The 69,625-nt window shown below is 51.2% G+C and overlaps 4 protein-coding genes and 1 long non-coding RNA gene across 5 annotated transcripts in view; 2 read left to right on the forward strand and 3 right to left on the reverse strand.

Annotated features, from left to right (window-relative positions):
- Nucleotides 1–2,688: 2,688 nt before the first annotated feature.
- On the reverse strand, nucleotides 2,689–16,302 carry CD33 (CD33 molecule). The gene is given in 12 exon segments (XM_023182469.3): nucleotides 2,689–3,187; nucleotides 7,637–7,718; nucleotides 8,060–8,144; nucleotides 11,951–11,998; nucleotides 12,226–12,504; nucleotides 12,708–12,909; nucleotides 12,911–13,088; nucleotides 13,151–13,229; nucleotides 13,605–13,665; nucleotides 14,356–14,582; nucleotides 15,755–15,917; nucleotides 16,083–16,302. Coding segments are annotated over 10 exon segments (1,218 nt in total). The 5' UTR covers nucleotides 14,389–14,582; nucleotides 15,755–15,917; nucleotides 16,083–16,302; the 3' UTR covers nucleotides 2,689–3,016.
- A 10,126-nt stretch (nucleotides 16,303–26,428) lies between these two features.
- Nucleotides 26,429–30,437, reverse strand: LOC111519912 (sialic acid-binding Ig-like lectin 8; the record flags this gene model as incomplete). Its single annotated transcript, XM_023182220.1, is given in 8 exon segments — nucleotides 26,429–27,512; nucleotides 27,901–27,997; nucleotides 28,637–28,891; nucleotides 28,894–28,905; nucleotides 29,213–29,260; nucleotides 29,460–29,738; nucleotides 29,937–30,083; nucleotides 30,086–30,437. Coding segments are annotated over 8 exon segments (1,524 nt in total), but the record flags the coding sequence as incomplete, so codon positions are not given.
- Nucleotides 30,438–30,664: 227 nt separating this feature from the next.
- LOC111520096 lies at nucleotides 30,665–32,932 on the reverse strand. Its single transcript, XR_002724558.1, has 3 exons — nucleotides 32,675–32,932; nucleotides 32,437–32,567; nucleotides 30,665–31,440 (listed from the first exon to the last, which is right to left on the reverse strand). It is a non-coding gene; the product is annotated as an uncharacterized LOC111520096 (long non-coding RNA).
- A 5,959-nt stretch (nucleotides 32,933–38,891) lies between these two features.
- CTU1 (cytosolic thiouridylase subunit 1) lies at nucleotides 38,892–50,071 on the forward strand. Its single transcript, XM_023182621.1, has 3 exons — nucleotides 38,892–38,947; nucleotides 43,036–43,564; nucleotides 48,767–50,071. Exons 2-3 carry the CDS (start codon nucleotides 43,057–43,059, stop codon nucleotides 49,303–49,305), a joined length of 1,047 nt encoding a protein of 348 aa, XP_023038389.1. The 5' UTR covers nucleotides 38,892–38,947; nucleotides 43,036–43,056; the 3' UTR covers nucleotides 49,306–50,071.
- Nucleotides 50,072–65,082: 15,011 nt separating this feature from the next.
- The window catches only part of KLK14 (kallikrein related peptidase 14), a 5,128-nt gene continuing 585 nt past the window's right edge, over nucleotides 65,083–69,625 (forward strand). The window contains exons 1-5 of the mRNA XM_023182769.2: nucleotides 65,083–65,108; nucleotides 65,194–65,255; nucleotides 66,106–66,277; nucleotides 68,485–68,738; nucleotides 69,126–69,262. Of these exons, the coding sequence (XP_023038537.1) occupies nucleotides 65,083–65,108; nucleotides 65,194–65,255; nucleotides 66,106–66,277; nucleotides 68,485–68,738; nucleotides 69,126–69,262 (651 nt within the window). The remainder of the gene's footprint in view (nucleotides 65,109–65,193; nucleotides 65,256–66,105; nucleotides 66,278–68,484; nucleotides 68,739–69,125; nucleotides 69,263–69,625) is intronic.

A 69,625-nucleotide genomic window follows, 5' to 3' on the forward strand; every position in this document is an offset into this window, starting at 1 on the left:
CATCTGAGCAATTAGTAGCCAGATCAAAAACAAAGATCCTGGGCTAGGTGCAGTGGCTCACGCCTATAGTTCCAGCACTCTGGGAGGCTGAGGCAGGAGAATTGCTTGAGCCCAGGAGTTCAAAACCAGCCTGGCCAACACGGAGAACCATGTCTCTACACAAAATTTAAAAAATTAGTTAGGCGTGATGGTGCACACTTGTAGTCCCAGCTACTCTGGAGGCTGCCGTGGAAGGATGGCTTGAACCAGGGAGGTCAAGGCTGCAGTGAGTCATGATGGCACCACTGCACTCCAGCCTGGGTGACAGAGAGATTCTGTCTCAAAAACAAACAAAAAACCCCCAAAGAACAGAGTCTTACCAGAATCTCCCAGAACTCCCTAATGCCCCTTTCTAGTTGTTACTAACAACCAGCCCCTGACCTCCACCCCTCTGGTCACCAGTATCTAGACTTTGAACACCAAAGATTAGTTATGAGTGTTTCTAAACCTTATATCAAGTACATCACATAGTATGTACTTTTTGTATCTGGGTTCCTTCACCCAACATTATATTTCTAAGATTCATACGTGTTGTATGCAGTCATTATTTGCTTCTTCCATTGCAGAAATAATCCATAATTTATTTATCTGTGTTACTGTTGATTGGTATTGGGTAGGTATTATTTTCAGCCATTACAATTAGTACTGCTATGAACATTCTTGTGTATATTTGAAGAACATTTGTATGTATTTCTGTTGGGTATGCACCTAGGAGTGGTTTGTAACCAGAGGAAACCTGTGCTGCTCCAGCCCCACCTCTGACATCTGCAGGGCTGTCCCCTCCACCCATACTCACCCTCCCTCCCCAGGATGGGGCAGGTCCCTCAGCCAGCAGCGCCCTCACTGCCCCTACACCCTGGGCAGTTGCCTCCCATCTATGGGGCGGAGCTGCCTGGGGGTCTGGGCTGGGTGAGGTGGATCCTGGAGGGGCACCCGCCACTCCCATGGGCAGGGGAGGCAGAGGCGGGCACAGCCTGGCGGGGTCGGGGCTTGGCCTCCCAAAGTGTTGGGATTGCAGGCATTAACCACCATGCCTGACCCACGCATTTTTTTTTTTTTTTTTTTTTTTTTTTTGAGACGGAGTCTCGCTCTGTGGCCCAGGCTGGAGTGCAGTGGCCGGATCTCAGCTCACTGCAAGCTCCGCCTCCCGGGTTTACGTCATTCTCCTGCCTCAGCCTCCCGAGTAGCTGGGACTACAGGCGCCTGCCACCTCGCCCGGCTAGTTTTTTGTATTTTTTAGTAGAGACGGGGTTTCACCGTGTTAGCCAGGATGGTCTTGATCTCCTGACCTCGTGATCCGCCCGTCTCGGCCTCCCAAAGTGCTGGGATTACAGGCTTGAGCCACCGCGCCCGGCCAGCATTTTTTTTTTTTTTTAAGCAACACCAGAATCTTCCATTTGTTTATCTAAAGAGCATTATGAGCTTATGGCATAATGCTTTCACCCCTGTCATGGTTTGGGTGCTGCTGATGAATTTGGGGCTGGTTTTCTTAAACTGATTTTTATCATTTTATTTTATTTTTATTTTTATTTTTTTTTTGAGATGGAGTCTTGCTCATCACCCAGGCTGGAGTGCAGTGGCGCGATCTCGGCTCACTGCAAGCTCCGCCTCCCGGGTTCACGCCATTCTCCTGTCTCAGCCTCCCGAGTAGCGGGGACTACAGGCGCCTGCCAACGCGCCCGGCTAATTTTTTGTATTTTTAGCAGAGACGGGGTTTCACTGTCTTAGCCAGGATGGTCTCGATCTCCTGACCTTGTGATCCGCCCGCCTCGGCCTCCCAAAGTGCTGGGATTACAGGCCTGAGCCACCGCGCCCGGCCGATTTTTATCATTTTAATTGGGCTTTTTAGGAGGATGATTGTGAGCTTCTTCTTTCTGCCATCTCAATTTGGATATCTACCTTTGAGGTCATTTGGAAGGATAAAAATATGGTAGCCTGCTGATGACATGGTGACAGCCCTTCTTGGAGGAGGCATGTGGATTCAAACAGACAGGGAGGAGTGCATCAGAATGGCGTCCATAGAGTGTAGGGTGTGGCAATGGAAGAGTAGACTGAGCGAGATTCAGAACAACAGAGAATAGAGGTCAGCACACCACAGCCCGTGGGCTGCCTGTTTTGATAAATAGCATTTTGTTGGAACATGGCCATATAATTCATTTTCAGATTGTCTGTGGCTGCTTTGGTGCTACAATGGCAGAATTGCATAGTTGCAATTGAGACCATATTGCTTGCAAAACTGAACATGTTTACTACCTGGCCCTTTGCTAGTACTGGTTGACCATCTCTGACTTATAATGTCACATTGAGAAGCTTCAAATTATTCCTGTGGGTTGGGGATCTAGGGAACTATTTTGACTATGGTCAGCTCTGAGTTTTAGAAAATTCCCCAAATGCTAATATGTGATTTTCCCAGTAGCAGGATATAAAGAAAGCAGAAATCTTAGTAGGGGACAGGTGGGATGGAAAGGGAAGATTCAGGAGTAGAGAGAGATGTTGGAGGGCAAGTCAGTGAAGAAATAGATGGTGGGGTTTTGAGCAGCAAGTGAGATAGACATGTTGCTGATATAGTTCCAGGGATCAAATATCACTAATGACTTCTGTTCAAGGGGGAAGGAACCAGGATGCACCAAACTCTCACGGCACAAGGACTAGCGTTTTCCACGTGTACCTTTATTTAATGCTCACAGCATCCCTGTGAGATAGGACTTCGTGTACCTATTTCACAGAGAAGTAAATGGAGACATGGAAGGTTAAGGAGCTTGTATGACATCACACACTTAGCAAATGAAAGAGCACAGATTTGATTCCATGACTCTCTGCTTACAAAGTCTAAGATGATGTCAATATAGCAGGAAACTCACATAATGTCTATAAACCCATTGCCTGTGGGGTGTTAAATCTCCAAGAATCAGCCTTTGGTCCCCGACCTGTAGAGGATGTGAATCTTCTAGCTGAGCCCGATGCTCTTGTGGGTTCCTCACTGGGTCCTGACCTCTGCGTATTCGGTGGAGGTGTCCTTGGAACGATTCATCCCATGAAAGTTGAGGGAAGCATAGTGCAGCTCCTCATCCATCTCCACAGTAAGGGCGGCACCTGAACAGCCTGAGGTTTCAGTGGGGCTGTGTAACTTGGACTTCTTCTGGTGTTTCTTATGGAGAGGAAAGAAGGGGGTTACAGCAGGGCAGTGAGGAGGGGGACCGGGAGAAGGCAAAGAGGGTCAATGAAGTAAAATGAACATTTATTCACTCTTTCATTCTTTCATCAAATATTTATTAATTCAGGCTTTACTTACTCGTTATCTAACACATGTAGCACATATTGATTGATTCCCAATTCTCTTGAATATTCACAGAGACCAATGTGGAAAAATTATGGCCAGCTACGCTGACATCATCTTTGGCCTCTATTATTTTATCCATTTTACAGACCAAGAAACTAGGTCTCAGAGAGCTTAGGTAATTTCCAAAGTCACACATCTGTGGACCCTGAACTCAGTCCCAGGTCTCTGGGACCTCCTCTGTGCTAGGAACTGGATCCTCAGAAGGGAGCAAAGCAGAGCAGGAGCCCTGTGATTTCCACTACTGCAGGGGATGAAGACAGAAACAGACTGGTAATTGCAAATTGTGACAGTGTGCAGCTGAACAGGAGAGAGTAGAATGATGGAGGTCTGATAAAACGCAGCCTTTTCCTTGTGGAGCTCACGGTGTGGTAGGGGGAGCTATGGGAATGTAGTTAGTTCAAGTGATGCAAAGCTCTATACAAACAGGAACATGGTATCCTGAGAGACACAGGAGCAGATGCTGGAGAAATGGCAAGTCTACAGGGTACAACCATTTTCTGGTGCAGTCCCATTGCTTGTTTCTAGATTTGGTGCAGTGTTTCTCAAAAGAGGCCTTCAACTCACAGACTGTGCCTCCTCTCTTCCCGTTCTCTCTTGAACTCTCTCTAGTCAAGGGATCTTTCTCTAGTGGAAAATCAGATCTGCTTTGCTGTCATACTGCTTAGCTACATTCAAATAGCCATTTCTCAGATTCTATCTTACCAGACTTACCAGCGTTTGAAACAAATGACCAACCTCTCCTCCATGAAGCCCCATCTTCCTTTGGCCACCAACACTAGAGCCTGCAATTTCCTGGTCATTGGCTCCTACTCATTCTCAGCTTTCTCGCCATTTACACCTCATCTCCCTAACATTCGATGCTGGAGGGTTCCAGGGCTGTGTCTGTGGACCCCTTCTCTTCTTTGTAGATTCATCCATTATTGGATGTTGATATGGAAGCCCCCAACCTCTGTGTCTCCCACATGGGTCCCTCTTCTGAGCTCCAGACACTTGCCTGCTACTTGTCATCTCCACATGGATGTCTCAGAGGCACCTCAAACTTACAGTCACCAAAATAATGTTTGATATACACTTGAAAATATACTTCTCCTTCAAGGTTGGCGATTTTCATCATTGGCAATTTGATTCTTTAAGTTTGAATTCTGAGTAAGTCACATGAACATCATCATTGGCATCTGTAGACATCGATGACATCCATGGGGTCTTCTTGGACATCCGTGACATATCTGATATCTGTGGAGCCACCTATGACATCTGAGACACTTACCGAGCAGAGCCCGTGAGCTGTCTTTGCTCCTGCCTTGCAGGCACTCTATCACTGCATTTGCAAATACTGTTGACTCCACCTTCAAGACTTATCCGGAACCCAATTTCTCCACCTCAGACTCATGATTCTTACTTGGGACTAAGTCTGAGTCGGTCATCTCTTGGCTTGATTATCCATGTATCCTCTATTCTGGTAGCTTCTCTTCTATGTTACGTACTAGAGTTTCTCACAGAGCAACCAGAGTCACTCCCACTAAAGTGAGTGTCAGTTCACGTCACTCTTCTGCTCTAAATGCATCAATAACTATGATGGACTTAGGACCCTGCAATATTTGCAGCTTCTATGTCTCTTCAGCTTCATTTCCTACCTGCCATTGTTCAGTCCACACCCCACCCCCGACACTGCCTTATCCACACTGTCCTACTTTGTTTCTGTAAAACGTCAGATGTGCTCCAGCCTCAGAGCCATGGTACTTGCTGCTTCCTCGATGATTCTCTACTGCTCACACTGTACTCATTTTCTTTCTGCAGCTGTTTGCCCAAAGGCCACTCTTTGGCCCCCAGGACTGTCCAATCCATTCTCCCATTTCATTTTCTGCCATAGCACTTATTTCATGCCTCTTTCATGTATATTTGCACTACTTATTTGTTCATTATTTTCATCCCTTTTCCCAATAGATGTTAAGCCCCTGATAGGAGGAATACTTTATATTTGTAAAATACATGTTTATAAAAATACAGAATGGCACAAGGACCTAGAACAACTGGCAAATGGGATTATATAGATATTTGCAGAATGAATGAGTGCTTATTGACCCTGTGTTAAAAAAACTCTACTGTGGTGTTCACTTTAGTCAGAGTTAAATAAATTTTTTAAAAAATCAGAGCTTGAAGGATGCACTGGAGTTGGGCAGGTAGCTACTAGGCATATGAGGAGGAAGGAACAGCTCAGCAATGATTCTGAGATGCAAAAGCTTGCCCTGCTTGAGGTGACTGAGTGGCTAATGTTGGAGGAGCATAGCACTGAAGGGGCCTCTGGTTTTCCTGCTCCAAATGCCAGACCAAGTTGTTGGAATGCCAGCCTTTCAGGAGTGTGGAGAAGCAGTGCATTTCAAACTTGGGAATGAGGGGACAATGATCTTTCAGGGAGGTAACGTTCTGGAGAGGAGAAATAGGAGATGAGGCTGCAGCAGAATAAGGAGTAACAGGGGATCTCAGCTCAGAAGCAGTGATTGTGTTAAGCTGTGTTCAGAGGAAGCTCAGACATGCATCGTAGCATACTGGCACAGGAAGAAGAGATGGAGGACTGGGGCAGGAGGGGGCCATGTCTCTGGTTGGGTAATGCGGACAAGAGTGCCATTAGTGAGACAGAGAACCAATCAGGAGAAGTATATTTAGGGGTGTGTCAACCAAGTGTTCCTGATGTTTCAATATCTGGGGCATTGCTGAGCCTTGAGAGACTACCTCTCCCAGGGATAGTAGATTTCTAGAGCTAATAAAGGACTTGCATACAAGTGCACCTTTCGTGTGCAAACCAGTCAATCTGAAGCCCACACTACCAGCTGGATCCTTTATTGAGCTTTTACACTCTAGGCCACAATCCCCCTTAATAAACCCAGGGCCACGTACCAGACAACTAGAGACAACTCCTATACCCGAGTCTGCTGAAATTGTTCAAAGTAGCCAATCCTAAACCTGCCTAGCTTGCTTACCCTGTCTTGCCCATTATTTTCGATGAAAGCCACAGTAAAGGCTCTTGTCCCATTTTCCCCTTGCTCCCTCTGCTTCCTGACTGACCCTGGTGCTTTTCTATATGGCCTTGCATGGTGTGGTGCATCCTCTCCTCTTGGGAACAGTGAATAAGAAACTATCTTTTTTTTTTTTTTGAGACAGAGTCTTGCTCTGTTGCCCACGCTGGAGTGCAGTGGCGCTATCTCGGCTCACTGCAAGTTCCGCCTCCCAGGTTTACGCCATTCTCCTGCCTCAGCCTCCAGAGTAGCTGGGACTACAGGCACCCGCCACCTCGCCTGGCTAGTTTTTCTTTTGTATTTTTTCGTAGAGACGGGGTTTCACCATGTTAGCCAGGATGGTCTCGATCTCCTGACCTCGTGATCCGCCCGTCTCGGCCTCCCAAAGTACTGGGATTACAGGCTTGAGCCACCGCGCCTGGCCCCTTTTTTTTTTTTTTTTTTTGAGACAGAGCCTTGCTCTGTTGCCCACACTGGAGTGCAGTGGCACGATCTCGGCTCACTGCAAGCTCTACCTCCCGGGTTCACACCATTCTCCTGCCTCAGCCTCCCAAGTAGCGCCCGCCACCATGCCTGGCTAATTTTTTTGTATTTTTAGTAGAGATGGGATTTCACCGAGTTAGCCAGGATGGCCTCAATCTCCTGACCTCATGATCCATCCACCTCAGCCTCTCAAAGTGCTGGGATTACAGGCATGAGCCACTGCGCCCGGCCAAGAAACGGTCTTTTCAATGGCCATAATCTCCTGATCTATTGGCCTCAACATACCTGAATAATATTAAAACCTACACTGTTGGGGCCGGGCGCAGTGGCTCACGCCTGTAATCCCAGCACTCTGGGAGGCCAGATGGGGAAATCACGAGGTCAGGAGATCGAGACCATCCTGGCTAACACGATGAAACCCCGTCTCTACTAAAAATACAAAAAATTAGCTGGGCGTGGTGGTGGGCGCCTGTAGTCCCAGCTACTCGGGAGGCTGAGGCAGGATAGTGGCTTGAACCTGGGAGGCGGAGCTTGCAGTGAGCCGAGGTTGTGCTACTGCACTTCAGCCTGGGTGACAGAGCGGGACTCTGTCTCAAAAAAATAAAAACAAAACAAAACAAAACACAAAAACCTACACTGTTAAACAGCAGGAAAGACAATAAGCTCAGTTCTGGAAATGCTGAATGGGGCATGACTGTGGGCCATGTTGGGAGGAGGTGTCTGCAGGGCATCCCGGATGCCAGCATGTCCCGTCACTCACCCAGGATGCTGGCCCTGTGGCAGGGTGGGTGTCGATCCTGCCCACTGCCGTCCTGGCTGCTTTCCTCCTGTGAGTCTTCACTCTGATGGGAGACACCAGGGCCTTTGAGCCTGGTTTTCTCAGGCTGTGGGGCCATTGTTATGAGCCTGGAATGAGGGACTTTGGCAGGTAAGGGGTGGAATTAATCCCGGAGCCTTCAAATAAAACTTAGTAACAAGGTCTTCCTCTACCTCCCACTCCTTGGACACCTGAGACTAGGGCCCTAGCATAGACCCATGCCTAGCCCAGTGGCTACAGGCTGGATTCTGTAGATCAGCACACCCCCTGCCCTTTCTCCAGCCCTCACAGCCCCTCCAGGACCCTTCTACACAAGGTCCATCCTCTTCACCTCTGGTCCATGCCTGACCCAGAGAAAATGCTCACATGAAGAAGATGAGGCAGAGACAAAGAGCGAGCAGGGCTGTGACACCAGCTCCCCCAATGGCCCCCTGAACCACTCCTTGTTTCCCTGCAGACAAAAAAGACATGGGGTGAACTCTAATCTGGATAAACAGGTATGTGTATCCTCTTCTCCAGCACGTAGAGAGGGGTGACTTCACCTCCAAAATGAGTTTAGCTCCTAGATCTTCCCATCCATCATAGACATGACTATGGACCATGACCGTGAGATGAAGTACACAGTACACCTGACACCTCTTGTCCCACCCTCTCTCTCTGGTGCACAAAACACCATCTCTCCTAGGACCCAGTGTCCTCTCCACCCTCGGTCTCTCTGAAATGAACCTCAGAAATAGCCGCTGAAGGACTGTGAAGCTCTGAGCCTCTTGGATGACAGAGAGAGAGAGAGAGAAAGAGAGAGAGTAAGCACTGGAATGCTGATAGGCCTTGTCTCTTCTTTCTTCCCACTGGTCCCACCACTCAGGGTCAAAGGTGATCCTTTTGGCCTTAAAAAGCACCTGGAATCAGAGTGGGGCAGGGAGGTGGTTCTCAGACCTTCTTTTTTTTTTTTTTTTTTTTTTTTTTTGAGACGGAGTCTCGCTCTGCCGCCCAGGCTGGAGTGCAGTGGCCGGGTCTCAGCTCACTGCAAGCTCCGCCTCACGGGTTTACGCCATTCTCCTGCCTCAGCCTCCCGAGTAGCTGGGACTACAGGCGCCCGCCACCTCGCCCAGCTAGTTTTTTGTATTTTTTAGTAGAGACGGGGTTTCACCGTGTTAGCCAGGATGTTCTCGATCTCCTGACCTCGTGATCCGCCCGTCTCGGCCTCCCAAAGTGCTGGGATTACAGGCTTGAGCCACCGCGCCCGGCCCTCAGACCTTCTTAGACCCAGACAGTTCTCCTGGACCTGCCCGGCTGTACCTTCTAGATCCCAACACTCAGAGTCAGGGGCGTTTCTCTGAGCATCATCTGTCAACAGTTTGATGACAACTGCTGAGGGAACTATTCCTGCCCTCACTGGGCTCACTGTCCACTGAGGGACCAGATGCCATTATTAATTGGAATAAGGCAGTGGAGAGAGCACTGGTCTTTGGACAGAGGTCGGGGTAAGGGTTGAGGTATGGACGATAGAAAAAAAAAATGCCCTAAAGAGATTTTTGGGGAAGTGTGACTATTCTATATGATACTCTCATGGTGGATTCATGTCATTATACATTTTTTAGAAACCTGTAAAATGTACAACACCAACAGTGAACTTTAATGTAAACTATGGGCTTCAGGTGACAATGATATGTCAATGTAGGTTTATTGATTGTAACAAATGTGCCATTTTGACGGGGGATGCTGATGGCCGGGGAAACTATGTGTAAGGGTAGAGGGCATACGGGAAGTCTTTGTACCTTCTGCTCAATTTTTTCATGAAAAATAAAGTTCATTTATAAATGCTCCCAAGATGTTCAGCGACTAGAAGATTCCACTCAATTTTGCTGTGAAACGAACACTACTCTGAAAAATAAAACCTATTAAAAAATGCCCCCATTGGAGCAAAATGGCTGACCAGAGGTGCCTGGAGCTCATCCTCCCCCATCCCACCAGGCAGGAAAGGACCAAGGCAATGAAGAAACAGCAAAGATTTGAGTGGAGTGTCGAAGGGAGAGTACTGTAGTGCAGCAGGGGAGTGGAGAGTTACCTGTGGTAACTGGAGGCCCAGGAGGGCAGCATGGAGGCGCCCAGACTTTGCAGCTCCCTCTCCCCAGCCCAGATTGTGGTTTGTCTCAGAGACAGGAAGGATTTCCCCTTGTAGGGAAATGATAAGCAGAAGAATACAACCAACCCCCAGTGCCCACTGCAGATACCTACATTCCTTACTACAGGTTCATCCTACAGTCCTTACATGCTCTGAGCACAGTTGGAAGAGCTGCCAGGAATTCATGCAGCTGCATGGTTCTGGATTAGGACCACACGGTGTGCACTCCCAACTCCCTAACCAGCCCCTGTGGGCAAGCTGCTGCAACACAGCACCATCTCGAGACCACAGCCGTCTCTGGAGTGCACCCTCCTCTGGGGGCCAGTGGCCACGCACCTCTTCATCACTGTAACTCCATCTTCGTTCCCCTAAGCCTGCAGTAATGGCTGAATACCACAATTAGAGCTGCATGGAGCCTGGGCCCAGGATTGGCTGGAACACGGGTCCTGAACAGCAGAGAAACCAACCCCTGCTGCCTGTACTTCCAGCTGGAGGAACAGTCTTATAGTCCCACTCAGTCTCTTCGATAAATGATGCTGGAAAAACTGGTGCCATATGCAGAAGAATGAAACTAGACTCACACCTCTCATCCTATGCAAAAATCAATTCAAAATGGATCAAAGACCTTAATGTAAGACACAAAAATATAAAAATACTAGAAGAAAACATAGGGGAAATGCCGTAGGACATTGGTCTGGAAAAATATTCTATGAGTAAGACCTTGCTAGCACAAGCAACAAAAGCAAAAGCAAATAAATGAGATAATATCAAGCTAAAAAGCTTCCATGCAGCAAAGGAAACAATCAACAGAGTGAAAAGGCAACCTACAGAATAGGAGAAAATATTTGTCAGCTATTCATCTGACAAGCGATTCATATACAGAATATACAAGGAACTCATGCATCTCAATGGCAAAGAAACCCAATCTGATTTAAAAATGGGCAAATTATCTGAGTAGACATTTCTCTAGAGAAGATATACAAATGGCCAACAAATATATGAAAAATGGTCAGCATCACCAATCACCAGGGAAGTGCAAATCAAAACCACAATGAGGTAACGTCACCCCAGTTGGGAGGACTATGATAAAAAAAAAGATGAAAATTAACAAATGATGGTGAGGATGTAGAGAAGAGGGAACTCTTAAATGCTTTTGACCAGAATGTAAACTAGTATAACCACTACTAGTATATGTAGGTTTTTTTCCTCAAAAAAATACAAATAGAACTACTATATGATCCAGCAATCCCACTACTGGGCATTTATATAAAGGAAAGGAAATCAGTATATTGAAGAAACGTCTGCACCTTTGTGTTTATTGCAGCACTATCCACAATAGGAAGATACGAAATAAACCTAAGTGTCCAACAACAGATGAATAAATAAAGGAAATGTGGCATATATACACAATGGATTATCATTGAGCCATAAAAAATAATGAAATCTTGTTATTCACTATAACATAGATTGAACTAGAAGACATTATGTTAAATGAAATAAGCCAGGAACAGAAAGTTAAATACCACATGTTCTCACTCATAAGTGGAAGCTAAAAAAAGTTGATTTCATGGAAGTAAAAAGTAGAACAGAGAATAATAAGGGCTGGGAAGGTTAGGGGAACAATGATAAGGAGAGAGATTTGTTAAAGGATACAAGATCACACCTGGAAAGGAAGAGTAAGTTCTGGTATTCTATACCACTGTAGGATGACTATGGTTAAAAATAATAGATAGTTTCAAATAGCTAGAGAGGGGATATTGAATGTTTCCAACACAATGAAATGATAAATGTTCAAAATGACGGATATGCTATTACCCTGATCTGATTAGTATACATTATTAGTATTGAAACATCACTATGCCATCCATAAATATGTACTATTATTATCTATCAATTAAAAATAAAATACCCCAAGACATTCAGTGACAGGAGGGAGACAAAGAGCATTATTTGGATGGGCAAGGAGGAAGTTGCTAGTCATCCCCAAATATCCTTATCCGAGGTGCTTGATGTCTACCTGTGTCTAACTGCAGGCCTTGCCTCTGAACATTTGACTCTGAAAGTCCAGATCTGACCAAACGTGATACAGACTCAATCCAGGAACAGCCCCAGGCAGGGAGGTGCCTTCCTACCTGAGCCATCTCCTAGAAAGATACCAGTTCTTGGGTTCTGTGAAGCATCTAAGAGAGGAAGAGAGGATTTCCTTTCAGTTGGGAGTAGAGATGAGATAAGGGTAGGCATTTTCCCTTATTCCTGCCAAAGCCACAGAAATGCAGAAGAGACAGGGCTTATGTCCTTCTAACTGCCGAACTCAGCCAGGCCCCCAGGACACTAAATGTCCCCAGCACCAGCCAATCCTGTCTCCCCTACACACTCAGGGACCCGAGCATCCTGGCCCAGCACTTACAGGTGACATTGAGCTGGATGGTTCTCTCCGTGGTCACACCAGCTCCAGGGAACTTCACCTGGCAGGTGAGGTTGGTGCCGTGGTCCTGGGGCCGTGGGGTGATCGTGAGCACCGAGGAGTGAGTGGTCCTGAGGCCCAGGGAGGTGGGGGCAGCTGACAACCAGGAGAAGATTGGAGGTGTTCCCTGCTCACAGGCCCAGGGCACAGAGCAGGTCAGGTTTTTGGAGTGGTCAGGGTCTAGGGCTCCAGGGATGAGGATTTGGGGCCTGTGGGTCAAGTCTAGTGAGAAGAAGCAGGGGATGCAGAATCAAGAGGGAGGGTCTAGGTGAGGGCCTGAGAGAAGATCAACCTCTGGTCAAGCTCCCCTGCTAAGCATGACAGGCTTTACCCCAAACCCCTCCCAGTACCAGGGTCCCATCCCAGCCCTGCCCTGTAGTACCCATGACCGTCCCTTGTGACCATTTCTGGAGCCTGTGCCTCACCTGTCACATGCACAGAGAGCTGGGTAGATTTGTAACTGTATTTGGCACTTCCTTTCTCCATCCGAAAGAAGTATGAACCATTATCCCTCCTCCTGGCATCTATGATGCTCAGGGAGCAGTTGTTCCTACTGGGATCCCCAAGGAGGCGGAATCGGCCCTGGGTCTCCTCCTGTACTTCTCGATCTAGCTTGTTTGTGGCCACTGGAAAGTCCAACGATACAATGGCTCCTTCCCGGAACCAGTAACCATGAACTGGGGAATTCCTGGGGTAGGAGGGTGTGGGAGGGAAGAAAGTGCAGGGCACGAGGACGCACAAACCCTCTTGTACTGTCACTGACTTCTGCATTTCCAGCCTGACTGTTGGATCCATAGCCAGGACACCTGTGGGGAAATGAGGGTCAGCTCGGCCCAGCCCAACAACCCCCCTCCCCGCAGTCACTCACCTGCCCACAGCAGGGGCAGCAGCAGCAGGGGCAGCAGCATGTCTGAGGCTCAGGCTGAGGCTGAGGCTTCCTGGGCTCCCTGTGTGAGCAGAGAACAGGAAGGAAGTGGAGGTGAAGGGTTAGGGGGCCGCACAGGAAGCTGGGGAGGAACAGGAAACCTCAGTCCTGCATGGAAGAGGAACCTCAGACCCACACGTGCTCAGAGCTTGTCCCTTTCACACAGATTGGCCCTCATGGGCCAGAGATGCCAGAGACCCACCCAGAGAGGGGAGGAGATGGAGCAGAATCTGAGTCTTGCCTCCCAGGAGCACCGGAGCCTGGACCAGTACCTCCGAGGCCATCTGAGACATGCGAACCCCGTGTCTAAAATCCTTCCACTCTGAGGTACTTTTCTATGCACAACTGTTTACACCGGGGCTGGTCACTGCTGGCCTGGCCCGAGTCACAGCCTCACCTAGATCCATGGGGTGATTTGTCCAGCAGGATATAGGATTCCATAGGGTCCGTGTGAGTGTCTGGGGCAGAGAAACAAAGAGTCCTAGGTAAAGTGAAGGTGGCAGCCATTCATTTCTTCATTCATTCACTTAAGACATAGTGAGTGACAGAGCAGGACCACTGTCATCTCAGACAAACACCACCACTTTAAGTTCCAACTCCCTTTCTAGCCTCATGCGTTTTAAGGAAATCACTTCTCTGCTAACTACAAGCAGCCAGAAAGAGCAGACGGTGAAACATGGATAAGACAGCTCAGGCACAGAGGGAGGTGGGGGGAAAGTCTCTTGAGTTATTGCCAAACTTCACCCTCATCCAATGGGCCCTAGTAAAACAGTGGGCCTTAATAAGCACATTCCTTTGCCTTCAGGTGCACTAAGATAGGAAAGCTAAATGCAGACTCGGTGGGTATGCCTGCAGCTGCAAAAAGATGTATGGGAACAGACACACAACTCTCCCTCCCAGATAAGCACAACAAAGAGACACAGAAGCAGTCCAAGCCTCTGATAAACCCTCCCACCCTAAATCTGTAAAAACTCTTAGTCTGTAAGACAGTGTGCCTCTACCTAACTCAGCCAGAAACTCCTCTCAGGTTTGTTTTCTCTAAAACCTGTCTTGACTGGTGAGCCACCATACATGTTTCTTTCTTCTTTCTTTAATTCTTACAGTGAGCCTTTGTGTATAGGTGGGGCTTGAGAAGAGATGCCACTGACCTGATTCCTGCCCTTGAGATGTTCCCCATCCATAGCCTCATGTCCTCACCACACACACACATATACTGTCTGGCTTTAGAGCTGTGAAAAATTGGGAATTTGCCATGTGTCATGGGAGCATATTGGAAACTTAAGAAATATGACTATAGAATTTTCCCCTGGCAGCTAGCACACTGCTTTGCACAGTGTCGATGACATCTCCAAAATAAGAACTATGCAGCATCTTCCTGTAAAACAAAAGGGAGAACACATGTTCGTTCTATGAACCAGTGCAGAAAAAAACTTTTTTTCTGTTCATGCTGCTATTTGGTGCAGTATGGGCAGAAGCAAGTGTTTTTAGAGGCTCATGATATGGATCAACATTTTCATGTAAAAATCTGCTTCTCACAGTTAAATATGGCCCAAAGACATAATATTTCCAGATAACATGAGTGGAATGTACAGAGAAAATTAAACTTTAGGTCCAGCTACGTGGTTGTCCACATCACTCTGTGTAGTATGCATCCAGCAACCCTTGATCCCTGGGACATATTAGTACTTGCCACCATACCTTTGTCAAATCTCTACACACAATAGTATCTAGATAACTCTTAATTCATCCTTATTAATAGAGAGGTAGCTGCATCCTCGTTTGATATACAACAAATTAAGTCTCCAGTAAATAATATCTGTTGTAAGTTATTTAGCATGTGGCACATAATAAAAAATTCAGTACATTTAGTGCTTTTTTTTTTTTTTTTTTGAGACGGAGTCTCGCTCTGCCGCCCAGGCTGGAGTGCAGTGGCCGGATCTCAGCTCACTGCAAGCTCCGCCTCCCGGGTTCACGCCATTCTCCTGCCTCAGCCTCCTGAGTAGCTGGGACTACAGGCGCCCGCCACGTCGTCCGGCTAGTTTTCTGTATTTTTAGTAGAGACGGGGTTTCACCATGTTAGCCAGGATGGTCTCGATCTCCTGACCTCGTGATCCGCCCGTCTTGGCCTCCCAAAGTGCTGGGATTACAGGCTTGAGCCACCACGCCCGGCCCTTTTTTTTTTTTTTTTTAAAGACAGGGTCTTGCTCTTGCCCAGGTTGGAGTGCACTGGCATAATCACAGCTCACTGCAGCCTTGACCTCCCAGGCTCAAGTGACTCTCCCAGCTCATCCTCCCTAGTAGCTGGGACCACAGGCTCATACTACCAGGCTGGAGTAATTTTTTGTTTTTATTTTTAGGAGAGATGGGGTCTTGCTATGTTCCCCAGGCTGGTCTTGAACTCCTGGGTTCAAACAATCCTCCCACCTTGGCCTCCAAAGTGCTTTGACTATGGGTGTGAGGCACTGTGCCCAGTCACATTTAGTTTTAACAATAAAGTCATACTATGTTCATGGACCAGAAGATCAAACATGAATATGTGAGTCTTACTGTGTTTCTTTAATGAATTTAATGAAGGCCCGAGAACCAAGAGCAGATGGATTTCCCAGCTCCAGCAGAAGGAGCAAGCTCGTGCTTCCCTCTAGCTCTTTCCTTCTACGATTCTGTCATCTGATCCTTGGCCCCAGCAGAGTCTCCTCTCCATGGCTGGAGCCTGAAAGAGAGAGAGAGAGAGAGGATGGGGAGGAGGGACCTCTCCTGGGCCCTGTCTCCGACATCCTCCATCTCCACCTAACAGCACATCTAAGAACAAAGCGCATACTCAGTGCAGGTCTACACGAATGAATGCCTTAATAAATGGTGGGGGCTGTTTCCCTACCTTCTTCCTAATTCACACTGCAAAGCTGCTCCTGATGAGGCGTCCCTCATCCGTCTTTTTCTTACGGATGCGTCTGCTTCCTGCGGCAAACCCTGCCGAGGCTCCCACGTGTGTCATTTCTCTCGCTTTTCAGGAGCTCTGAGCGGCCTGTACGTGTGCATCCGTGCTGCCTCATACCAGGCAGAGCCGCAGTCTATTCTCTTCTGCAGATGGAAGAGCAACGTGTGTTTGATTTGAATGCAGGAAGTACGTTTGCTCCCATGTGCTGAAAGATTTTGTTGTCAAACTTCCCTGTAGTGTGGCGCCAAGCGAAGCCCTCTTTTCTCTCTGCAGCAGTTGGTGGCATGACTTTTTTTTTTTTTTTTTTTTTTTTACCAACCTCCCATCCAACACGGAGCAAGCTACGGGAGAACCTCCTGTGATCCTCAACACACGAGAAGTGAAACAGCGAGTATGTCTTCCACCGTCGGGACCAACTTTTACCGGGATTTGCAGAGGCTGTAATTCACAGTATGGCCACCAGAGGGCAGTCATAACCCTTCACTTTCCAGTCCTTTCACACCAAAGACAAATCAGGTCAAACGTCATGTGAGACTTGTGCAAATAGCTGGAAATAGTTTTTGCTTTAATTGGAGAACGCTGTTAGTGAACCTTTAGTATTAATTAATGAACTAATTATTAATTATTAATTTATTATTACATGTTCTAAATCCTTTACCTACAACAGATCTTTTGAACCTTATGAGACTGTAAGAGACCGAAAAATACATCACCCCAAAATTCGACTGTAGGAGACCAAAATACACCACCCCAAAATGTGCCTTTTTGGCATAAAGATTATTTCAAGAGCCTGCAGACACAGGAGACGCTCTGAGAACCAGGGAAGAAGTTACCTTTTTAAAAGGGAAAACCACATCTACAAAGGAATCTCCAACAAAACTCTTATTAAGGGAAGAGGCACCCATGTGATCTGCAAAACAAGCCTCGCTGTTGTTTCCTGGTGTATTTCCCTGTTGCCTTCCGATAACTGGCCTGCCCACACCCTTCTTTCTTTGTTTCCGTGGAAGATGCTGTTTAAGCCTGAAGTCAAAGACACCTCTTTGAAATTTACTCTTTTTCCCTGGGTGTCTCCCATGTACACATGAGGTATTCAGGTTGCTAACCTCTGTTTTTCTTTTAATAAACTTTTGTTACTTGGGTTCTTCCCAACGAAGGACTTTGAAGTCCTGTCACTCCTAGTTTCGAAAGATTTTCTTCTTATTTCTAAGGGAAACTGAAACTCCCCACTATCCTGAAAAGAAGTACATGATCTTTTTCTTCCCCCTGCAAATGGCCCGGTTAGCAGGGGAACATATCCAAGTGCTGTGGCAGATCATATTGGGAAGCTGCTGATCGCCAGTTTCAGGTGTTTTGTATCTATTGGGAGATGGCCGTTCTCTGGCACCAGCTGCGACCAATGATTATTTTAGAGAAATAGTGTAGCAACCACCTGACTGTCAGCAGATGGCCACCTGACATTGCCGGTAGTGGAGGAGGCAGCCCTCTCCCGCCCTGCTTGTGCTGACTAGCTACCTCCTGTAAGAGCCTTGGTAAATGTAATCCACATAACATACAACCGACCCATGTAAAGTGTACAATTCACGGGTTTTTTAGTATCATCACAGGGTGGTGCCTCATACCAGGCAGAGTCGCAGTCCATTCTCTTCTGCACAAGGAAGAACGACGTGCATTTGATTTGAACGCAGGAAGTACGTTTGCCCGACATCACTACAAACATTTTAAAAACTTTTTCATGACCTCAAAAAGAAACCCAGTGCTGATTAGCAGTCACACCTCAATCACCTGTTCCCTCCCAGCCCTGGGCCACTGCACTGGACACTTCGTATAAGAGGAATCGTGCCATTTGTGGTCTTTTGTGTCTGTGTGTCCGGCTTCTTTCACGTAGATGATGCATCCAAGCCTCATCCATGTTGTAGTGTGTGACGGTTCTTCGCTCCTTCGTATGGCTGGATACCTACCTAACAAACCTGCACGTTTAGCACATGTATCCCAGAACTTAAAGTAAAATAAAATAAAATAGTGTTATTATAAAAGCGAAAGAAAAATGTATTTCCAAGTACTGCTTGTGGTACCCTGTGAATTGAACACTTCTGAGTGGCTCTTTCTGCCTTTCTCCTTCTCTATCTCTGTTTCTCTCTCTCTGTTATTTCTCAGTATGCAACACATCATCACGTCCCTGCACATCTCGACTCCTCCTCCACGAGCTTCTGTCTGCACAGGTCTGCCCCTGTGCTCCTAACCGGCAGCGTTATTCCTCTAAACAAATGTGAACCTGAATGAGCCTCTCCTTCAAGACGGATCCTGAGTGGCTAACTGAGCCTAAATTTAAAATAGAGGCAAGCGGCCAATTACTGACTACAGGTCACCCACCTACTCTGACTTCCCTAAAAACCCACACCTTTTTCATCTCCGGTGCTTTCAGAGATCACCTGAACCAACCAATCAGAGCTCAGCTGTGTCCACCAATGAGAACTCAGTAAGTTTCGATCCTTCATTTGCATAAACAGACCTGATTGGGAGCCTGGGCAGGACACTAAACCTGACCCTTCCCTTGGCTTGATGGAACACACCCTTCATTTTACACTGGAGTCTCTCTGGTTTGCAAACTGTTACCTGGATTAAAGTCTCTTTCCTGCAAAATCCTTTTCAGAGAACTTTAGTTTATACTCCTAATAGTGAATTTAGGAATAACCTAAAACTCCAACAAGGACACTGGTTATACAAACTTGGGTTTAGGATTTTACCAACATGCCCTGCAGCCATCGAAAATGGACTTGCTGAGGAATATTTAATGGTACAAGGGAAGAGTACCCTGTTGAGGGGAAAAGCAGCTGGTCTTAAAACAGGACCAGTAATTTAAAAATTGGGTGAGACTTCCGAGGGCCGCTCTGGGCTCCAGCGTCTGCTTGGTGGCCGACTCCCTCTAACTGGCCAGTGGCATGGAGGGGACAGAGCCAAGCCCCGGGCCCACTCTGGCCCATCCATGAGTGCAGCTGCCTGATGCATCCCAGCCTTGGCAACTGCAGCAGGCAGGGAGGAGCTGCAGCGCCGGCGGACTCCTCCTGGGTCTCAGATCCTGTCACACAGGACAGCATGCACCTTAGATCCTGAAGAAAAGGCACAAAGTGTTCAAGTGATGTTTAGAAATCATTTGCGAGTGGATCTTTTTTTTTTTTTTTTTGCACACGTTTGAATTTCATTTTGAGGCGGAGTCTCGCTCTGTCGCCCGGACTCTGGAGTGCAGTGGCCGGATCTCAGCTCACTGCAAGCTCCGCCTCCTGGGTTTACGCCATTCTCCTGCCTCAGCCTCCCGAGTAGCTGGGACTACAGGCGCCAGCCACCTCGCCCGGCTAGTTTTTTTTGTATTTTTTTAGTAGAGACGGGGTTTCACCGTGTTAGCCAGGATGGTCTCGATCTCCTGACCTCGTGATCCGCCCGTCTCAGCCTCCCAAAGTGCTGGGATTACAGGCTTGAGCCACCGCGCCCGGCTTGCGAGTGGATCTTACAGATTTGGTGCTAAAGCACCCAAACGTTATGCATTAGATCCCGATGTGCCCTCCTGGGAATTCTTGCACGGCCAGGGTCAGGTGTCTGTGGGCGCCCATCGAGCATCCTCCTTTCTTGACTGAAAATGACAATAACGACTCTTCATCATCCTCCTCTTTCTCTGAGGCTGATGTGGCAAATGGGGTCTGGGTCACTGCAACTGCTGTGGCATGATCCGCGCTGTCATGACTTGGCTGCTGGTCTTCTGTGCAGACTTTTGGTGACGCTTGTCATGCTGCTGCCTTCCAAAGACTTCTGGTACTCTGTGGTCAATGGCAGTGCTTGCCTGTTGTCCTAGCTGGGAACCACGCTCACCGACCCCAGGGCGGTACCCAAAGGAAAGGCTACAAAAGAATACACGGAGAGTGTGCAGCTGCAGCCCCGAAAAGTGATCAACACCTGCTCCAAGTGCTGCTGTATCAAGCAGAGATAGGTTACAGAGGCGGATCACAGCCTCCCTTAAAGGGAAACAAACTTGCTAAATAGACGGAGAGAACAAACCGCCCGACACCGCACAAACCGCATCCCCGGCTCGTGGTCCAAACATCCTGCAGCAAGGAGGTAGAAGGGCAGAAGGGAAAGTCCCCAGATTCGTGCAAGTGCGGAAACCCATGCTGAGTTAGTGTCCTCGGGCTGATCTATGCTCGTTATAATAGTGAAAACACACCCCCGCGTGGAGACTTAAGGTGCTAATGAGACAGCCAGGTATGCACTAGCGTGTACAGCCATTGCGCATGCGGGCCCAAGAGACCACCCAGAACATGCTTAAGAGCAACTCCGTCCCACCCCGCATGAGTAATCACGGAAGAGTCCCCTAGAGGGGGTTTCCCCAGCGTCAGTCAGCGCCGTCTCATGTTTGAGCAGCCGCTCTGACCTGCTGTCAGAGTGCACTTTCACTTTGCCATTAACTCTCTTGCTTACTTTTCGTTGGACTCGTTCTCAAATTCTTTTGCCTAGTGAAGTCAAGAACCTGAACTGGCCCACCAGCCTACAAAGCCAGAGCGTGCCCACCACTGCTGTACTTGCAAGAGATGTGTTTGCAAAACGGGTCACCACAGCCTGAGGGTGAGCAGTGGTGTAGGAGGTAAGAATCTGAGTTTTCTGTGCTCTTTCCTATGTAGACAGCTCCGTCTTCAGCCCACGGTCCGATTCTCTGTGGATTTCAGTTTATCTCCTGTGTCCGAGGACAGCGGACTGAATGCAGTGAATTCTTACCTCCGATAATTGTCATCCTGCCGATCCTCCTGTGCCTTGAGGGTTGTCTGTTTTCACTTTCACTGCAGTGGTTTGGCGAGGGAATCCACTCCATATGCAACAGACAAGACAGAGATCAAGCGATGGAAAAGTGAGAAGTCCACGTGGGAGCAGAGGCTGCCATGGGAAAGGGTGAAGGCTGCTTTTAGGGGTCCCCTTATTCCTTTGGATGACTCTCTTCTTCAGCTACCAATTTAGGCGACTGCCGACGATACCCTGGAATGGAGGCCTGGAGTTCTCTCTGGGAGGCCCCTCTCATCAGGCTGGAAATTGCTAACAGACTTTCACTTATTTACTTGGGGTCTGAAGGGAACGAACGGCTCACCTGGGACCAACAGGGCAAATGGAACCTACACAAACCAATTGCTAACAGCAGGCAGAGTGTGATGTATTTACAGTCACAGACTGCAGATTTTCCAGTTCTCACCTGTACAGCTAAGGAAAGGTGCACAGCTGCATGTTGAAGCCAAACGTCATTAACATTCCTGCAGAGTTAGGATTTTTAAGAATATTTTGCTGTTTTGTTTTGTTTTGTTTTGAGACAGAGCTTGCTCTTTCGCCCAGGCTGGAGAGTACAATGGCACGATCTCGGCTCACTGCAAACTCTGCCTCCCGGTTCAAGCGATTCTCCTGCCTCAGCCTCCTGAGTAGCTGGGATTACAGGCATGCATCACCACACCCAGTTAATTTTTGTATTTTTAGTAGAGATGGGGTTTCAGTATGTTGGTCAGGATAGTTTCGATCTCTTAACCTTGTGATCTGCCCGCCTCAGCCTCCCAAAGTGCTGGGATTACAGGTGTGAGCCACTGCTCCCAGCCTTTTTATTTATTTATTTGAGATGGAGTCTCACTCTGTCGCCCGGCTGGAGTGCAGTGGCACGATCTTGGTGCACTGCAACCTCCACCTTCCGGGTTCAAGCGATTCTCCTGCCTCAGCCTCCTGAGTAGCTGGGATTACAGGCACGTGCCACCACGCTCAGCTAATTTTTGTGTTTTTAGTAGAGATGGGATTTCACCGTGTTGGCCAGGCTGGTCTCAAACTCCTCACCTCGTGATCCTCCCGCCTCAGCCTCCTAAAGTGCTGGGATTACAGACATGAGCCACCGCGCCTGGCCAAACAAGCTACTTTTTAAGAAACTGTTTCAGGGAAGAGGGAGAACTGCTCCAGGGTCCTCCCCGTGGGTTACTATGAATACGCTGCAGAACATCTTGATCCAATGAACAGCCATTCCTGTGTGGTCCTTTGTGCCTCTCCTGTTTTAATTTTGTTTCAAAAATCTTGAGTGTGTGAGGGCCTTGGAACTGATTTTTGTTGTTGTTCCAGCGAAATGAGCACTGTAAACACAGCACCTGCATGAGAGAAGAGCAGCGTCTCCGTGGCCTGATATTAATACTTTGGGCAGCTCAATGCTGATGGTGGTGTGGGGGACCAGGGGGCTGCCAACCTAGCCCTTGGGCACCCTGGGAAGGCGCAGGGACCACAAGGCGGCCAGCCCCTGGCAGGGGAGACCGTGTGTGCCACGATGCAGGCAACACTCATGCCGGGAATGGTCAGGATGGCACCAGCTTGTTGGATTTTTTTTGTTGGCATTTGTGTTTGTTTCTCTACTCACCACCCAAGTGATAAAATAGGATCCTTGGTGCGGAACTTAAAATTATCCCAGAAAGCCAACAGTTCTCCGCCTTGGGGACTTGTCTTTAAATTGCCTGGTTTGTACGTTTCTGGCCGGACGCATGAAGAAGCAATCTGTGACAAATCTGAGGGTCTTCCTTTCAGCCCCCCTCCCACGCTAAGAAAAGTCGGTGTTTCCCTCCCGGGAGCTGTTGTGAATTTCTCTTTCTCTGGGAACTGGTTTGGTTTTGTTTTTAGTTGTTCTGTGCTCCCTCTGAATCAAAGCTTCTAGCACTGCCGCTGAAAACCACAAAGGGTCCTGCTTGAGGCGCCATCCTGGCCAAGAGAGCAAACCTGCGGGAGGTTTGGAAATGGACTCGGTCTCTGCAGAAGCGTGTGCAGTATTAGGGGATGAACCGCGTCACAGCCAGAGGCACAAAGCTCATATCGTAGGCGATCCAGGAGGTGTGAGTTCCCAGAGCTTGTTTGGCGCATTCATGTGCACACTGTTGTCGGGGTTGGACTTGTGTTTCAGGCTTCAATGTGAGGCTTGTGATATGCATTTCCTGTTTATCAATAAAAAAATTATCGAAGTGGTTGAATCCTGGGAGTTGGCAAATGTGTACTAATCCAGTGCACTTGACTCTTCAACCCCTTCTTTCAGTATCATTTTTATAAGAAATAAGGTAACCTACATGACAATTCTAAAAATAAAATAAATTGGGCGAGGTCCTAAGTGGGAAAACCAAACCAAACGGAAACAGGACACCTGGAAATGTGAGGCTTTGCTGTGCTTTTCTGTATTTCCCAACTGTCCCAACAGTGAGCTGTCTTTTTTGTTTGTTTGTTTGTTTGCTTTCTTGCTCGTTTGATAGCCAGGTAAAAATAAGGTAAACAAATATGAAAATAAGTAAATAAATAATAAACTAAAAGCAACATAAAGCCATAAAGATAAGGTTGGGCTCACAAGCGCCATCCTCCCCAGGCCCCACCCGTGCTAGTCAGAATTCACCCTGGGAAGAAAAGGCTGCCCCAAGGGCTGGGAGATGAGACCTGCAGCCTCTGTGCCAGGAGACACAGGTCTGGGAGGGAGCAGAGCAGAGGGACGGAGTTGCATCTCTGGAGGGACCCCTCTTCCTGGAGGACCCCAGTAGCTCACAGACCTTTCCAGACCCAGATGGAGGCTGTGGAGGGGGCTCTTTCTGGTGGGTAAGAGAAGCTGGATGCTGGATGAGCTTCCCAGGGCTGAGGGAAGGGCAACTGGAAGCAAAGGAGGGGAGGAGGCTGGGGCCATCCCCATCCAGGGCCACAGCCAGAAACTCCCAGAGCAAGGGTTGGGGAGAGGGGAGGAGGCAGGACCCTCTGCAGGACTTTCATGAGGTCATACACCTGGAAATGTCTTACCCCTAGACACAGCCCTGCACAGACCCACAGATGTGGTGTTACACTCACTCAGACATACACACACGCACACGTACACACACACGCACGTGCGCACGCGCGCACACACACACACCATGCATTTCTATCCACATCCAGCTGCCAGGACCCTGTACCTCCACCCTGAGGTTCCCGTACTGACTTTCTCGTTGGTGTGAACATTGGTCTCTGTCATGTTCTTGCTGTGTGATTTTGGGCAAGTAACTTCACCTCTCTGCACCTCCGAATTTCTTCATCTGCAAATGGGGTTAAAGTATGTGTCTTGCTTGGCTGCTGGGAGGGTTAAAGGTAACCCTGTCACAGTGCCTGGCATATAGTCAGTGTGAAATAAATTACTATTATCATCCGCATTGTTATTGTTACCCCTAGTAGTTAGGCCAGCAGTGCCAACTCCTTCCTCATTTTCACCTGGTGGCCTCTTTCCCCCACACGATGGCATCTTCTTACAGCGCCCTCGGAAATCTTTAAAAGTACGGAGATGTTGAGGACTCTTGGTGCAGAGGTGAAGCCCCCAGACCATCTCCTCCACCTCCTAGACCATCTCCTCCACCTCCTAGGGTCCCACCTGAGGACGAATTGGGCTTGGACTTGGTGGGAAGTTGGGCACCTTGACCTCTCTCTACCCAGGACCCTCCCGTGGTTCTTACGGACCTGAGATGCGACTTCTTCCCTGATTTCTCCCCATAGGGCGCTGGGTCAGACATATCTCATTATAACCCCACTTGTGTGGTTTAGACACAATAACCGAACAACATTAATGTTACCGTAGAGACCCTAAGACTGACAGAGTGGACTCTTTGTAGCCTTATGGTACCAAATTTTAAACAAGACCTAAGGGCACGCCAAGCAAAGGTGAAGTCACGTGCCACAGCACTTGAAGAATTACTGTGTTCTGACGGCCTCAAGGTTTTTCTTTTTCTCTATCAGCTCAACAAACACTGGTCTCAAAATAAACAATATGAAAATAATTTGCAGCTCACCCACTGCCAGATGCTAACTGACCCCCCTGTTCTACCAGCCACAACCACAGCTTGAATTAAGCAAAGGACTAATTTCACTAACTTTCTCCTAAGAAAACAACCACAGGCTAATTCTGCCAGTTTACAGAGACTACACACTTAAACACACTTTAACAGAGCGTCCCTGCTTTGCCTCTTGACATAGATGGCTTAATTATAATACATTTAAATATTAAGTCTCCACCCCAAAATAAACATGAGTTGCATATAACTTAGGTATTTGTCCATCACACGTACACGTGACACCCTTTCATAAATACCCATAATTCTGCCTCTAATGTGTTAAATCTGTATATTTAGCCAACCCATCCAACATCAAACTGCTCCAAGCCCTCCTCCCTTAAAACACCTGACTTTCAACTTTCACGAGCAGTTACACTTCCCAGCCCGCCTAGATGGCCACTTACAGACTATAACCCCTTTATTTTTATTCTTTTGAGATAGAATCTTGCTCTGTCAGCCAGGCTGGAGTGCTGTGGCGTGATCTTGGCTCGCTGCAACCTCAGCCTCCCAGGTTCAAGCGATTCTCGTGCCTCGGCCTCCTGAGTAGCTGGGATTACAGGTGTGTGCCACCACGCCCGGCTAATTTTTACATTTTTAGTAGAGACGGGCTTTTGCCATGTTGACCAGGCAGGTCTCCAACTCCTGGCCTCAAGTGATCTGCCCACTTTGGCCTCCCAAAGTGCTGAGATTATAGGTGTGAGCCACCGCACCCAGCCTCGTGTAATATTTTAAAATCAAAATTAGTGCCAAAAACTCCATGGAGAACAAAAATTTAAATAAACCCAGGATTTTTAAATGTGCTTTGCTGAGCCAATTGCAGCCTGAGGCACGAGAAAAATGTCTGTCCTTCTTTATATGTTTTCATGTATGTCTAATGGTCAGTTTTATCCAGAACATTAAATAATGGAACTACTACTGACAAACTGAAAAATGGTGTATAATAAAACATCATTTTAAGTTTAAAGATTTTACGTATACCTAGAGCAGAATTTATTATACTCAGCTTTCCTGGCTCTACTGGAAGCAAGGAGAAATAATATTTTCAAATTCAACTTTGATTCCCTCATTTTCAACTGAGAACGCTGCCCTACTTGACAATTTCTCTTGACTAAGTGATGATCTTAAATAATTCTTAATTCACTTCAGTTTTTTATTTTATTTTATTTTTATCTTTTGAGATGGAGTTTCACTCTTGTTGTCCAGGCTGGAGTGCAGTGGCACGATCTCGGCTCACTGCAACCTCTGCCTCCCGGGTTCAAGCAATTCTCCTGCCTCAGCCTCCCGAGTACTGGGGTTACAGATGCCCGCCACCACATCTGGCTAATTTTTGTATTTTTAATTTAGTAGAGGTGGGGGTTTCACCATTTTGTCCAGGTTGGTCTCGAACTCCTAACCTCAGGTGATCCGCCTGCCTCAACCTCCTAAAGTGCTGGGATTATAGGTGTGAGCCACCACGCCTGGCCACTTCAGTTTATTGAACCTGTCATTATTTAAAATCTTGATATTGGCTTATCATTGGTTTTTTAAATTTAATTTTGATGTTTTAAAAAACAATGCATGTAACTTTGTTTTTCTCAATTACTGAGATTTTTGGCGTTCCCTTAAATGTTGCATTCAAAGCAAGTGCCTCATTCTTCTCATCCTAACTCTGGCCCTCCTGGAAAGGTGGGTACCTAACAGGCCAGAATGTGCAGGGCTCCAGGCTGAGGAGTTTGGGCTTTATCAGGGGTTGGCAAACTACAGCCCTTGCATTGAATCTGGCCCACTGCTTGTTTTGTCAATAAAGTTTTATTGGAACACAGTCCAACTCACCATTAACACGTGGTCTATGGCTAATTTCATTCTACAGTAGCAGAGCTGAGTAGCTGCAACAACAACTGTATAGTCCACAAAGCCAAAAATATTTACCATCTGGCCTTTCAGAAAATGTTTGCTGGCCTCTGATCTAGACAATGGGGGTGGAGGACAGCTGTCCAAATGCAGAAGAACTGGGCAGTGATGCCTTCCAGATGGTCCCTCCAGATAGGGAAGGGGAGGTGAGAAGTAGGGAGGTGACAAGGTCCAGGGAAAAGATCCTGAGGCCTCAGCAATGAGAGGGTCAGGATGGGCGGGGGTGATGCTAGCTGTCCTTTGTGGGGCAAATTGACAAGATATGGTGAATTTTCAGCTGTAGAGGAAGACAGGGAGGACAGAGAGGAGGCAACTCTCCTCCATGCCTGGTCTGGGAGGGGCTGCCATGCTGTCAGCAAGATGGGGAATCCTGCAGGAGAAGCCGGCTTGTAGGTAGGAGGAGGAGATGAGGAGATAACTTTGGCCATGACTAGTTGAGCAATCCTGGAGGCCATCCTGTGGGAGGTGTCCAGGCTGAATGCTGGGTGTGGAGACGCCCACATTGCTCACCTGACAGGCTGAGCCCCTGATGGCGTTTGCATCCTTCATGCCCATATCCCCGATGCCCGCTGCTGGCCTTGCCGATTTCTTCCTGCAGGACCTCACTCTGAGTGAAGAGACCAGAGTCTTTCAGTCTTTATCGATCAAGGTGTAGTGGGTGGACCAAACCCCACCCCACCACCATGTTTCCTATTAAAGGGCTGGAGGGATGACTGAGGTGAGAGAGAGGTAAGCTAGTCCCAGGGACCCAGTGACTCCAGTGATGAGAACACAGGCTCCTGCCTTCTGGCTGGTGGTACCTGGGGCTTGCCATAGACTTGGAGCCCCACGGACAAGGATGCTTGTGAAAGTCTCACTTTGCATCTGTGACCTCCTTGCCCTTGTTTTAAGCTCTTGACCATGCAGGTCCCTACAGCTCTGACTTCAGGGATTCTGTTCCCAGCCTGCCCTCCCTCAGGGCTCTCCTTCCCTCCCTCCCCAGGGTCAATGCTCACACCATGAAGATGACACAGAAGGACAGGAAGGCCAGGGCTGTGGCTCCAGCTCCCCCGACCGCCCACAGCATCACTCCTGATACAGGCCATGTGGTGCCTGCAAATGGATTGGAGTTATCTCTGGGATTTACCTTCAATAACTGGGTCTCTTCGCCTTCTGCTGCCTGTAAGGCCCTCGACTTTGATTCTCCTCCCAGCTTTCCCAGACACAAAGAGCAGGCATGGGAAGGAGGAGGATTACGGACTTCTGGTGAGGCCGGTGAGGCATGAGAGTGCTGGGTGCAGTTTTTTTTTTTTATTATTTAAAATTTTGATTTGTGTTCACCATGGAATTATTTTGCATTAACTTTTATTTTTTTAAAAAAGATTATCATGTCACAATATTATTTCTCTTGCTTGCTGAGTTGTTTTATTTTTGGTTCTTAAATTTGGTGCCAAGGCAAGTGCCTCACGTGCCTCATCCTGGTCTAAGCACTGCAAAGCAAGGCGCTTGTCTCCTCAAATACACCTGTCCAGGCCCCAGCTCCTCCCCTCCAAGATCGACTCCTCTCCTCTCCCCACCCCACACCCGTTTCCTGGCGGGGAGAGGACAGTGACGCTCTGGGTTGCGGGGAAGTTCCAGGCCTCATAACTGAGCACAGACCAGAGCTGAGCTCCCCCTTGAAGCTCAGGGCAGTGGATGGCCCATGAGGGTGGGGCAGGTGTGTCCTCTTCCTCCAGCCCCTCCCCTACCCACCTGTGCCCTCATTCTGCAGGGAGAGGCTCAGGGAAATGTGCTGGGAGCCCCGAGGGTTCTGAGCTCAGCAGGTGAATTCCCCTTCATCCTTCATGTGCACTTGAGGCAGCTCCAGCAGCCCAGGGTTCGAGGACTGTGAGGGACTCAGGGTCAGGCTCCCTCGGGTCCAGCTCAGCCTGGCAGGGGGATTGCTGTCGACAGCACAGACCAGGCGCAGAGACTGGCCCTCCCGGACTGAGTGGGATGAGCTGTCCCCAAGGCTGTGGATGCTGTAGAGAAAGGTGTGTTTAGGAGGTGGATGATCAGGACCCTCGAGGCTGGTCCTGCTGTATCAATGTCCCCTGCCCTTGCTGCGGGGCCAAGGAGGGTGTGTGTGGAGGATTCTGAGGGGAGTGAGGAGGGGATGGGAACAGGGACTCAGGTGGCCACAGGGGCTGAGGATGGGGAGGGGCACTGGATTCACCCGCAAGGGGGTCTCAGGTCACCAGGGTGAGTCCGGGATGAGGAGGGACCTGGCCCTGCCCTGAGCTGAAGGCCCTGCTCCCCCAGCCCCAGGGAGGGGGCTCTGTCCCCTACCTGTGCCATTCACTTGGAAGACAGTCACGGTCAAGTTCTGAAGAGGGTCTGGCACAGAAAGACACGGAGACCCACGTCACTGTGAGGGCTGGGGACACAGGCCCTGTCTCCCCAGGAGTCACGTAAATGGGGAAAGTGGAGCCAGCCACTCCAAGCCGGGATTCTGGGAGCCAGCACCCTTGACCCCCATCCTGCTGCTCTCGGCAACACCCCGCCCCACCAGGGACCCAGGCGTCCTGGCACTCACAGGACACATTGAGTTGGATGGTCCTGGTCATGGTCGCATCCATCCCAGGCAAGGTCACCTGACAGGTGAGGTTGGGGCCGTGGTCCTGGGGCTCTGGGATGAGGGTGAGCACTGAGGAGCGGGTTGTGGTGAGGCCTGGGGAGGACACGGAGGTCCCCATCCAGGATATGGTAGGGGGCACCCCCTGCTTACAGGCCCAGGGCACAGAGCAGGCCAGGTTTCCGGGGCGGCCAGACTCCATGGTCCCCAGGGTGGAGATACTGGGCCTGTGGGTCAGGACTGGGGAGGAGAGGAGGGGGTGCAGGATCAGGAGGAGGTCTGAGGTGCAGCCCTGGGGAAGCCTGGGCTCTGGTCCAGTGCCTCCCCTGAGCCCGATACGCTTCACCCCCGACCCCTTCCCAGGACAAGGGTTCCAACCCACCCCGAGCTGCAGCCCCATGACGTTTTCTCGTGCTGCTTCTGGAGCCAGCGCCTTACCCGTCACCAACACGTGGAGCTGGTTGGATACGTAGTTCCATTTCACGTGTCCTCTCTCAATGCGAAAGAAAAATAACCCCTGGTCCTTCCTCCTGGCGTCTCTGATGCTCAGGGAGCAGTTGTTCATCTGCGGGTTTCCAGAGGCCGGAATCGGCCCTGGATCTCCTTCTTCACTTGTCGTTTTAGGTTGTTCGTGGCCGCTGGAGCGTCCTGGGCTGTGTTAGCCCCTTGCTGGAACCAGTAGCCATGAACTTCTGGAGAGTCAGTCTTGGGGTGGGAGAAGGAGCAGGGCACATCGACGCACAGGCCCTCCTGCACTGTCACCTCCCTCTGCACTTGCAGCGCGTAACCATGCCCGCCGTTGTCCCTGTCCCTCCACCCTCTCCCTCCCCCAGAGCAGGAGCAGCAGCAGCAGCAGCACGTCCGGGGTTGGAGGTGCCAGGGCCGCCGGGAACGTCTGTTCCTCAGGGTTCTTCTCTCAGGAACTGGGGGCTCAAGACTTAGAGGAGGCCCCACAGGAAGTCGGTGGTGAGGTCAGAACAGTGACCTCCTTAGAAGAAGAACTTCACACACAGACACTGTCAGGCCTGGGTCAGCCCTGGGAGATCCACCATCCACCACCCCGTGTTCACTCCTGGGTCCCTGAGGCCAGAGCGGAAGACAGATTCACCCAGATTCCCACCCCATGCAAGGCCCACCCACCTCCTGCCTCCCTCTCAATGCTCTTCCCGTTAGGTGACATTTTCTGCAGGGTGAAAATGAGTCCCATCTGGCCAGACCCCTGAGTCACAGGCTGCGGATGTCTGTGTAGCTCAGAGATGGGACTCGGGGCCATGAGAGACAGGGGTGCAGGTGGGGTGAGCAGGCAGCCTCTCATTCCCCCTGCCAGCAGGTACGAGGTGGGCACCCCCTTTCTGCACAATGAGGTCAACACAGTAGAGCTGGACACTGTCCCCAGGGAATCACTGTGCAGAGGGGAGGCACTGAGGCTCCTGACTTCTGAGCTGTCCACGGCAGGAGCTTCAGTGGGGGGCACAGGCAGGATGGGGTCACTCTCCCCTAGGTCGGGGGTTCAGTCTCAGGGGGACCGAGCAGAGGGACACGGGGCTGTGGAGGTGAGGATTCCGCCTGTTGATACACGCCAAGGACACGGAGGGGAGCCTGGCTCGCGGGAGGTCTGGGAAACGGAGACTGTGATTGTTGTACTGTGGGGTTTGGAAGGGAGGAAATCCAGAAGGGAAGGGGCAGATTTCAAAAGAGAAGATACTTCTCCTTTCCTCAGTGCTGTCTCAGCGCCACGAAGGATGTCTTCACCACCAACGTCTCGCTCAGCCACACTTCCCTGGTTACTCCAGAACATGAGGGGTCTGCCGGCCCCGGGGCTTTGCTTCTGCAGGCTCTGCTCCCGGGGTCCAGGTGAACAGGAGATGTGGAGCAAGGACACCAGCCCTGGGGCGCCCACCCTCAGCGACGGGCAGGATTTCATGACAGAAGAAACGTGCCCCTGAATTCAACAGAAGACTTTTTGTAATTGTGTGGCTGGGTGGGAGGAACTGGGAGTATCCTGTGTGGTGGAGCCTCCTTAGACCGATGTCAGTTTTCTAGAAATAGTTTTGGGAGAAATATAAGCCATATAGATAAAAATATCTTCCCCCCAAGAAAAAAATCTCAGTGGTTTACACATATGAACACGCTTAGAGAAACAGAACACTGAGGACACCGCAGCACCTCCCCTTTGTTACCCTACTTCCTGTCAACCGCACCCCCACTTTCTCCGCCTCACTTTAACGCTAATGGTCTCCAGGCTTTTCTTTTTCTTTTTTTTTTTCTGAGACAGAGTCTCGCTCAGTCGCCCAGGCTGGAGTGCAGTGGAGCAATCTCAGCTCACTGCAAACTCCGCCTCCCGGGTTCACGCCATTCTCCTGCCTCGGCCTCCCGAGTAGCTGGGACTACAGGCGCCCACCACTACGCCCGGCTAATTTTTTGTATTTTTAGTAGAGACGGGGTTTCACTGTGTTAGCCAGGATGGTCTCGATCTCCTGACCTTGTGATCCGCCCGTCTCGGCCTCCCAAAGTGCTGGGATTACAGGCGTGAGCCACCACGCCCGGCCTGGTCTCCATGCTTTTCTATGTAGTTTTATCATCGGTGCATGTTGCCGGGAATACTGCAGGCCCCCATGTTTGCCTAATCACCCCTTCCCAGGAGGGGAAGTTGCAGCATCTCAGTGGTCAGAAGGGCTGAGCCATGGCTGACAGTGATGTCCTGCATCTGTCCCGCAGGGCTGGGTGTCCACATCTGAGTTCTGTCTTGAGCAGGAGGGACTCAGTCAGGCCTCTCAGCCCTGCTCCCCTGGGGGCCTCCACACCCGCAGAGCCAACACGGGCCTCAGATTAGCATCGGCCACTTCAATTCTAACTCAGGCGGGACAGGACAGCTCAGCCCCACCTGGAACTCGGGGGCCAATCCCTCAGCTTCCCCAGAAAAGAGCAGGCTGCTTACCTGGAGTAGTAGCCCCAGGTGAGGCCATGGGGGTGGGGGGTGTAAGCCAGTGCCCATGAGGGCGCCTGATCAGGTGAGAACCAGGGGCCAGGAGGCCTTTTCACTCACACATTTGCAACCAGAGGGGCTTCCTGGGAAAGGGTAGAGGAGTATGAGATTCTGTTCGCAGGCCTCCACCCCTCTGACAGCCCAAACACCCAACCAGGCTGCCTGCCCCAGCACCCGCCCTGCAACTCACTCTGCTCAGAGGCTCAGGGAAATGTGCTGAGATCGCAGTGGGTGATGAGCCCAACAGGTCAATTCTCCTCCATCCCCAGCCCCTATCTGAGGCAGCTCCAGGCCCCCGGGTGCTGAGAGCTGGGAGGAATTTGGTATTCTTTTGTCTCAGGACCCACTCAGCAGGGCAGGGTGGGGAGGCGGGGTGCTGTCAGCCACAGACCTCGGGGACTTGCCCTCCAGGACAGGCAGTGATGTGCCATTGTTCAGTGTCCTTGGGGCTGGATGAAAAAAACAGAGAAAGCAGGAAGCGTGGTGCTGAGAGGTCAGTTTATCCCTTACCTCCCTTTCAGAATTAAACAGAAGACACATGACAGTTTGACTCATGCTCTTTTTTTTTTTTTTGAGACCGAGTCTTGCTCTGTCACCCAGGCTGGAGTGCAGTAGCGCGATCTCGGTTCACTGCAATCTCTGCCTTCCAGGTTCAAGCAATTCTCCTGCCTCAGCCTCCTGAGTAGCTGGGACTACAGGCACGTCCCACCATGCCAAGTTAATTTTTGTATTTTTAGTAGAGATGGGATTTCACCGTGTTGGTCAGGCTGGTCTCGAACTCCTGACCTCGTGATCTGCCCGCCTTAGCTTCCCAGAGTGCTGGGATTACAGGCATGAGCCACCAAGCCTGGCCCGGCTCATGCTCTTATGTACACAAACCCTGGAGTCCACACTAGCTGACAGACCCTGGAGGGAAGGAGGTTGAACTGAGATTGGAAGGGGGAGCGGGTCACACTGACGCATGACGGATGGGCTTCACAAGTGAAGGATGAGGGATGTGCAAAGGCTCTGAAACAGCCTGGCAGATGAAGGGACCTGCACATATATCTGGGGTCTTCCAAGGGGACATGGAGGTGTTGGGGCATGACCAGCTGAGGAGCTTGGATTGAGGGTGCCGAGGAGTCTCAGGGGACTCTGGGCCAGGAAGGGGTGGGGCTGGTACTGAGTGCAGGAAGGTCTTTCTGGGTTTATGCTGTCAGGGGCACAGCACGAAGGGAAAATGGGAGGCTGGGGAGGGGCATGGAGCAATGATCAAGACAGCAAAGGGGCTGGGTACAGTGGCTGATATCTGTAATCCCAGCACTTTGGGAGGCCGAGGCGGGTGGATCACCTGAGGTCAGGAGTTTGAGATCAGCCTGACCAACATGGTGAAACCCTGTCTCTATTAAAGGTACAAAAATTAGCCAGGCATGGTGGCACGTGCCTGTAATCCCAGCTACTCGGAAGGCTGAGGCAGGAGAATCACTTGAACCCAGGAGGCGGAGGTTGCAGTGAGCCAAGATCCTGCCACTGCACTCCAGCCTGGACGACAAGAGTGAAACCTCATCCTCAAAAAAAAAAAAAAAAAAAAAGACAGCAAAGGGCCTGGTCATGCCGATGGAGGGGAGGGGACTGAGTAAGGAGGGTGTGATGGGAGACACTGTTCAGGAAGTGAAGTTACAGCACCCACTGGCTCATGAGTGTGGTGGATGAAAAGGGTGACATTTGCAGAAAGTGCTGCATCCCGAATGGGGTAAATGGGAGAAGAGAGATGCCATGCATAAGACGAGGATCAAGGGGCAGAAAGTAGGGGAAGCATTGAGACAGAGCTCCAAGCTGAGCCAGGCGAGGGTGAGCTGGGCATGGTGGCAGGCACCTGTAATCCCAGCTACTCCGAGGCATAAGGATCACCTGATGGCTTCTGTACCTTTTTACACATGAGAGAAATACTGACAGAAATTTATGGCAGGTCCAAGTGAAAGTGATGATATTCCATGAAATAAATGCAGTTTTGAGGAAAAAACAAAAAACAAAAAATCACCTGAACTCAGGAGGCAGAGGGCAGAGGTCTCAGTGAGCCGAGATTGTGTCACTGCATTCCAGCCTGAGTGACAGTGCGAGACTCCATCTCAAAAAAAAAAAAAAACAAAAACAACTCACACTCTGACCAGGCACAGTGGCGCACGCCTGTGATCCCAACACTTTGGGAAGCCGAGGCAGGAGAATCACTTGAGCTTAAGAGTTCAACACCAACCTGGGTAACACAGTGAGAGCCCATCTCTGCCAAAAATTTAAACATTAGCTGGACGTGGTGGTGCCACCTATAGTCCCAGCTACTTGGGAGGCTGAGGCAGGAGGATCGCTTGAGCCTGGGAGGCAGAGGCTGCAGCGAGCAGAGATTGTGCCACTGCACTCAAGCCTGGGTGACACAGCAAGCCTCTGTCTTAAAAAGAAAAAAAATTCCTGATTCTGACCTCGCTTCCCTCCTGACACCCATTGTTCTCAGGGCCCCGGGCATGGGCGTCCTGATCCACCACTCATAAGAGACATTGAGCTGGATGGTTCTCCCCGTGGTCACACCAGTTCAGAGGAACTTCACCTGACAGGTGAGGTTGGTGCCGTGGTCACATGGCTGTGGGATAAGGCTGACAACTGAGGACTGGTTGGGGAGAGGGGTCTCAGGGACTGTCAAACTGATGGCTTCTCTTATCCAGAGGAAATTTGGTGGGGTTCCCTTCTCACAGGCCCATGATATGGTCCAAGTCAGATTTCCAGGGTCACCTGATGGCAGCGCTTCTGGACATGGATCTCAGGTGGCTGGATCAGCACTAGAAAAGAGAAAGGGACTGATTCCTGTTTCTGGGGGTGGGGGCACTCCCTGCGCCAGAGCCCCACCCCACAGTCCCTGCATGCTTCCCATGACCCCGAATGAGGAGAAAGAGCTCCTTTTCTGGGACCTTTCTCTACATGTCACATGCAAGAACAACTTCTCATTTTCGTGACTGTATTTCATGTACTAACCTCTCTCTACCTGAAATAAGTACGTTCCTGTATCCGCCTCATTGGCATCTCTGAGGCTCAGGGAGCAGCTGTAGGTCTGGGGATGACCAACGAGGTGAACTGGCCCTGGTTCTTCTCCTGCAATTGTTTGGGGTTGTTTGTAGCCACTGGAGCGTTCCTTCCAGGAGTGGCTTTGTCCTGGTAGTAGCAGCCATGAGCTAGGCCAGATCCTGCCCAGTAATACTTGGGGTAGAAAACAGTGCAGGGCACATGCCTGCATGTTCCCTCCTGCACCGTCACCAGCTCCTGAACTCTAAGGCCGTCTCCTGGATCCTGAGCCAAAGTCCCTGGGGAGAGAAGGAGAGGCTCAGACGCTGACCCCGCTCCCCACTCAGGACCCCTCTGGGTCCTCTTACTTTCTCACCACCTGGATGGCAGCTGCACCAGGCCCAGCAGAATTGTGTCTTGAGCCATGAGCACCAGGCACTGCCCTGGGACAGTCTGGTCACAGGGTCACTCGGTATGGGAAGAACAGTCTGGGAGAAACATTCAAATGTGGGGCAGGTAGTCAGCTAAATGACCCCAGAGGTAGGTATCAAGGCATGACGACTCTGGAAGAATAGTGGCAAGCCGTATCTTGCGGGGAGACTTCACTGTACAGTCTGCGCACCGTTTCCATTTTATAGCATTTAAGTCCATAACCTGATTAGACAACATAAATTGCATTCAAACAAAAGGCACCCTGTGCTCTCCTGCCACAAGATCTTTCTTTGCTCAGGCGATTTCTTCTGTATTAAAAGGCCAATTCAACCCTCAAATTCTCAACCTCCTTTGCCACACTTCACACCTCTTCCAGGAGCAAGCACAGCTTGGAGACTAAGGAGAGAGGCTTTGAGCAAGGAGCTAGAAACCAGAGCCCACTGGCCAAATCTGGCCTGCTGCCTGTTTCTACATGGGCCACAAGCTAAGAATGATTTTACACCTTTAAATGGTTGAAAAAATCAAAAGAAGATTATTTCCTGACACATGAAAATTACATGAAATTCAAATGTCAGTGTCCATCAATAAAGTTTTGTTGGCATACAGCCACCCTCACTTGTTTATCTCATATCTATGGCTGCTTTCAACATACAACAGCAGAGGTGCCACAGAGACCCTATGGCCCACAAAGCCTAAAATATTTGCTATCTGGCCTTTTTACAGGAAAAGATTGCAACCCCAGCTGTAGAGTCAGGCAGTCTAGAGAAGTGACATCACTGAGCTTCAAGACCCTCATCTAAGTAGAATTACAAGGCTGGGCATGCTGACTCACACCTGTAATCCCAGCACTTTGGGATCACTTGAGGTCAGGAGTTCGAGACCAGCCTGGCCAATATGGTGAAACAGCATCTCTACTAAAAATTCAAAAATTAGCCAGGAGTGGTAGTGCGTACCTGTCATTCCAGCTACCTAGCAAGCTGAGGCAGGAGAATCACTTGAACCCAGGAGGCGGAAGTTGCAGTGAGCCAAAATCATACTACTGCACTCCAGTCCAGGTGACAGAGTGAGACTCCATCTCAAAAAAAAAAAAAAAAAGAATTACAGTTGTATCCAACTCATATGTAACATATAATCTTAATGTTATGAGAATTGAGATGAGAATGATAACCACTTGTTGAGCACATACTGTGTGCCAGAAGCTGTTCTAAATTCTTTAGAGGTGTTGGTAATTCGACTTCCCATAAATCCTGTGAGGCAGACATTGCTATTATTGCTCCCATTTTACAGATGAACAAACTGAGATGGTGTATGGCACATAGCAGCCCCTGTTGAATTTGTTTTTCCTGACACACTGGCTTGCAGTGATTGAAATTGAGCTTTCAAGGCTCTTAAGTCTATGTCAAGTTTTATCACTCCGTATTGACTAAGTCCCTGTCTCCCCTACCAGGAGGATGGTGGGGGAGTGTATGTGGGGGGACACACTCAAAGGACAGTAACAAAGTCTGATTCATTTGTGTCACCTAAACCTAGCCCCGGGCCAGCCTGCTACGAGACCTCAGAAAATAAATTCAACAAATGAACCAACGAGCACAGATGAACAGAACTGGCCCATGATAAGGCTTAACAGTGACCTTACGGAGAGTCATTTAATCTGAAAGGAAGACATCATGGTTTCCTGTTATGGGGGAAAAAACGGGCTACAGGTGCATGGGGTTCCCGCTCACGTCATCACCCACCATAGACCTACACATCCTGGGGCTCTCTGCACATCTCCACATCTTAGTCTAAGGCTCTGGCAGTGCCTTAATCTAGAGGATTTTTTTTTTTTTTTTTTTTGAGACAGAGTCTCACTCGGTGGCCAGGCTGGAGTGCAGTGGCGCGATCGCGACTCACTGCAACCTCTGCCTTCTGGATTCAAGCCATTCTCCTGCCTCAGCCTCCCAAGTAGTTGGGGCTACAGGCACACGCCACTATGCCCAGCTAATTTTTGCATTTTTAGTAGAGATCGGGTTTCACTATGTTGGCCAGGATGGTCTCCATCTCTTGACCTCGTGATCCACCCGCCTTGGCCTCCCAAAGTGCTGGAATTACAGGCGTAAGCCACCGGGCCATCAAGAGGAATTTTGAGCCTCAGTTTTTTTTGAGGACTTAGGTTTGGGGACCCGGGTCTCAAGGATATCAGATATCTGAGTCCTTAGACTCCTTGTGCCCCGGCATTTGAGTCTCCGGGGAGGGTGGAGGCCTCCAGATCCCTGTGTCTCTAGGGTGCAGACGGTAGTCTCCAGGTCTACTGGTTCCCTCAGGTGCTTTGGTGCCAGGGGTCTGCGTTTTTAACCCCCTTAGTCTCAAGGGTCTGAGTCTCTGAGCGTCTAGGCTCCTGGGTTAGGTGAGAAAGATCTTTGGATCCTTCTGTTTAGATGTTTAGAGTCTGGGTCTCCAGCACACGCCTCACCACCGCCCACGCGTGCGCGCGAAGTCCCGCTCCAATCCTCGAAGTCCGCTCTGCGGCTGCGCCATCTGCGCCTTTTACACTAGCGACCAACCCTTGCAGTTTCACCTTCAATTCCCACCCGCAACCTCGCCTCAAAGGGCAGAAATCACAGGCCCTATAATCCCCTTAAAATCCTATAATAATCCCACAAAACCAGTTAATCAGAATACAACTACTTCGCCCATCCAGCAACCTGCCGGTGACAGCGCGCTGCCATGACAACAGTACACGCTGCTCCGCCGCTCCCTGCGCCCGCGCGCAGGCGCAGAAAGTAAACAGGGGGCAGTGTCCTTTGGGAGCAGCGGAAAGAGCAACGCAAGTGTTTCTGGGAGTTGTAGGCCAAACAGGACCCCGGAGCCGCGGGCGCATCCAGCAGCACTGTCGCATGGGCTTCTGGGTGTTCTAGGCAAGAAAGCCCCAAGACCTTATGGGAGTGGTAGTCTCTGAGTCACTTCCGTGCCAGGCTTCCGCGTGGTGGGCAGTGCGGGCGTCCCAGCACTGAGTTCTGCCCCGGTGAGTACTTCCTAATGCGGTGGGTCAGCATGTGGACCCCGGCTCTTTGTTGCGGTGCCGTGGGAGGGTTGAGGGTCTCTCCGAATGTAAGACGCCTCTGATTTCCCAGCGCCTGTGTCCCTGAGGCCTTGTAGCCAGGATTCCCACTTTGGACGCTGCAGTCCGGCCTCTTACCGGGCCACCCCCTTCCCCAAGACAGGATAAGACCACCTGCTTGCCCCCGCCCCTATGTCACTATCTGCCTATCCCCGTCCCCATGCCACACATTATCTGTCCTTTTGACAAGGCTGCAATCCAGAGGCATCCCTAGGGTCTGCAGCCTCTCTTCTGGGAGCGTTTGTTATTCCCTGATCCTACAGATATTTATTGAGCACCGACTCTGCGCAAGGCGGCGGGGGCGAGGGCACCAGACCAACCCTGTCCCTGCCTTGAAGAAGCAGAGAGGCGGACCTGTCACTAGTGAAGCTAGTCAGGATCAGGGCCTGTATGGAGCTGCACACGTGCAGTTTTGGGGGCCCTGGCGGAGGTGCTCGACTCAGTGACTGGGGTCCATAAAGTCTTTGAGGGAAGACGCTTAACATGCATGTCAAACCTGACGTGTCCAAATGGAATTACTGGTCTTCTCCCCTCACAAAATGGCCCCACCATCCCTCCAGTGCTCAGGCCAGAACCTCAAAGTTACCCTTCATCACTTTCTCTCGTCATTGCCCCAGTCCCCAATCAGTCTTATACATGTCCTATGGGCTCCACCTTCAAAGTAGATCTGAAATTTCATTTCTTCCCACCTCTACTGCCACCACTCCTGTCTAGTGTGCTGACCTCCAGCCTTCTGTCTGTGTTCTGTGTCCCTTAAAACAGTCCTCACCACACAGCAGCCAAACGAATCCCAACTGTTTTTTTAAATTTGAGACAAGGTCTCACTCTGTCACCCAAGCTGGAGTGCAGTGGTGTAATCATGGCTCACTGCAGCCTTGACCTCCCGGGCTCAAGTGATCCTCCTACCTTGGCCTCCTGAGTAGCCGGGACTACAGGCCTGCGCCACCAGGAGCAGCTAATTTGTTTATTGTTTTTAGAGATGGGGTCTTGCTATGTTGACCAGTCTAGGAATCCTTTTAAAACATGTCAGATCATACCCCTTCCCTCTTCAGAAACCTCCCATGGCTCCCATCTCCTCCTGAATAAACCTAAAATTCCACATCATGGCCTATTAGGCTCTGCTAACTTGTGCAGTCTTGTCCCCTGCAAGGGTCTCCCTTCCTCAGGACGTGGACCCCCAGGACTGGGTGACTGTAGATTTAGGGGGTGAGGAGAGATTAGTCCAGGGTGACATTATGTCCTGTCCTGCAGATGTGCTGGATGAAAAGTGGTGGCTGCTCTCAGAAGAGAGGGAACAGATGGGCAAGAACAGGTTTCTGCCTTTTGAGGAAGGTTGTCTGGGCACTTAGGGTCTGAACATCTGAAAGGTGCCGCAGCCATGTGGAGGACCAGCCAGAGGGACATCTGAATATCACGATTCATAGGCGCTCACAAGAATGGAAAGAGGCTGAGCACAGTGGCTCACACCTGTAATCCCAGCACTTTGGGAGGCCAAGTTGGGCGGATCACTAGAGGCCAGGACTTCAAGACCAGCCTAGCCAACATGGTGAAACCCCGTCTCTACTAAAAATACAAAAAAAAAAAAAAAAATTAGCGAGGCTTGGTGGTGCACGCCTGTAGTCCCAGCTACTCAGGAGGCTGAGGCAGGAGAAACGCTTGACCCTGGGAGGCAGAGGTTGCACTGAGCCGAGATTGTGCCACTGCACTCCAGCCTGGGCGACAGAATAAGATTCCATCTCAAAAAATAAAAAAAAAGGCCGGGCGCGGTGGCTCAAGCCTGTAATCCCAGCACTTTGGGAGGCCGAGACGGGCGGATCACGAGGTCAGGAGATCGAGACCCTCCTGGCTAACACGGTGAAACCCCGTCTCTACTAAAAATACAAAAAATTAGCCGGGCGAGGTGGTGGGCGCCTGTGGTCCCAGCCACTCGGGAGGCTGAGGCAGGAGAATGGCGTGAACCCAGGAGGCAGAGGTTGCGGTGAGCTGAGATCCGGCCACTGCACTCTAGCCTGGGCGACAGAGCAAGACTCCGTCTCAAAAAAAAAAAAAAAAAATAAAAAAAATTAAAAAAAAAAATTTAAATCTTAAAAAGAATGGAAAGAAATGGGTGCTAGGCAGGACTTGGGGACATGAAGAGGCCTCCCCAAAAGAGAATTGAGCAGGAAATCCAGGAGAACAGAATGAGTGAGTCAAAAGTGGGGGGAGGAAAGATTCCAAGGGTTGCTGCTCAGCTGTGACAGATATGCCTGATGGTCACTGCAGATGGGTCCTGAGGGCTGCTTCTTGGGCCCAGTGGCAGGGAAGAGTACTCAGGGCAGAGGGGAGAGCCAGTGCAAACATCTGGAGCAGGAGCGTTCCTCAGGTGTCAGAGTAAACGCCATAAAGGCTGAAGGACAGGAGGTCAGAGAAATAAGGAGTCAGACATGTAGGGCCTCATCGGCCGTAAGCAGTTATTATAGTAAAGTGAGATGGGATCCAGAGGAGGATGCTGAGAAGATTCAGAGTACAATCCCACCGGCTGTTCTGTGAAGGAGTGTTTGTAGAGGAGGCGAGGCAGGAGTAGGAGACCTGTGAGGAGCCCCAGGCAACCGTCCAGGAGAGAGACAGACCAGACTAGGGTGCTGCTCTGGAGAAGGTCCTGTGTTTGGCTGTTTTGAAGTTACATGCAAACAGGATTTGCTCAATTTCCTTTAGGTACCTGGAGTTTGAAAAGGTGTGGACTTAGCATTGCAATTTGGTGCCACCCAGTGGGAGCATGACAAGTGTAGTGAGAGAAAGAGCAGTCCAGGGTCCTGGACCCCAAAGCTTCTGGCCTGAGCAGCTGGAAGGGATGGAGCTGCCCTGTACTCCAGGAGAAGCCCGTTAGGTTAGAGGAATCAGGAATTTGGGTTTTGAGATGCCTATTAGACATCTGAGCGGCACTGGTCTCTGTCCTCATAGAAGTTAGAGATGGTAAATATATAGTCACATAAAATAATTCCACACATTGTGGTAAATCCTAGAAGCAGCATGACCTGCTCTGAATGGCAAGGAGGTGACTGCAGTAGTCCAGGCTGGAGGTGATGGTGGCTTGGGGAGGGGAACTGAGCCTGTGGAGTTTTTATGGGTTCACCAGGCAGGCAGGACCCAGATTTGACTGAAGGGTTGGAGTCATGGCTGGGTGGGGAAGGATGAGGTAGGGAAGGTAACAGGTGAAGGTCGAAGCTGGGCCGATCCATGTCTTAATGAGGCCACAGAAGCTTGTGGGGGATTCTGATACCAGAGCAGGGTTCAGTTCAATCTTGGAGGCCCACACAATCTCTCACCCTCAAAATGGGTGCAACCCCAGCTGGTCTCCCAAGAGGTGTGATCCAGGCTGCCTGTGTGTTCCCTGGAGAAGGTGATCACCCTGCCTTTCATAGGATGCAATCAGAACCCATTCCTGGAGACCGTATCTCATCCTACAAAGTGAAATCAATTGGCCTTTCCTGTTTTCCACCTCCCCCTGAACAGAGCTTCAGTCCCCTGGCCTCTCTCTGCCCTTAGAGTTATAAACCCCTCACCTCCCAAGCGCTCTTAACAGCCCTGGTGGCCCAGGCCAATGATATCTACCTTGTCATTCTGATCAGGGCTGTAACAAGGGTGGCCTCCCTGGAGGTTGTGACAAATGGTCCTTAATATACACCCTCATCCCTTTGGACAGGATACAACCTAATCCTGGGTATAACCTGCTCGTCGCTCCCTCTCTTTACCCATGAAGCCAGCTTCTTAAGCTACTTCTCTTCGTGCATAATGGGCGCAATCCAAGAAGCCTTCCCTAAGGCAGTGGCTTCCTTACACCAGGACCTGATTATAACCATTCTGTCCCCAGCGCTAGAAGAAGCTACTCCACTCCCACACACGTCTCCCTGGTCTATTCCGGGCAGAGGTGCAATCCAGACAATCTCCCCGAAGGCAAGGACCCTGCAATCCGGAATCCACGTGTAACCCACCTCCTCTCTCTCCCTGTCTAGGAGAAGCCGACCCCTCCCGCAATGCCCGCCCCGCCGTGCGCCTCCTGCCATGCCTCACGCGCCGCCCTCCGCCGTCCGCGCTCGGGCCAAGCGCTGTGCGGTGCCTGCTTCTGCGCCGCCTTCGAGGCCGAGGTGCTGCACACGGTGCTCGCCGGCCGCCTGCTGCCGCCGGGCGCGGTGGTGGCGGTGGGCGCCTCGGGCGGCAAGGACTCCACGGTGCTGGCACATGTGCTGCGTGCGCTGACGCCGCGCCTGGGCATCTCACTGCAGCTCGTGGCCGTCGACGAGGGCATCGGTGGCTACCGGGACGCGGCGCTGGCGGCCGTGCGGCGCCAGGCGGCGCGTTGGGAGCTGCCGCTCACGGTCGTGGCCTACGAAGACCTCTTCGGGGGCTGGACGATGGACGCCGTGGCCCGCAGCACAGCCGGCTCCGGCCGCAGCCGCTCCTGCTGCACCTTCTGTGGAGTGCTGCGGCGCCGGGCGCTGGAGGAAGGGGCACGCCGCGTGGGAGCCACGCACATCGTGACAGGTGAGTACTGGCGTGGTGCCGAGCGGCACTCTCGGAGGCAGTGGGGCGCATGTACGGGCGAGGAGGCGGGGCCTGGAAGGGGACTCAGGCGCATGCTCCAGAAGTGGGCGAGGAGACCCTGGTGGCTTAACTCGAGGATCCCTGTGAGGAGATGCGGAAGTGCGCATGCTCCAGTTTGGGGCTGGGGCCCTTTGAAGGTTCAAGATGCTGGGGAGACAGAGGGGCCAGACAGTGATCACAAAGGCCTTTGGGTCTTGGCCACCGTCTTGGTCTCCACAGATTGCCAAAGGGGTGGGAGGTGAAAGTCTCTGGAGATTAGATCTCTGGTTCTTTACTTATTTTTAAGTGTTTCTAACATGCTTGATATCTTACGGTCCACCTTTCAGAATCCAGCTCTGGCTCTAAAAAGTATCTCCATCTCTTAATTCCTTTTCTTGGTTGGCCTCTCCTCTTTGATAACTTTTTTTTTTTTTTTTTTTTTTTTTTTTGAGACTGTCTCTGCCTCCCTGGTGGGAGTGCAGTGGCACCATCTCCGCTCACTGCAAGCTCCGCCTCCCGGATTCACGCCATTCTCTTGGCTCAGCCTCCCGGGTAGCTGGGGCTACAGGCGCCCGCCACCATGCCTGGCTAATTTTTTGTATTTTTAGTAGAGACGGGGTTTCACCGTGTTAGCCAGGATGATATCGATCTTCTGACCTCATGATCCACCCGCCTCGGCCTCCCAAACTTTTTTATTCTCTTTCATCCATTCCTTCAACAAACAGATGCTAAGTTTCTGCGATATGCTGGATCCCAACTGTGGCCATATCAAAGTTCTTAACCAGTCTGTACTTGTTTCACCCCATCCCTAAAACAGGACTATGAATGGTACCCAGCTCATAAACTTGTTATGACAATTAGATGAGTCAGTAGAAGTATAATGTTATCTATATTATAGTTATGTTACATAACCTGTATGATATAATATAGATTACACATTTTATACATGCTATTATCATCATCGTTGTCAGGCTAGGGCTGAAGAATACAGTTACGCACAAGTTTCTACCTTTGCATGGTTATCAGGTACAAGATTATAAACACTATACCTGTTATTGACCATGTATGGACATGTTATAGACTATGTGTACACACAGAGAATTCTATGGCGTGGAAGGAGTGGGGTCAAGGAACTGTTTTGAAATCTGAAGGCTCACGGTGAAGAGGTAAAGGGGGTAAGAATTGGGGAGTGGTTATTGGTCTGTGAAAAGCCAATCTGGGCTGCCCTAAGAAGTCCCAGAAGGCAAGGGCAGGGGAGGCTGGAGAGGTGGAAGAGGTCAGGCCTTACCCTGTAGGCTGTGGTGGAACCAGTAAAAGTGACATGAAGAGAGTTTCACTTTGAAAAGCTGACCCATACCATGGTGAGGAACCTGGGTTGGAGGGGCAGGGACAAAGCCAAGGAGACCAGTCAGTGGGAAGCCAGCTGCGGTCATGGAGGTGAGAGATGATAGCTGGAGAGAATCAGCACACTCAAAGGATAGGAAGGCAAAAGTAGTTCTGAGTCTGTTGTCTGCCACCGTGCTAGGGTCACTGGCTCTGGGGAAGGCTTACTGAGCTTCATTCACTGGTGTGGCCCTTTCCTTACTGAGTAACTTTGGAGAACTCCCTAGATCTCTGTGATTGAAAATGGGAAGAATAATCCTTTCCATACAAGAACAGGCAGTGTATGGAAGGAATGAAACGCTTGAGCCGGGCACAGTGGCTCACACCTGTAATCCCAGCACTTTGGGAGGCTGAGGCAGGCGGATCACGAGGTCAAGAGTTCGAGACCAGCCTGGCCAACATAGTGAAACCCCATCTCTACTAACAATACGAAATTTAGCCAAGTGTGGTGGCAGGTGCCTGTAATCCCAGCTACTTGGGAGGCTGAGGCAGGAGAATTGCTTGAACCCGGGAGGTGGAGGTTGCAGTGAGCTGAGATCGCACCACTGAGATCACACTAGCCTGAGTGACAGAGCAAGAAAAAGAGAATGAGAGACTGTCTCGGGTTTTAAAGTTAATTTGATAGAACAATTGTACTTCTAAAAGTAATGAAGGCTTCCAGAAAAATCCCTAACTTGAAAGGTGATTTTTACCCTTTGTTTATACACTCCATTTTCAAAGGCATAGTATGATAATTGTTGTAATAATTATTACAAAATCAGGAGCTCTTGAGTGGGTTTGTAATGACAAGTTGTGGAGCAAATCCAGTCTCCCCTAGTTAATGTGGTTTACAACTTTAAATCAACAAACATTTAACCAGATGTTGTTTGCAAACATGCCTGATCTCAAGGTCACAGGGCTCGGCAGGTCTTTGGAAGGTAACCATTACTACAAACACAATTAGAGCCAAGTTCTTGGGGGATTTTTTTTTTTTTTTTTGAGACGGAGTCTCGCTCTGTCACCCAGGCTGGAGTGCAGTGGCTGGATCTCAGCTCACTGCAAGCTCCGCCTCCCGGGTTCACACCATTCTCCTGCCTCAGCCTCCCGAGTAGCTGGGACTACAGGCGCCGCCACCTCGCCCGGCTAGTGTTTTGTATTTTTAGTAGAGACGGGGTTTCACCGTGTTAGCCAGGATGGTCTCGATCTCCTGACCTTGTGATCCGCCCGTCTCGGCCTCCCAAAGTGCTGGGATTAAAGGCTTGAGCCACTGCGCCCGGCCTCTTGGGGGATTTTTACCATATAGAGCAGGGCCTCTCAACTTCAGCCCTATTGATATTTGGGGCCAGATAATTTGTCGTTAGGGAGCTGTCTTCTGCGTTATAGGATTTTAGCAGCATCCCTGACCTCTACCGACTAGATGCTATTTAATAGTAGTGCCCCACCCCCAACCTGACAACCAGAAATGTCTCCAGCCATTGTCAAATGTCTCTGCGGGAGGGAAGGAAGGCAGAATCATCCTAGATTGAGAACCACTGATACAGACTCAAGTACAACTTGACAAGACACAGAACAAGTGTAGCTTCAATTTCATGGTGACCAGTGTGTAAATATTTCTCACTGTTATTTCTTTTTTTTATTATTTTTTAATTTTTTAATTTTTATTTTTTTTTCTCACTGTTGTTTCTAAACAAAGATAACACAAAAACACTGCAGTGATTACAGGGGTGGTGGCTCATGCCAGTAATCCCAGCCACTTTGGGAGGCCGAGGCAGGTGGACCACTTGAGCTCAGGAGTTCAAGACCAGCCTGACCAACATATGGAGAAACTACATCTATACAGAAATACAAAAATTATCTGGGCATGGTGGCACACACCTGTGGTCCCAGCTACTCTGGAGGCTGAGGCGGGGGGATCACTGAAGCCCTAGAGACGGAGGTTGCAGTGAGCTGAGATCGTGCCACTGTACTCCAGCTTGGGCACCAAAGCGACACCCTGTCTCAAACACACACACACACACACAATAAAACAAAATGAAAAAACATAAAAAACTACAGTCTGTGTTGTCAGAGGCTCTGTGTCAAGAATCATTTGTTTTCTCTGGCTGCTGTTAACAAATTACTTCAAATTTCACAGCTTTAAACAACACAGATTTATTATCTTGCAGTTCTGGAAATCAGAAGTCTGAGAAGGCTCACCAGGCTAAAATCAAAATGTCAACAGTGCTGCGTTTCTCCTGGAGGCTCTGGGGCAAGGGGGTCCATTTTCTTGCCTTTTCCAGCTTCCAGAGGCTGCCCACATTCCTGGCTGGTCCCTTCCTCCATTTTCTTTTCTTTTCTTTTTTTCTTTTGAGAAAGAGTCTTGCTCTGGAGCCCAGGCTGGAGTGCAGTGGGACGATCTCGGCTCACTGCAACCTCTGCCCTCCCAGGTTCAAGAGATTCTCATGCCTCAGCCTCCCGAGTAGCTGGGGTTACAGGTGCCTGCCACGATACCCTGCTAATTTTTGTATTTTTAGTAGAGATGGGGGTTTCGCCATGTTGGCTAGGCTGGTCTTGAACTCCTGGCCTCAGGTGATTCCCCCTCAGCCTCTCAAAGTGCTGGGATTACAGGCATGAGCCACTGTGCCCGGCTCTTCCTCCATTTTCAAAGCCAAGGATGATAGGTTGAGTCCTACACCGTCTCCATCACTCTAATCCTACTTCTGTCCTCACACCCCCATATGCAGTAGGCGGGTGGCAAATGAGGGATCCCCAAGTTCTCCAGGGAGCTTGTGTATGTTCCCCTCTCGATTCCTGCCGTGTGCACCTCCAGCCACCACCTGGCTACACCACAGTGCCCAGGGGTCTCCATGGCCCCGTCTCCCTCTCCCGGTCTCTGGGTCCTGGCTGTCCTATGGTGCCCAGAGGGGCACCATAGCTCAGGCTCCCCCTCCTCATCTCTCTCTGGGTCCTGGCTGCCCACTATTTTCAAAGGTCTCCATGGTCCCATCTCTCCCTTTTCTGCCTCCCCCCTCCACTCTAAGGGTCTTTGTGATTCCCTTGAGCGCACCTGGATAACGCACCAGACTGTCCCTGTTGTAAAGTCAGCTGATTAGCAGCCCCAATTCAACTTGCAACCGTAATTTCCCTTTGTCCTGCAACCAAACATACTAACAGGTTCCCAGAATTAGGCCATGGACTCCCTAGGCGGTGGGGGAGAAAGCAGCCTGCCTACCCCACCAACTCTCTTGAGAATCTTGGTTAAGTGCCTTAAACGCCATTCTGATGTTTGCGTACAGTTTGAATTGCGGTTTTAACTAAGGAGGCTGATAAGGTTATTAGCAGAATGATGCACTTTTACTCCCTATATGAAAGTGCAACTAGCATAAGGTCCACTATGCAGTCGGCAGGTGGCACATGAGGGCACCCCCATGTTGTGCCAGGGGAGCTTATGTTTCTCTTTGGTTTTTTGTTGTGTCCACCTCCAGCCTGCACCTGGCTGCTTCACGGTTCCCGCGGGGGTCTCCATGGCTCGCTCTCCGCCTCCCCGTCTCTCTCTGGGTCCTGGTGGCCCACAGTGCCCCAGGGGTCTCCATGGCTCTCTCTCCCCCTCCCTGCCTCTGGATCCTGGTCTGTCTCCATGGCTCGCTCTCCCTCTCGCCGTCTCTCTCTGGGTCCTGGCGGCCACACTGTGCCCTGGGTCTCCGTGGGTCTCTCCTCCCAGTCTCTCTCTGGGTCCTGGTGGACCCTTGGTTCTCCGGGGGGCTCCCTGACCAGCAGCGCCCTCCGCGCCCCACCTCACCCGCTCCCGTCTCTCCCCACCAGGTCACAACGCCGACGACATGGCGGAGACCGTGCTCATGAACTTCCTGCGAGGCGACGCGGGGCGGCTGGCCCGGGGCGGGGGCCTGGGCTCTCCGGGCGAAGGGGGCGCCCTGCCGCGCTGCCGCCCGCTGCAGTTCGCCTCGCAGAAGGAGGTGGTGCTGTACGCGCACTTCCGCCGCCTCGACTACTTCTCGGAGGAGTGCGTCTACGCGCCCGAGGCCTTCCGTGGTCACGCCCGGGACCTGCTCAAGCGCCTGGAGGCGGCGCGGCCGTCGGCGGTGCTGGACCTCGTGCACTCGGCCGAGCGCCTGGCGCTGGCCCCAGCCGCGCGGCCTCCACGCCCCGGCGCCTGCTCCCGCTGTGGGGCCCTGGCCAGCCGCGCGCTCTGCCAGGCCTGCGCGCTCCTGGACGGCCTGAACCGCGGCCGGCCCCGCCTGGCCATCGGCAAGGGCCGCCGGGGGCTGGACGAGGAGGCGACGCCGGGGACGCCCGGGGATCCAGCCCGGCCCCCCGCCTCCAAGGCCGTCCCCACCTTCTAGCGACTTGGGGCCTCCCGCCGGGATCTGACGCCCCGCGGTGGGGGTTGCCTGTAAACGACACTGTGAATAAACCCCGTTACCTTACCGGGCCTTCCATGTGGGGTTGGGAAGGAGATGGGGGCCCGCTGACCTGAAACTCTGAAGAAGCTGGGATCCCAGACTTCGGGGTCTCAGGAAGGAAGGGTCTCGAGCTGCCAGTGCCTCTGCTGGTTCTGGGTGTTCTCAGGAGGGTCTTGACCTGATGTTTCCCGTTTGCCCGCAGTGGGGTAAGCAGAGTGACATGACTTGATGGACACGCGCCTTTCACAGCCCCCGTCACGATGCCTCCCTTCCAGCGCTTCTTGTGCAGTGCACGCTGCACCCTCATTTCGTCTCCACCACGGCCTCACTGGCTGTAGCCTGAAGTGGTAAATGGCCCTAAGACACCCAGTCGGAAGGGGTCACACCGAGGGCTCCCTCCAAAGCTCTCGAGGATCGAAGATCGTGGAATTGGCCCTCCCCCACCCATCCCCTCCCGAATCTCTCCTGGTATCTCTGTCACGGGAGAGGAGGGGCTGGATGGGTTCCCCAAACCTTGGACTCTGGAAGCAGGGTTGTGTGAGCCTGTCGGTGACTTAGCCTCTTTCATCTCCCATTTCTCCTCTGAAAATGGAGTCAGCCCCCTTGCCCCCCACCTGCCCCCCCGCCCTCCCCGCATCAAGGCACCATTGGGAGGAAGCTGAAGAGCAGAGAAGTTGAGGTGCTCAATAAATGGTGACCACTTGGACTTGGTCGTTCATGTTATTGTCTGGCCACCAGGGGGCGCTGGGCTTCAGGGTTGCTGTCCTGTAGGTACGGGGAGATTGTGAGAATCTCAAGCTTCCTAGGGAGATGGTGCTCTCAGTCCCACCTCCAGGGCTTGCTGGGCTGGCTTCTTGTCAGAAATGCCCCTTCTTCCCATCGCTCTGCGCAGATCCTCCAGGGTCCTCCTGGAAGGCTTCTCAATTCTCTCCTCCCATCTCCCAGCCCTGGGCTTGGTATTCTCCCAAACCCCTGCTTCTCAGTCCTGTCCTCACTCTGTGGCCACCCAGACTTGGGCTGGAGGGCAAGGACTAGAGGATTCACTCAACACATGTGTGTGAGCACCTTCTTTGCATCAGGCACTCCTCTGGGTTCTAGGAACGTGGCAGGGAGCAGGAGACAAGTCCCTGCCCTCATGAAGTTCAGTCTGGGGGAAATGGACAGTAAGCACATCAGTATGTAATGTCAGGTAGTGATGGATGCTACAAATTAAAAAAAAAAAAAGATGAGAGACAGAAAGAGCTGGTATCCATAGGGGTCAGGGAAGGAAGGGCCTTGGAGGGCGTGACGTTGTGCACAGACCTGCAGAAGCAAAAGAACAAAGCTTTGAGCCATTTTGGGGAGGAGCTTTCCTGGTGGAGGGAACTGCCAGTGCCAAAGCCCAGAGGCGGGAATCAGCTTGCAAGTGCAGGGAACAGCAAGTCCAGTGTGGCGGGAACAGAGTGGGTGAGGAGGAGAATAGCAAGAGATGAAATGAGCCAGGAAGCAGGGATGGGCCATGCGTGGTCTTCTGTTGGCGAGAAAGACTTGTATTTTAAGAGTGATGGCAGGTCTTTGGAGGGCTTTGGTCCCAGCAGTGGGTCTAATTTCCATTTCCTAAAAGTTACTCCAACTGCTGTGAGGAGAATGAACTGTAGGGGGTGCAAGATGATCAAGATCAATTGCATAGGATGACGCTTGTGTGCCAGTCCTGGTGCCAAGTGTGCCTGCCTTCCTCATTAGCTGAGTGACATGAGGAATGGGTTTTCAGCAACAATGTTTTTTTAACTGGTACGTAGAAGGAAAAAGTTTATTTTTTAATATTATTTTATTTTTCCATAAGTTATTGGGGTACAGGTGGTATTTGGTTGCACGAATAAGTTCTTTAGTGGTGATTTGTGAGATCCTGGTGCACCCATCACCCGAGCAGTATACACTGCACCGTATTTGTTGTCTTTTATCCCTTGTCCCCCTCCCACTCTTTCCCCCAAATCCCCAAAGTCCACTGTATCATTCTTATGCCTTTGCATCCTCATAGCTTAGCTCCCACATATCAGTGAGAACATAGGATGTTTGGCTTTCCATTCCTGAGTTACTTCACTTAGAATAATAGTCCCCAGTCTCATTCTGGTCATTGCAAATGCTGTTAATTCATTCCTTTGTATGGCCGAGTATATATATACCACATCGTGTATATATATATATCGTATATATCCATCATATATATACCACAGTTTCTTTATCCACTCATTGATTGATGGGCATTTGGGATGGTTCCTTCAGCACCAGTTTTATGAAGGATGAACAACCCAGAGAGGTGAAGTAAGTTGCCCGGGGCCACACTGCATCAAATCAGCAAAGGAGCTGGGGCTCTGAACACTTTGGCTGGGCTGCCTGCTGGAAGCCAGGGTACCTAGGTTCCTATTGCTGATGTGCCAGGGATTGACCATGTGGCTTTGGGCAAGGGACCATTTCCCTTCTGTTCGTTGGAGTTTCTCCCTCTGCATGGGGGGGTGGGCAGTGGGTTAGATTTCTTTTGTGGTTTAAGGCACTCTCCAATTGAAAATGCAAACCGTATGTATAATTTAAAATCTTCTCATAGCCGTATTTTTAGAGAAGGGTCACAAGTGACATTTAAATAAATTTATTTGACCCACTTATACAAAAATTATAATTTTAATATATAATCAGTATGTTAAAACTTAAGTGAGTTGTTTTTTTGTTTTGTTTTGTTTTGTTTTGTTTGAGATGGAGTCTGCCTCTGTCGCCCAGGCTGGAGTGCAGTGGCCTAATCTTGGTGTAATCTCGGCAAGCTCTACCTCCTGAATTCACGCCATTCTCCTGCCTCAGCCTCCCGAGTAGCTGGGACTACAGGCGTCCGCCACCATGCCTGGTTAATTTTTTGTATTTTTAGTAGAGACGGGGTTTCATCGTGTTAGCCAGGATGGTCTCCATCTCCTGACCTTGTGATCCACCCGCCTCAGCCTCCCAAAGTGCTGGGATTACAGGCGTGAGCCACCACACCCAGCCACGAGATGTTTTATACATGTTTTTTCATATAGAGTTTTCCAAATGCAGTGTGTATGTTACACTTCCAACCCATCTCAATCCAGACTCCCCACAGTTCAGCCGCCACATGGGACTCGTGGGTGCTCCACTGGACTGCGCAGGTTTGCAGTGTGCTTCCTAGACCCAGACTGCCTGAGTTCAGAGTCAAGCTCTGCCCGGCGAACTGCGTGACCTTGAGCAGGTTCCTCGGCTGTACAGTGTGGGGAGGAATGGTACTTCCGCCCTGTGGTTATTGTTAATGAATACATATCAGCGCTTAGAAGAGCGCCTGGCATTTAGTGAGTGCTTGCCATCCCTCTTAGCCTGGGCTTGCAGCCTTGCTCATGGGGTACTCTGAAGAGCTGGGGTACTGGATGCGGTGGCTCACGCCTGAAATCCCAGCACTTTGGGAGCCGAAGCAGGCAGATCACTTGAGGTCAGGAGTTCGAGGCGGAACCCTGCCTCTACTAAAAATACAAAAAGTAGCCAGGCGGGCTGGCAGGTGGCTGTAATCCCAGTCACCCAGGAGGCTGAGGCTTGAGCCCTGGAGGCGGAGGTTGCAGTGAACAGTGATCTGGAGATCTGGCCACTGCACTGCAACCTGGGCGACAGTGCCAGGCTCCGTCTCAAAAAATAAAATAAAATAAAGTAAAATAGGCCAGGCGCAGTGGCTCACGCCTGTAATCCCAACACTTTGGGAGGCCCAGGCGGGAGAATCACGAGGTCAGGAGATCGAGACCATCCTGGCTAACACGCTGAAACCCCGTCTTTACTAAAAATACAAAAAATTAGCCGGCGTGGTGGTGGGTGCCTGTAGTCCCAGCTACTCCAGAGGCTGAGGCAGGAGAATGGTGTGAACCCGGGAGGTGGAGCTTGCAGTGAGCCGAGATGGCGCCACTGCACTCCAGCCTGGGCGACAGCAAGACTCTTTCTCTAAATGAATGAATGAATGAATGAATGAATGAATGAATGAATGAATGAAAAGAAAAATGCTGGGGGAAGGTGTTCTTTTCGACTCTGGCCACAAGAGGTCGCTGTGACCTCGCCTGTGCAGCCGGTGGTCATTGACAGCAAAGCCAGGTCTCCCCTTCCCCTGCCCAGACTGGGAGCTCAGGCATCTCTGGTCTCCGGCCACCTGTCCATTGGTCTTTGAGCCATTCCTCAAGGGTAAGACACACAGGTTGGCAGAGATCTTAAGGTCCCGTATAAACACCGGACACTCCTTGACCTCAAGACCCCTGTGTCATCCACTCAACAAATACTTTTTGAGCATGTGATTTGTGACAGCCGTGAACAGAACAAAACCATGCCCTGAAGGGAGAGACCAAAAAAAAAAAAAAAAAAACCCAGAAAAATAAGTCAAATATGTGGTATGTTAGATGGTGATAATCACTTCTATTTAAGTACGAGGGACAGGGGAGGCTTCAAGGAGGAGATATTCAGGGAAAGGTGTAGGGTGAGGCAGAGAGCACGGGGGTGGGGGGTCTCGGGGGAAAGTGCTCCTGGCAGGAAACAGCAAGTGCAAACTCTGAGACTGAGGGAAAAAGCAGAGGGGGCAGGTGGAGGAGAGAGGTGAGAGGGAGAGGCGACTGTGGCCTGGCCTTTGGTTCTGAGCAATGCAGAAGCCATGGAGGATATCTGAGCAAAGGAGGGATACTGATCACCCCTTTATTCACGCAGCAAACATTTCCTGACACCTCCTTGGAGCTGGCGGGCCCTGTGCAGGGCGGTGGGGCAATGCAGCTGAGTCAGCCCTGGTCCCTGCCCTCAGTGGGCTCCCTGTGTGGCAGCAGAGGCGGGCAGGGACACTGGCAAGTCAAGACCCAGAGGGATACGTGCCACGGTGGGGCTTAGGAGGAACACAGGGGAGGCCCAAGGTGGGGCTTCTAACTCAGCGTGGTGCGTCATGGAATGCTTCCTGAAAGAGGTAATGTTTAAACCGGGAGCTGGAGATGAGTAAGAATGAGCACAGGAAAGGGCGAGATGGGGACAAACGTGCAAGGCAGAGAGAAGGCAGGCACAGAGGCCTGCAGGCATGGGAGCCCTGAGTCCCTGCGAGGCTTCGCCGCTCCTCCTCGTGCAGGATGGTGGAGGGGGCAGCCAGCCCTCCATAAAGCGCTGGAATTCTTCTGGCCGGGATGGGGCCCTAGGGAGGGTTAGAGCAGACAGGGCCAGCTCTGGGTGTCAGAAAGATCCGTCCGGGGCCATGTCCAGGAAGGACTGGAGTAGGGAAGATTCTGAGCCAGGAGGCCAGGGAGAGGGCTGGGACAAAGGTCTGGGAATGGATTTCGTGGCCAAAACTGGGGCAGTGGCAAGGGTGTCAGGATGGTGAGAACGGATGTGAGGGCTATTTAAGAAGTCCTCACCGAGAGCTGGGAACCCTGCTCAATGCTGAGAGTTACGTGTACTGAAAGGCAGTGGAAATCCAAGAGACGTCTCTCCCAAGCAGACTGAACAAAAACAGCAACAAAAAGCTGTTCGCCACGTATGCCGGTGGCCGTGGTAAATCCGGGAGATTCTTTTGCTGAAGGAGGAAGGTTTAGTAAATATGGAGGGCAGGGGCAGGGAGCTGCTGAGGCTGGAGGCCCAAGTGAACACAGACGGTCCTTTAGCTAAACAGGAGGCCCCAGTCTTCATGGGGACAAAGGGGCTTTTGCTGTGGCCCGTGTTCTCGGCAAACACAGCCCCTACATAAACACAACTGAAGGTGGCAGTGGAGCGAAGCACCAGCGTCTCATCCCATCGGGTCCGAAGCATTCTTGTCGCTGCAGGGATTTGGAGCTCGGTTTCAGAACCATCTTCCACCTGTGTGCTCTCCCGGGGCTGGGTCATCGGAGATCACTGTCAGGTCTGAGGAGGTGGGAACATGGAGTGCAGAGAATCTGGAGAAAAGCAGAGATTCTAAACAGGCTCTGAAATCATCTTCCTCCTTCAGCCTGTTTTCAGAGAGCCCCTGCCACATACCAGGTAGCAGACGTGGCACCAGGGATTCAGCAACAAGATAAACAAGGTCCCTGCCCTCGCGAAGCCTCAGTTCTAATGAGAGATGTCTCTTCCTTCCACAGAGGTTTACTGAGCACCTCCTATGTGCCAGGGCATAGGGGCAGGTAAAGCCGGTGAACATCCCTGTGCTGTCAGGGTTGGCACTCAAGTTGTGGGGGAGAGACAACGTAAGAGTAAGAAAGTAAATAAATAAAACATGAGAGACATCTGACAGTGATAAAACACCATAGAGAGGAAGAAAACCAGCAATAATAATAAACAAGGAAGCAAACGGATAGAGCAATTACAGATCGAAATAAGGTGTAGGACGGAAACCCACAAGAAGCCGAGATAGAAACTGGAAGGGAATATGCCAGCTCTAGAGAAGGTGGTCAGGAGATGACCTTTGAGCTGAAATCTGAAGGAAGATCACAGGCAGAGTGGTGGGAAGCGTGTCCCAGGCAGAGGGAACAGCAAAGGCCAAGCCTCTAAGCTGGGAAAGCACCTCCCGTGTTGAGAAGATGGAAGAAGTTCAAGGGGAGCAGAGGTACAGTACACAATGGGGTGATGAGGTTGGGAGGATGGACAGAAGCCAGACACCGAGAGCCTTGGAGGCATTTGGGTTTTATTATAATTGCAGTGGGGACTCACAGATGGGTTTTAAGCAGGTTTTAACAGGATACTGTTTTAAGAAGACGTTGGCTGCTGAATAGAGAATGGACTTAGCAGGGCGAGGGAGGGAGGGGTTGGGGGTCGAGGCTGGAAGCAGCGAGACCAGTTTGGATGCTCTTGCACCTGTGTTAGGTGACAGATAAGGGTGACTTGGAAGAGGGTGACTGAGAGGAGACAAGTGGGCGGATTCTTTACTGTGTACTTTGGAGCTAAGTGACAGGAGCTGCCAGAATGGGAGATGAGAGCGAGGGAGGAATCAAGGACGCTCCCAAGCGTCTTTGACCCAAGCACCTGGGGAGAGGATGCTAACTTAGAGGAGACACAGGGGAAGGTTGGGGCACACCATGGAGCTTAAACAGAAATAAATGGGAGGTAATAGAGGGGGGATGGGGGGCAGGAATGTTCACTGCCCATCAGCCGAGCCTCAGGGGCCTCCAGCTTTGCACACAGAGGCTGCCTGGCACAAAGCAGTTTTCAGTGCCGGCTCAGAAACGTCTGAGAGATTCACCCAGAGAGAGTTTGGATCATCGACGACACACATGAGATCAGAAGCAGAGAGGCATCAAGTCAGGCTGGCTGGGGTTCAAATCCCAGCCCTTGCATGCCACGTTAGACAGCTGACCTCATTTCTCTCTGCTTCGTCATCTGTAAAATGGGTGTCATCGTGTCTCATGGGGCTGGTGGGAGAATTAAGGGAGACGTGGAACACAGTAAGCACTAGGAAAGTTGCAACCAAAAGCCCATCAGGACCCGAAGGAAGACAGAGACGGGGGTCTGTCCACTCATCCCACAACCATTCACGACGTGCACACTCTAGGCCATTCTAGGAGCTGGGGACCCAGCAGGGAACAAGGCAAACAAAACTCCCTGCCCTCGCTGACATGGAAACGGATCTACAGACAGAGTGGCATGGTGTTTAACAGACAATGATCTGGGTTCGAGGCCTGGCTGTGCCACTTGCCCAGGTTACTTGTCTAAGGCCCAGTTTCCTCATCTATAACATGGTACTAATGAGAGTCCCTCACTCCACGGGGCTTTCACGAGGATTAAATGTGAGAGGACGTATGTGATGAAGCCCTTGGTGACCGGCCCCATTGCTATAAGTGGACAGAGGGACAGGCACCGGCTGACACACAGATTGGGGAGCTTCAGGAGAGAGGACCCCCCCAACTTCCAAAGATAGGACCCCCCAGCTTCTGCATCCCACTACCTCCATGTGGCCAGAGACCACCTCCCCCACCATTGTTCCCACAGTCACACCCAACGTCTATTTCCATCCGGAAGGGCTTCACCTCTGAAACCACAAATTCCCACATCCCACTCCCTGACCACAGCCTCCCGTGCCTCTGTGCTATGGTTGTCTGCGCCATACCTGTTCTTCCACCTTAAAGACGTCTGACCCTCCTCAGGCAGCCTCCCCACCAAGCCCCCTCGTCTCCACCCCCGGAGAACTTTAGGCTGAGGGCAATAAGCAGGTCACAAGAGGACAACTGTAATATGATTCCTTTGGGCCGGGTGCACTGGCTCACACCTTTAATCCCAGCACTTTGAGAGGCCGAGGCGGGAGGAGGATCACTTGAGCCCAGGAGTTCAAGAACAGCCCCAGAGTCCCCTCTGCCCTGGTGACCCTCAGCTCCCCAGTCCCAGCATCCCTCCCACCATCACCCAGTCCTGCAGGCGCCTTCTCTTTGTCTACATCCAGGAAGTTGGAGGAAAAAAAAATCCACCAACTACTGAGAGGGTGCCCCTTGAAACATGATCCTCAACGTCACCTGGGCCCCTTCACCGCCACCCTCAGCCTTCCCAGCCCCACCCACCAAGGGCCCTTGAGATGAGCTGACTGACGTCTCTTGGGAAGAAACAAGCCACAGGACGGACCAGCCTTGACTTCCTGCTATCGGGCCCACACCCTACCCGCACCTGACCTGCCCCTTCCTCCTTCCTTCCTGAAACAATGGAAGAGGCGTCTGTCCCCATGTCTGGGGCTAATCCCACCACATTGCTGGTTGCACCATCCACTCCTTTGTTCTTGAACATTTCATGAGGTGATTAAGAGCTCCCCACCTGGGTTCAAGTCATGGCGCCCCCATTCAGCGTTGTGTAACCTTGGCGAGTGGCCGAGCATTTCCATCCAGGCTTCCTCCATCTGTACAATGAGGGGAGTAACAATACTGGAGGTGCTCGCGAGCTCTCCCATGGCTAGGGGAAGGTATCAGCGAGTTAATTCTCATGAAATTGTTCAAATCGTGTTGGACACACACATTGGTGTGCAAATGAACTTGATAGTGGCCTTGGGAGACAACAGAGGAAGAGTTAAGAGCGTGGAGCGGAGGTTCGGACAGTCCTGGAGTCTCTGCTGCCTCCTGCACCCACCAGCTGTGGGACCTTGGACAAGCCACCTCCTCTCTCAGCCTCAGTTTCCCTGTCTGTAAAATGGGGACAAGACAGTGCGTCTCCTGAGGAGTCCAGACTTTCCATGACCTCACTGCCTTCATTGTTTATTCTCCCCTCACCCACTCAGCCCCCTACTGGCCGTCTTGCAGTTCCCAAACCTACAGACCCCTTCCACTGCAGGGAGGCCCTTGGTGCCCCCTTTTCATAGACCCGCATAACTTGTCATGTCGTATATTGTATTTATTTACTTTCTTTTTCTTCCAGAATATAGAGATCAGTAGGGCAAAGATTTTCTTTGGAAGGGGTATGTATTGTGCTCACTGCTGTGTCCTCTAGAACTATGAGGGTGTACATAGTAGGTGCTTGATAAATATTTGCTGAAAAGAGGTGGGGGAGAAAAGGAAGGGAGATGGGAGAAGAGGGATGGATGAAGGGAAAGAGGGAGGAAAACAAAGGGAAGGCACTAACCCAGATAAAGAACTTGGCTGGTTAAACAGAATCTGGCCTATATACACAACGGAATAGCATTCAGCCTTAAAAAAGGAAAGAAATCCTGGCACATGCTACAACGTGGATGAATGTTGAGAGCATTAGGTTGAATGAAATAAGCCAGTCACAAGAGGACAAATATTATATGATTCCTTTTGGCCAGGAGCAGTGGCTCACACCTGTAATCCCAGCACTTTGAGAGGCTGAGGTGGGAGGTGGATCACTTGAGCCCAGAAGTTCAAGACCAGCCTGGGCAGCATAGGGAGACCCCATCTCTACAAAAAAAAAAATTTTTTTTAAATTAGCTGGGCATGGTGGTGCACACCTGTAGTCCCGGCTACTCAGGAGGCTGAGGTGGGAGGATTGCTTGAGCCCAGGAGGTTGTGGCTGCAGTGAGCTATGACTGCACCACTGCACTCCAACCTGGGTGATAGAGTAACACTTATTTTTTTTTTTTTTTTTTTTGAGACGGAGTCTAGCTCTGTTGCCCAGGCTGGAGTGCAGTGGCCAGATCTCAGCTCACTGCAAGCCCCGCCTCCCGGGTTTACGCCATTCTCCTGCCTCTGCCTCCCGAGTAGCTGGGACTACAGGCGCCCACCACCTCGCCCGGCTAGTTTTTTTTTTTGTGTGTATTTTTTAGTAGAGACGGGGTTTCACTGTGTTAGCCAGGATGGTCTCGATCTCCTTATCTCTAAAAAAAAAAAAAAAAATGCTGATTCCTACTGATTCCTATTATGTCAGGTACCTAGATCTAGAGTAGTCAAATTCATAAAGACAGAATGTCGAATGATTGTTGCCAGGGGCTGGGGGAGGGAGAAGCAGGGAGCTATCGTTTAGTGGGTGCAGAATTTGGGGACAGTGAAAATGTCTAGGGAGTTACAGAGTAGTGATGGCTACACAGCAATGCGAGTCTGCTGAATCCCATTGAACTGTACCTAAAAATGGTTAAAATGCTAGATCTTATGCTTTTTTTTTTTCTTTTTGGTAGATATGGAGCCTCACTCTGTCGCCCAGGCTGGAGTGCGGTGGCGCGATCTCGGCTCACTGCAACCTCTGCCTCCCGATTTCAAGCGATTCTCCTGCCTCAGCCTCCCAAGTAGCTGGGACTACAGGCGCGCGCCACCACACCCAGCGAATTTCTTTTGTATTTTAGTAGTGACAGGGATTCACCATGTTGCCCAGGCTGGTCTCAAAACTCCTGAACTCAGGTGGTCCGCCCTCTTTGGCTTCCCAAAGTACTAGGATTACAGGCGTGAGCCACTGCGCCCGGCCTATGCTATGTTTATTTTACCACAATTAAAATATTGTACAATTTTCTTAAAGTTTAAACATTTTGAAAAAGGTCTCATCTGTCAGGCACAGTGGCTCACGCCTGTAATCCCAACACTGGGAGGCCAAGGTGGGTGGATCACCTGAGGTCAGGAGTTTGAGACCAGCCTGGCCAACATGGTGAAACCCCGCCTCTACTAAAATACAAAATTTAGCCAGGTGTGGTGGTGTGCGCCTGTAGTCCGAGCTACTCGAGAGGCTGAGGCAACAGAATTGCTTGAATCCAGGAGGCAGAGGTTGCAGTGAGCCGAGATCCCGCCACTACACTCCAGCCTGGGTGACAGAGTGAGACTCCGTCTCAAAAAAAAAAAAAAAAAAACAAGGTTTCATCACAGTCCCTGGCTGTGCTGAGCACAGAATACATGTGACCAATTGTTTTTCTTCCAAGTGCCATCCGGGTTTTCCTTTCTTATAAACAGCCATCACTGTCAAGCACCCTTCTCCTCCCCTAACATCCAAGAGCTGTCTGCACCTATGGTCTCCTCTGCTCCGCCCAGCTTCCACCCCTAGCACACCACAAAAAAACCTTTCTCTCCAGAATCGCCCATCACCTGTCTTCCTTCCAGAGGCATCTGACCCCGCCCCCCCCCCCGCCACTCCCTCATTTAAAAAATGCTCTCTGGCTGGGCACAGCACGCTGGCTCACGCCTGTAATCCCAGCACTTGGGGAGGCCAAGGCAGGCAAATCGCTTGAGCCCTACAGACCAACTTGGGCTACATCATGAGACCCCGTCTCTACAAAAAAATACAAAAATTAACTGGTTGTGGTAGCACGTGCCTATAGTCCCAGCCACCCAGGAGGCTGAGGTGGGAGGACTGCTTGAGGCCAGGAGTTCAAGGCGGCAGTAAGCTGTGATTGCACCACTGCACTCCAGACTGGGCAACGGAGTGAGACCCTGTTTAAAAAGAAAAATAAAGCTCTCAACTTTCCTGACACTGCTCCCTCCTGGTGTCCCTCTTAGCTCTTCAATCACTCTTACCCCTGGGGTAACTGCTTCTCATCCCCTGAGCTGTGAGTCTTCCGTGGGGTCCTGTATATACCCTCTCCCTAGGTGGGCTCCACACCACTGGTGTCCAGCGCCATCTGTGCCATGACGCCCCATCACTCTGAGCTCCAGACCTGAGTATCCCAAAGGATTCTGCTCTCCCCTACTCAGGATCATGCCACCACCACCCCTGCAGCACCAGGGCCCTACTCATCTTGGTCACTCCTCTCTCCTATGCTCTGAGCTCTCTCACCATCCTCCTGCCCCAGCATCCCTACTCAAAACAGCTCATCTCCCTGCTACCCTCTCCACACACTGTCCATCCTCCCTGGCAAACTCCTATTCATCTGCAGAACCCGACTAAGACAGCCGCTCCTCCCGGAACCCTTTCCCACACCTGGGGCTCCATCCAGCCCCTCAACCTCCCCCGGGGGAGCACATGTGACACCAGATGGAGTTTCCTGTGGCCCCGCTGGCCGTTCTTACCAGACCATGAGTTCACACAGGAGCAGCGACTGAGGCCCTGTGTTCATTCATTCGTCAGATCTTTATCGATGCCCATGGCACAGCAAACAAGATTGTGCCAAGCAAGTGGTGGAGTGGTGGAGCGAGGTACCCCGGGAACCTAGAATGTGGTGGGAAGAGGACCCAGCAACCCAGCCACAGCACGGCGGGCGCTGAGGGCCGGGCTGGGGGCGGCGGGTCCTTGGGAGCCACGGGCGGTAAACTGGGTCTCATCGGCTACATCTCCAGCTCACCTTTGAGCTGAAGGCCTTGGGGAGCCTTCCAGGCATTCTGTGCCCTGGCTCAGGCTCTGCATAAACACAAGAACCCCCTCTTTATTTGTTTGTTTGTGTGTTTGTTTATTTATTTTGAGACGGAGTCTCACTCTGTCGCCCGGGCTGGAGTGCAGTGGCCGGATCTCAGCTCACTGCAAGCTCCGCCTCCCGGGTTTACGCCATTCTCCTGCCTCAGCCTCCTGAGTAGCTGGGACTACAGGCGCTGCCACCTCGCCCGGCTAACTTTTTGTATTTTTTAGTAGAGACGGGGTTTCATCATGTTAGCCAGGATGGTCTCGATCTCCTGACCTCGTGATCCGCCCGTCTCGGCCTCCCAAAGTGCTGGGATTACAAGCTTGAGCCACCGCGCCCGGCTGAGACTCCTTTCTTAAAACAGGGGTTCTTGCCGGGCGCGGTGTCTCACGCCTGTAATCCTTACACTTTGGGAGCCCAAGGAGGGTGGATCATTTGAGGTCAGGAGTTTGAGACCAGATTGGCCAACATGGCGAAACTCCGTCTTTACTAAAAATACAAAAAAACGAGCAAGGCATGGTGGTGGGTGCCTACAGCCCCAGCTACTCAGGAGGCTGAGGCAGGAGAATTGCTTGAACCCGGGAGGCAGAGGTTGCAGTGAGCCGAGATTGAGCCACTTCACTCTAGCCTGAGCTAAAGAGCGAGACTCCGTCTCAAATAAATAAATAAATAAATAAATAATTTTTAAAAAGTAAATAAACAAAGAAGTAAAAAATAAAGAGGGGATTTTTGTGTTGACGCAGAGCCTGAACCATGGCAGAGGAGGCCGGGAAGGCTCCCCGAGGCCTTCAGCTCAAACAAAGCAGGACGGCCCGTAGTTAAACGGAAACAGTTCAGGAATCACAGAAAGGCACTGGGGAGAGATGGGTGCGTGCATCCATATGCAGGTGCACAGACAGTGCATCCCCAGGTGCAGAGACAGATCCAGGCCAAGTACCAGCTCAAAGCACCAACCTAGGTGGGTGTCCAGGTAGAGGGAGGCTGAGTCAGGCCGAGGCCGGGGTAACAGTTGGGGTAGCCGAGGGAGGCAGGCAGCCTCCTGAGTCACCACGTGGTCCAGGTATGAGGCTGCCCAGGCCCACAGACAGACACAAGCATTGGGGAATTTAAGGGGCTGGGGGAGGGGCTGAGGAGGGTAGGCCCTCCCCCAGATGAGGATGGAACCCCCCCAACTCCAGAACCCCTCTGCAGGCTGGCCAGATTCCTTCCCCATCTCATTCAGTCTCTCTCTCCTGTTCTCTACCCTCTACTATTTTGAATTTCCGACCCCATCTCTTAAGACTCTGTCCTTCTGTATCTGAATCTCTGTCCCCTTCCCTTTCTGGGTCTCTGTCCCTCTCCCTCTGGGTCTCTGTCCCCCTCTCTGGGTCTCTGTCACTCTCTTTGCATCTCCAGCTCTCACTTTGTCTCTGTACCTAGCTCTTCCCCACCCCTCTGCAGAGCCCAAGTTGAGGAATGCCAGTTCTGGCGCCAACCTTCCTGCTCCCTGCTGGGGCCTCGGCTCCCCCATCTCTCAGGAGTCGAAAGTGAGAAAGCAAGGTGGGCAGCTCTGCTCCAGGTCCAGGTATCTCCCGCCCACCTCCTGCCTGTCTTCCATCCCACCCCGGCTCTCCATCTCTCCCTGGCGCTGCCATCTCTCATCTCTGCCTCTGTCTCCTCTGTTATTGTCCCCATTCCCTGTAGGTGCCCATCCTTCCTGTCTCCCCTCTGCCATCAGCCTGCCTGTCCTGTCCTCTTTCTCCCGCCATGTCCCGTTCTCTTCCACGTCTCATGCCCGCACTGCCTTCATCATCATCGCTGTTGTTCTGTGTGTTTGTGGTGAGTGCCTCATTGTGGGGCGTCTCGGCCTCTCTCCTCTCTCTCCACTGTTGTCTCTTTGTGTGTGTCTGTTTGCATTCTGTCTCCACCTTCTTGCCTCCGTCTTTTGCTTTTCTCTCTCCGCTTCTCCACACCCCTGTCTCTCTGCATCTCTGTGTCTCCCTCTTCCTCTGTCTTTTTTTCCCACCATCTGCCTTTCCTGTTCCCTGTCACATCCAGCTGCCACCTCTTTCTCCTTCTCCCTCCTCAGTTCCTTCTCTCATGAGCACATCTCCCTCTGTGCTCGTATTCCTGGACCCCTCTCTCTCCACTGTCATATCTTCTCATTCATGTTCCCAGCCTCTCTCTCTCCCCCTCCCTCTCTCTGTGTGTGTCTATCTGTCTCTGTCTGTCTCTGTCTTTCTATCTCTCCCTGTCTCTCTGTCTCTCTCTGTCTATCTCTCTGTCTCTCTCTGTCTCTCTATCTCTGTCTGTCTCTCTGTCTTTGTCTCTGTCTGTCTCTGTGTCTCTCTGTCTCTCCATCTCTCCCTGTCTCTCTCCGTCTCTCTCTGTGTATGTCTCTGTCTGGCTCTCTCTCTGTCTCTCTGTCTCACTCTCTGTGTCTCTCTCTGTCTCTCTGTCTCTGTCTGGCTCTCTCTCTGTCTCTCTGTCTCTCCCTCTCTTTCTGTCTCTCTATCTCTCTATCTCTCTCTCCCCTACCGTGACTCCCGCTCTCAGTGCCTCTCCTCCTCCCTCTCTCAGCCCCTTCTCCCCACCCTGGTTTCCTGACTCCACCACCAGATCCACCACCTCCAGCAACTGAGAACCCTCCCGTGCCCACCCTGCCCTGGGGTCCCCTCCCAGGATTCCTTCTAGATTATAGCATCTTCCAGGGGCGGGTTCTCGTGAACAATTGTGGCTGCTTTTTTGGCCGGAGAGGGGAGGGAGGGGATGGGATCAGGGAGTTCTGGAATGGGAACTAGGCAATAAAAAAAAAAAAAAAAAATATCAGAAGCAGGGCAGCGGGAGGTGGGGGCAGGGCCAGCTGTCCCGACCAGGGATAAAAGGCTTTGCCAGCATGACTAGGAAGAGAGACACCTCCCCTCCTTCCTTCACCAAGACATCAAGGAGGGACCTGCGCCCTGCTCCTCATCCTCCCACCTGTCGCCCGCAGAGCCTGCAGGCCCCGCCCTCCTGGTCTCTGGTCCCTACCTCTCTGCTCTGTCTTCATGTCGCTGAGGGTCTTGGGCTCTGGGTAAGTGGCCCTCGCTGTCTCTTCCTCTCAGCCCCTGGTTCTGTTGAAGGTTCCTTCTCTCTCACTTTCTCTCTGCATTTGACAGAACCTGGTCCTCAGCCCCTAAAATGTTCCTCCTGCTGACAGCACTTCAAGTCCTGGCTATAGGTAAGAGAAGGGTTGGGTATGAGACAAGGGGGTCCCCTGGAGACTCTGAGAAGAGATGGGGAATGGGTCCTTGGGGCCCCTGGATGCTCATGGTGACCTCGTAAGAAAGAGCAGGGAGTGGTCTGGGGATCATGGTGGGGGAGCGTGCTGGAGGCCTAAATTCCTAGTTGTGGAAGTGCTGGGAAATTGTGGGACTGGGGAGAGAGGTGTTTATAAGATCTGGTGCAAAATAAATAAGGAATCGTAGAGAACTATTCGGTCCTGAGTGGGTCATAACAGAAAGATCACAGGGTTCTACTTGACTGCTAGGAAAGAAACAATGTGGGAAAGATGTTTTGTTGTCAGAGGGAAGGTGGAGAAGGACGATGGGGTGGCGGGATCGTGGTGTGGGGTGGGCGAGGTGGCTGGGGGCAAGTGTGGGGCAAGAGATGGTGGATCCTTGGGGTCCCACTGAGTGGGAACTTTGGGGAAGAGACAGGGAGGTCCTTGAATGTGTTGGGGAAGGACTCACTGGGGGGAAATGTGGCATATTTCGAGAAGTGATCACAGAAATTATGGGAGCGTAGAGCTGAGGGTCGTAGATGTAGCGAGGCCCTGGATAAGGTGGCCATGGCACAAAATAAGAGATGCTACGGAGGTGACTTGGGAGGTGAGTCAGAAAACTCTCCGTGTTGGGGCAATAACGGGGTCAATATTGGACATGTCTCACCCTGGGTGGGACGGATAGAAGTGGGCGGTTTAGGGGTTAGACCAAAAGGAAGGGGATTTGTCAGTTCTGGAATCCTACAAACTTGCAGAGTGGAGAGTGTTTGCTCATCTACTTTCCCCACCCAATCCTGTCCACTCCTAGACATGACACGGAGCCAAGAGGATGAGAACAAGATAATTGGTGGCTATACATGCACCCGGAGCTCCCAGCCATGGCAGGCGGCCCTGCTGGCGGGTCCTGGGCGCCACTTCCTCTGCGGAGGTGCCCTGCTTTCAGACCAGTGGGTCATCACCGCTGCTCACTGCGGCCGCCCGTAAGTGGCCCCCTCCCCTATCCCTGTGTCCAGTGAATTCTAGAGTCTAAAGCCCTAGGACTGAGCTGAGAACCTGGATCTCTGTGTAGAACCCAATGTAGTGGCTGGCTCCTGGTTTGAGGTCTAGAGAAGAGCCTGGAACCAAAAACACAGCTCGGGATGTGGACTCCTCCGTAAATCTCGAACTCAGCATAGGTTCTGAAAGCAGATGGGCAGCTTGGAACCCATGGGCCTGCTGAGAACCAAACATCTAATCCAGTGATTCATCCAGAGGCCATGCATTACATCAAGACCAAGCTTAGCCCAATCCAGATTGGTGGCTGAATTCAGGACCCCGTCTACATTCAGAAACTAAGGACACTACGTAGAACTCAGAGCCCAGTTCAGGACCTACAGTCTAGCCATAAATCCAGAACTGGAACCCTGCTCACAGCTGGAACATACAACTCTAAGAATAGAGGCAAAACCTGGAGGCTGTTCCACATCCAAGGTTTAGTTCAGAGTCTAGTCTATAGCTCCGCTATGAGCAGCCTAGAATACAGACTTCAACCCAGTGTTTAAAGCCCAGAATGTGCCTGGCGCGGTGTACGCCTGTAATCCTAGCACTTTGGGAGGCCGAGGCGGGCAGATCACCTGAGGTTGGGAGTTCGAGACCAGCCTGACCAACATGGAGAAGCCCTGTCTCTACTAAAAATGCAAAATTAGCCAGGTGTGGTGGTGCATGCCTGTGATCTCAGCTACTCAGGAGGCTGAGGCAGGATAATCACTTGAACCCAGGAGGCGGAGGTTGTGGTGAGCCGAGATCGCACCATTGCACTCCGTCCTTAGCAACAAGAGTGAAACTCCATCTCAATAAATAAATAAATACATAAATAAATAAATCCCAGAGTGGAGATCCTAATCGGAAGCCCCATATAAAACCTAGACCCCTCCTAAATTCTAGATCTGAACTTACAACCCAGACCCCAACCAAGAAGTCAAAATACCTATAAGCCATGTCTATGCCATAAACAGAAGATCCGTCTAGAACCTAGAGATCAAAGCTCAGGCCAGAGTCTAGAATATAAAGGCCAGAATGCAAATCAGACTCTAGAATCTTGGATCCAGGCCATAACCTGGAGCTCCAACTAGAACCCAGAGCCCAACCTGAGGTCAAGGGCTCAGATCAGAGTCCAGAACCAAGAGCCCTATAATCCAATATGAAACAGACCTGTAGAATCAAGAGCTCAGACCAGTGTTGAGAACCCTGACCCCAACTGGAGAACAGAGCTCATACTGTTGTCTAAGAACGGCTCAGAAACCAGAGTTTAATAAGGAACCCAGAGCACCACCCAGAAATTGGAGCTATCAGTGTGTCCAGAACCCATAGCCCAGGTCTTAATCCATTGCTCAAAATAAAACCCTCAGCCTATCGTAAAACAGAAACCTAACATGTGACTCTAGAAATTAAGTCACAGCCGGGCACGGTGGCTCATGCCTGTAATTCCATTACTCGGGAGGCCGAGGGGGGCGGATCAATTGAAGTTGGGAATTCAAGACCAGTCTGGCCAATATGGTGAAACCGCATCTCTACTAAAAAATACAAAAATTAGCTGGGTGTGGTGGCGGGCACCTGTAGTTCCAGCTACTCGGGAGGCTGAGGTGGCTGAGGCAGGAGAATCACTTGAACCAGGAGCTGGAGGTCGCAGTGAGCTGAGATCGTGCCGCCGTACTCCAGGCTAGATGACAGAGCGAGACTCCATCACAAACAAACAAACAAAAAATCAAGTCATAATCCAGGTTCGATCTAGATTCCTGATCTTAGCATAGAGTCAAAAGTTTAAGATGTCTAGAACCCAGAGCCCAGACTAGAAACGGAAGGAGCCTACTCCAGAATATCAGTTCTGATTTACAGCCTAGAGTCATAATGCAGTTTCACTTAGAACTCAAAGCACAGAGCCCAGCACAGACCCTGGAACAGAGCCAAGCTCTCCCAATCATCACCTTCTTCCCAAGCCAGGAGCTGGAGCTCAGCCCAAGAGCGGAAGGAGAGGCAGCTGGGGCTGGGCCGAGAGAATGCCCTGGTCATGGGGAAGGCACAGGAGGCCAAGAATGCTCGGCCTGCAGTTAGTGAGAAGCAGGCTAGACCTCAGGGAATCGGGCCGGAGAGTGGGGAGAGGTCTCCGGCTCAGGCCCTGAGCAGCGCTTCTCTTGGGGGTCGTGGCCAGGATCCTTCAGGTCGCCCTGGGTAAACACAACCTGAGGAGGTGGGAGGCCACCCAGCAGGTGCTGCGCGTGGTTCGCCAGGTGACGCACCCCGACTACAACTCCCGGACCCACGAAAACGACCTCATGCTGCTGCGGCTCCAGCAGCCCGCGCGGATCGGGAGGGCAGTCAGGCCCATTGAGGTCGCCCAGGCCTGTGCCAGCTCCGGGACCTCTTGCCGAGTGTCAGGCTGGGGAACTATATCCAGTCCCATCGGTGAGGACTCCTGCGTCTTGGAAAGCAGGGGGCTGGGCCTGGGCTCCTGGGTCTGAGGGAGGAGGGGCTGGGCCTGGGCTCCTGGGTCTGAGGGGGGGGGGGCTGGGGCTGGGCTCCTGGGTCTGAGGGAGGAGGGGCTGGGGGCCTGGACTCCTGGGTCTGAGGGAGGAGGGGCTGGGGGGCATGGACTCCTGGGTCTGTGGGAGGAGGGAGCTGGACCTGGACCCCTGGGTCTGAGGGAGGAGGGACTGGGGTCTGGACTCCTGGGTCTGAGGAAGGAGGGGCTGGGCCTGGACTCCTAGGTCTGAGGGAAGAGGGGCTGGGGGCCTGGACACTTGGGTCTTATGGGAGGGTAGACCCAGTCGTAATCCTGCAGTGCTCCCCCAGCCAGGTACCCCGCCTCTCTGAAATGTGTGAACATCAACATCTCACCGGATGAGGTGTGCCAGAAGGCCTATTCTAAAGCCATCACACCTGGCATGGTCTGTGCAGGAGTTCCCCAGGGCGGGAAGGACTCTTGTCAGGTAAGGCTCAGGATGGGAGCTGAGGGAGGGATTATTTGGGACTGGGATTTAGGCAGACGATATCAGGAGCATGGAAGTCTGCAGAGGTCTTCAAAAGAGAGTGAGCCGCAGGGACGGAGAGATTCCGATAGCCAGGCTACCCTGTTTCCTAGCCCTGTGCCTCCTGGGTAATGGACTCAAAGCATTCAGGCCTCAGTTTCCTCGTCTGTCAGGCGGGGATAACCCTCTTAGGGTAGTTGGTGGAGTACGATGAGGCAGGTTGGGGAAAGATCGCAGAGTGGCATCTGCTCATATGGGTCTGGGAAAGGCTGTGCTGAGGCTTCTAGAAATCTGAATGCATCCTTGAGAGAGGCAGAGGCGGGG

This window comes from Piliocolobus tephrosceles, chromosome 21 (assembly GCF_002776525.5).
Source record: "Piliocolobus tephrosceles isolate RC106 chromosome 21, ASM277652v3, whole genome shotgun sequence".
Taxonomy (NCBI): Eukaryota; Metazoa; Chordata; class Mammalia; order Primates; family Cercopithecidae; genus Piliocolobus; species Piliocolobus tephrosceles.

Excerpts from the sequence above, each read along its gene's own strand:
- CTU1 (XM_023182621.1), top strand. The coding sequence starts at position 43,057 with ATGCCCGCCCCGCCGTGCGCCTCCTGCCATGCCTCACGCGCCGCCCTC. Across the intron at positions 43,565-48,766 it reads AGCCACGCACATCGTGACAG|GTCACAACGCCGACGACATG; the intron begins GTGAGTACTGGC and ends TCTCCCCACCAG.